At 44.1% G+C, this 70,087-nt stretch overlaps 5 protein-coding genes across 10 annotated transcripts; 2 read left to right on the plus strand and 3 right to left on the minus strand.

Moving 5' to 3' along the window:
* Nucleotides 1-28,280: 28,280 nt before the first annotated feature.
* LOC119362468 (serine/arginine-rich-splicing factor SR34-like) lies at nt 28,281-32,584 on the plus strand. Of its 2 annotated transcripts, XM_037627695.1 has the most exons (14): nt 28,281-28,429; nt 28,916-29,022; nt 29,316-29,381; nt 29,465-29,539; nt 29,607-29,709; nt 29,793-29,839; nt 29,937-29,994; nt 30,419-30,468; nt 30,639-30,695; nt 30,783-30,868; nt 30,942-31,040; nt 32,057-32,093; nt 32,161-32,235; nt 32,323-32,584. In XM_037627695.1, exons 2-14 carry the CDS (start codon nt 28,936-28,938, stop codon nt 32,335-32,337), a joined length of 855 nt encoding a protein of 284 aa, XP_037483592.1. In that variant the 5' UTR covers nt 28,281-28,429; nt 28,916-28,935; the 3' UTR covers nt 32,338-32,584. The 2 variants fall into 2 exon arrangements, 1 of the variants encoding a protein (XP_037483592.1); XR_005173412.1 differs by lacking the exons at nt 32,057-32,093; nt 32,161-32,235; nt 32,323-32,584 and adding exons at nt 31,540-31,632; nt 31,720-32,050.
* Nucleotides 32,585-32,608: 24 nt separating this feature from the next.
* On the minus strand, nt 32,609-33,798 carry LOC119362471 (universal stress protein PHOS34-like). The gene is made up of 4 exons (XM_037627696.1): nt 33,302-33,798; nt 33,113-33,210; nt 32,909-33,027; nt 32,609-32,830 (listed from the first exon to the last, which is right to left on the minus strand). The coding sequence occupies exons 1-4, from the start codon at nt 33,510-33,512 to the stop codon at nt 32,743-32,745; spliced, it is 516 nt and encodes a 171-aa protein (XP_037483593.1). The 5' UTR covers nt 33,513-33,798; the 3' UTR covers nt 32,609-32,742.
* Nucleotides 33,799-33,877: 79 nt separating this feature from the next.
* On the minus strand, nt 33,878-40,140 carry LOC119362473 (F-box protein At5g07610-like). 3 transcript variants are annotated; one of them, XM_037627702.1, is made up of 5 exons: nt 39,957-40,140; nt 36,603-36,668; nt 35,420-36,510; nt 35,205-35,325; nt 33,878-34,261 (listed from the first exon to the last, which is right to left on the minus strand). In XM_037627702.1, coding segments are annotated over exons 3-5 (1,212 nt in total). In that variant the 5' UTR covers nt 36,510; nt 36,603-36,668; nt 39,957-40,140; the 3' UTR covers nt 33,878-34,260. The 3 variants fall into 3 exon arrangements, with proteins under 3 accessions (XP_037483599.1, XP_037483598.1, XP_037483600.1); XM_037627701.1 differs by lacking the exon at nt 33,878-34,261 and having other exon boundaries at nt 35,071-35,325; XM_037627703.1 differs by lacking the exon at nt 33,878-34,261 and having other exon boundaries at nt 35,071-36,510; nt 39,957-40,138.
* Nucleotides 40,141-49,726, plus strand: LOC119362472 (uncharacterized protein At4g17910-like). Of its 3 annotated transcripts, none has more exons than XM_037627697.1 (17): nt 40,141-40,507; nt 41,061-41,302; nt 41,401-41,464; nt 41,560-41,593; nt 41,999-42,129; nt 42,329-42,402; nt 42,529-42,604; nt 42,713-42,802; nt 44,580-44,653; nt 45,506-45,593; nt 45,922-46,048; nt 46,146-46,250; nt 47,593-47,716; nt 47,807-47,858; nt 48,333-48,377; nt 49,110-49,208; nt 49,352-49,726. In XM_037627697.1, the coding sequence occupies exons 2-17, from the start codon at nt 41,250-41,252 to the stop codon at nt 49,502-49,504; spliced, it is 1,389 nt and encodes a 462-aa protein (XP_037483594.1). In that variant the 5' UTR covers nt 40,141-40,507; nt 41,061-41,249; the 3' UTR covers nt 49,505-49,726. The 3 variants fall into 3 exon arrangements, with proteins under 3 accessions (XP_037483594.1, XP_037483595.1, XP_037483596.1); XM_037627698.1 differs by having other exon boundaries at nt 41,097-41,302; XM_037627699.1 differs by lacking the exons at nt 40,141-40,507; nt 41,061-41,302; nt 41,401-41,464; nt 41,560-41,593 and adding an exon at nt 41,708-41,784.
* Nucleotides 49,727-52,207: 2,481 nt separating this feature from the next.
* On the minus strand, nt 52,208-56,500 carry LOC119362474 (immune-associated nucleotide-binding protein 9-like). Its single transcript, XM_037627704.1, has 6 exons — nt 56,305-56,500; nt 54,795-55,048; nt 53,581-53,849; nt 53,312-53,476; nt 53,110-53,232; nt 52,208-52,670 (listed from the first exon to the last, which is right to left on the minus strand). The coding sequence occupies exons 2-6, from the start codon at nt 55,015-55,017 to the stop codon at nt 52,458-52,460; spliced, it is 993 nt and encodes a 330-aa protein (XP_037483601.1). The 5' UTR covers nt 55,018-55,048; nt 56,305-56,500; the 3' UTR covers nt 52,208-52,457.
* Nucleotides 56,501-70,087: the final 13,587 nt, after the last annotated feature.

A 70,087-nucleotide genomic window follows, 5' to 3' on the forward strand; every position in this document is an offset into this window, starting at 1 on the left:
TTGACGAGCCTAGCATATGCAGATATGGCCTTGGAACACTAAGACCGAAAGGTCGAATGTGAATCATATAGTAGATATGATCAACATAGTGATGTTCACCATTGAAAACTAGTCCATCTCACGTGATGATCGGACATGGTTTAGTTGATTTGTGTCACGTGATCATTTAGATAACTAGAGGGATGTCTATCTTAGTGGGAGTTCTTAAGTAATATGATTAATTGAACTTTAATTTATCATGAACTTTTTTTTGACTTGCATTTATCATGAACTTAGTCCTGATACTTTTTGCATGTCTATGTTGTTGTAGATCAATGGCCCGTGCTACCGTTCCCTTGAATTTTAATGCGTTCCTAGAGAAAGCTAAGTTGAAAGATGATGGTAGCAATTACACGGACTGGGTCCGTAACTTGAGGATTATCCTGATTGCTGCATAGAAGAATTACGTACTGGAAGCACCGCTAGGTGCAAGGCCTGCTGCAGGAGCAATTGCGGATGTTATGAACGTCTGGCAGAGCAAAGCTGATGACTACTTGACAGTTCAGTGTGCCATGCTTTACGGCTTAGAATTGGGACTTCAAAGATGTTTTGAACGTCATGGAGCATATGCGATGTTCCAAGAGTTGAAGTTAATATTTCAAGCAAATGCCTGAGTTGAGAGATATGAAGTCTCCAACAAGTTCTATAGCTGCAAGATGGAGGAGAATAGTTCTGTCAGTGAACACATACTCAGAATGTCTGGGTACCATAACCACTTGACTCAGCTGGGAGTTAATCTTCCTGATGATAGTGTCATTGACAAAGTTCTTCAATCACTGCCACCAAGCTATAAAGGCTTCGTGATGAACTATAATATGCAAGGGATGACGAAAACGATTCCCGAGCTCTTTGCAATGCTAAAGGCTGCGGAGGTAGAAATCAAGAAGGAGCATCAAGTGTTGATGGTTAACAAGACCACTAGATTCAAGAAAAAGGGCAAGGGGAAGAAGTGGAACTTCAAGAAGAATAGAAAGCAAGTTGCTACTCTCAGGAAGAAGCCCAAGTCTGGACCTAAGCCTAAAACTAAGTGCTTCTACTGCAAAGGGACTGGTCACTTGAAACGGAACTGCCCCAAGTATTTGGTGGATAAGAAGGATGGCAAAGTGAAAGGTATATTAGATATACATGTTATTGATGTGTGCCTTACTAATGCTCGTAGTAGCGCCTGGGTATTTGATACTAGTTATGTTGCTCATATTTGCAACTCAAAACAGGGGCTACGAATTAAATGAAGATTGGCTAAGGACGAGGTGATGATGCGCATCAGAAATGGTTCCAAGGTCGATGTGATCGCCGTCGGCACGCTACCTCTACACCTACCTTCGGGATTAGTTTTAGACCTGAATAATTGTTATATGGCCAGCGTTGAGCATGAACATTATATCTGGATCTTGTTTGATGTGAGATGGTTATTCATTTAAATCAGAGAAGAATGGTTGTTTTATTTATATGAGTAATATATTTTATGGTCATGCACCCTTGTTGAGTGGTCTATTTTTGTCGAATCTCGATCGTGGTGATACACATGTTCATAATATTGAAGCCAAAAGATGCAAAATTGATAATGATAGTATAACTTATTTATGGCACTACTGTTTAGGTCATATTGGTGTAAAGCGCATGAAGAAACTCCATGTTGATGGGCTTTTGGAATCACTTGATTATGAATCACTTGGTGCTTGCGAACCATGCCTCATGGGCAAGATGACTAAAACTTCATTCTCCGGAACAATGGAACGAGCTACTGACTTATTCGAAATAATACATACAGATGTATGCAGACCAATGAGTGTTGAGGCTCATGGCGGGTATCATTATTTTCTGACCTTCACAAATGATTTGAGCAGATATGGGTATATCTACTTAATGAAACATAAGTCTGAAACATTTGAAAAGTTCAAAGAATTTCAGAGTGGAGTAGAAAATCATCGTAACAAGAAAATAAAGTTTCTACTATCTGATCGTGGAGGAGAATATTTGAGTTACGAGTTTGGTATTTATTTGAAACAATGTGGAATAGTTTCCCAACTCACGCCACCTGGAACACCACATAAGCATGGATATTCACAAGCTCTTTGCAACTCAAGGCAAGATATCCGTTGCTAAGAATGGATACTTTCTAGAGAAGGAGTTTCTCTCGAAAGAAGTGAGTGGGAGGAAAGTAGAACTTGATGAGGTAATAGTACCTGCTCCCGAATTGGAAAGTAGTTCATCATAGAAATTAGTTCAAGTGATTCCTACACCAATTAGTGAGGAAGCTAATGATGATGACCATGAAACTTCAGATCAAGTTACTACCGAACCTCGTAAGTCATCCAGAGCACGGTCCGCACCAGAGTGGTAGTGTAATCCTGTTCTGGAAGTCATGTTACTAGACCATGATGAACCTACGAACTATGAGCAAGCGTTGATGAGCCCAGATTCCACACAATGGCTTAAGGCCATGAAATCTGAGATGGGATCCATGTATGAGAACAAAGTGTGGACTTTGGTGGACTTGCCCGATGATCGGCAAGCCATAGGAAATAAATGGATCTTCAAGAAGAAGACCGACGCTGACGGTAATGTTACTATCTACAAAGCTCGACTTGTTGCAAAAGGTTTTTGACAAGTTCAAGGAGTTGACTACGATGAGACCTTCTCACCCATAGCGATGCTTATGTCTGTCCGAATCATGTTAGCAATTGCCGCCTTTTATGATTATGAAATTTGGCAAATTGATGTCAAACATGCATTCCTTGATGGATTTCGTAAAAAAAAGTTGTATATGATGCAACTAGAAGGTTTTGTCGATCCAAAGGGTGCTAACAAAGTGTGCAAGCTCTAGCGATCCATTTATGGACTGGTGCAAGCCTCTCGGAGTTGGAATATACGCTTTGATAGTGCGATCAAAGCATATGGTTTTATACAGATGTTTGGAGAAGCCTGTATTTACAAGAAAGTGAGTGGGAGCTTTGTAGCATTTCTAATATTATATGTGGATGACATATTATTGATTGGAAATAATACATAATTTTTGGATAGCATAAAAGGATTCTTGAATAAGAATTTTTCAATGAAAGACCTCGGTGAAGCTGCTTACATATTGGGCATCAAGATCTATAGAGATAGATCAAGACGCTTAATTGGACTTTCACAAAGCACATACCTTGATAAAGTTTTGAATAAGTTCAAAATGGATCAGTCAAAGAAAGGGTTCTTGCCTGTGTTACAAGGTGTGAAGTTGAGTCAGACTCAATGCCGGTAACGAGATTGAACTAGGTATGATGATACCGACGATCGAATCTCGGGCAAGTAACATACCGATGACAAAGGGAACAACGTATATTGTTGTGCGGTTTGACCGATAAAGATCTTCGTAGAATATGTAGGACCCGATATGAGCATCAAGGTTCCGCTATTGGTTATTGATCGGAGATGTGTCTCGATCATGTCTACATAGTTCTCATACCCGTAGGGTTCGCACGCTTAACATTAGATGACGATTTGTATTATGAGTTATGTGGTTTGATGACGAAGTTTGTTCGGAGTCCCGGATGAGATCACGGACATGACGAGGAGTCTCAAAATGGTCGAGACATAAAGATTGATATATTGGAAGGTTATATTCGGACACCGGAACCCTCGGGAAGTAGTGGGCCTTCGTGAGCCTTAGTGAAAAGGAGAGAGGAGGGCCGCAAGGGTGGCCGCCCCCCCCCCCATGGGAAGTACGAATTGGACTTGGGAGGGGGCGGTGCCCCCCTCTTTCTTTCTCCTTCTCCTCCTCCTTCCCTCTCTCCCCTCTTGGAAAAAGGAAGGGGACTCCAACTAGGATTGGGAATCCTAATTGGACTCCCATTTAGCGCGCCCCTCTAGGTCGGCCTCCTCCTCCCTCCATTATATACGGGAGCAGGGGTACTCCAAAACACAATAGACAATCTCTTAGCCGTGTGCGGTGCCCCCCTCCATAGTTTAACACCTCAGTCATATCGTCGTAGTGCTTAAGCGAAGCCCTGCGCAGGTAACTTCATCATCACCGTCGCCACACTGTCGTGCTGACGGAACTCTCCCTCGTCCTCAACTGGATCAAGAGCAAGAGGGACGTCATCGTGCTAAATGTGTGCTGGACACGGAGGTGTCGTACGTTCGGTACTTGGATCGGCTGGATCGTGAAGACATTCAACTACATCAACCGTGTTACTAAACGCTTCCGCTTTCGGTCTACGAGGGTACGTGGACACACTCTCCCGTCTCGTTGCTATGCATCTGCTAGATAGATATTGTGTGATCGTATGATTTTTTTAAATTACTACGTTCCCCAACAAGTATTGCAATTCCTACAAGCATATATTCCTCCCTCATAATAATTTTCAATAGCATCATGAATGAATCCAACAATATAACTAACACATAAAGCACTCTTTTCATGATGCATAAGCATAGAATTTTTATTACTCTCCACATAAGCAATTTTCTTCTCATGAATAGCTGTGGGAGCAAACTCAACAAAAAAACTATCATGTGAGCATAATCCAGTTGAAAATTTAAATCAAGATGACAAGTTTCATGGTTATCATTATTCTTTATAGCATACATGTCATCACAATAATCATCATAGATAGCAACTTTGCTCTCATAATCAATTGGAGCCTCTTCTGAAATAGTGGATTCATCACTAAATATAGCCATGATCTCTCCAAATTCACTTTCATCATTATAATCATCATAAATAGGAGGCATGATATCATTAAAATAGATTTTCTCATCAAAACTTGGGGGACTAAACATATCATATTCATCAAACATAGCATCCCCAAGCTTGTGGCTTTCCATATCATTAGCATCATGGATATTCAAGGAATTCATACTAGCAACATTGCAATCATGCTCATCATTCAAAGATTGTATGCCAAACATTTTATTGCATTCTTCTTCTAACACTTTGGCACAATTATCGGAATCCTTATTTTCACGAAAGACATTAAAAAGATGAAGCATATGAGGCACCCTCAATTCCATTCTTTTGCAGTTTTCTTTTATAGACTAAACTAGTGATAAAACAAGAAACTAAAATATTCGATTGCAAGATCTAAAGATATACCTTCAAGCACTAACCTCCCTGGCAACGACACTGGAAAAGAGCTTGATGTCTACTACACAACCTTCTTGTAGACGTTGTTGGGCCTCCAAGTGCACAGGTTTGTAGGACAGTAGCAAATTTCCCTCAAGTGGATGACCTAAGGTTTATCAATCCGTGGGAGGCATAGGATGAAGATGGTCTCTTTCAAACAACCCTGCAACCAAATAGCAAAGAGTCTCTTGTGTCCCCAATGCACCCAATACAATGGTAAATTGTATAGGTCTAGTAGTTCGGCGAAGAGATGGTGATACAAGTGCAAAATGGATGGTAGATATAGGTTTTTGTAATCTGAAATAAAAACAGCAAGGTAGCAAGTAACAAATGTGAGCGAAAACGGTATTGCAATGCTTCGAAACAAGGCCTGGGTTCCATACTTTCACTAGTGCAAATTCTCTCAACAATGGTAACATAATTAGATCATATAACAATCCCTCAACATGCAACAAAGAGTCACTCCAAAGTCACTAATAGAGGAGAACAAACGAAGAGATTGTTGTAGGGGACGAAACCACCTCAAAGTTATTCTTTCCGATCAATCCATTGGGATATTCCTATAAGTGTCACAAATACTAGAGTTTGTAGTAAAATAACACCTTAAGACACAAATCTACAAAAACCAGAATGTCACTTAATACTCCAATGTCACCACAAGTATCCACGGGTATGATTATACAATATGCATCACACAATCTCAGATTCGTCTATTCAAACCAACACAAAGAATTTCATAGAGTGCCCCGAAGTTTCTACCGGAGACTCGAGACGAAAACGTGTGCCAACCCCTATGCATAAGTTCACAAGGTCACAGAACCCGCAAGTTGATCACCAAAACATACATCAAGTGAATCAAGTGAATATCCCATTGCCACCACAGATAAGCACATGCAAGACATATAACAAGTGTTCTCAAATCCTTAAAGACTCAATCCGATAAGATAACTTCAAAGAGAAAACTCAATCCATTACAAGAAGGTAGAGGGGGAGAAACATCATAAGATCCAACTATAGTAGCAAAGCTCGCGGTACATCAAGATCATGCACTATCAAGAACATGAGAGAGAGAGAGAGAGAGAGAGATCAAACACATAGCTACTAGTACATACCCTCAGCCTCGAGGGTGAACTACTCCCTCCTTGTCATGGAGAGCGCCAGGATGATGAAGATGGCCACCGGTGATGGATCCCCCCTCCGGCAGGGTGTCGGAACAGGGTCCCAATTTGTTTTTGGTGGCTACAGAGGCATGTGGCGGTGGAACTCCCGATCTTGGTTCTGTTCTGGGGTTTTCTAGATTTATAGGAGGGTTGGTGTCGGTTTCATGTCAGGGGGCCCCACAGGGAGTCCACGAGGCAGGGGCACGCCCTCCACCCTCGTGGTGGCCTCGGGACTCCCCTGCAATAGCTTTTTGTTCCAGTATTTTTATATTTTCACAAATTATTCTCTGTTAATTTTCAGCGCATTCTGAGAACTTTTATTTCTGCACAAAAACAACACCACGGTAGTTCTGCTGAAAACAGCGCTAGTCCAGGTTAGTTCTAATCAAATCATACCAAAATCATGTAAAAATATTATAAACATGGCATGAATACATCAAAAATTATAGATACGTTGGAGACCTATCAAGCATCCCCAAGCTTAAGTCTTGCTCGTCCTCGAGTAGTTAAATGATAAAAATAGAATTTTTTATGAGGAATGCTACCTAACATATCTATCAATGTAATGTTCTCTATTGTGGCAAGAATATTCAGATCCGTAAGATTCAAAATAAAAGTTTAATATTGACATAAAAATAATAATACTTCAAGCATACTAACAAGGCAAGTATGTCTTCTCAAAATAACATGGCCAAAGAAAGCTATCCGTACAAAATCATATAGTCTTTCTATGCTCTATCCTCATCACACAAAATATTTTAATCATGCACAACCCCGGTTTCAGCCAAGCAATTGTTTCATACTTTATTATTCTCAAACTTTTTCAACTTTTCACGCAATACATGAGCGTGAGTCACTGGCATAACACTATAGTGGAATAGAATGGTGGTTGTGGAGAAGACAAAAAGAGGAAGACAGTCTCACATCAACTAGGCATATCAATGGGCTATCGAGATGCGCATCAATAGATATCAATGTGAGTGAGTAGGGATTTCCATGCAACATATGCACTAGAGCTATAAGTGTATGAAATCTCAAAAAGAAACTAAGTGGGTGTGCATCCAACTCGTTTGCTCACGAAGACCTAGGGCATTTTGAGGAAGCCCATCATTGGAATATACAAGCCAAGTTCTATAATGAAAAATTCCCACTAGTATACGAAAGTGATAAACTCTCTATCATGAAGATCATGGTGCTACTTTGAAGCACAAGTGTGGAAAAAGGATAGTAACATTGCCCCTTCTCTCTTTTTCTCTCATTTTTTATTTGGGCCTTATCTCTTTTTATGGCCTTTTTTAATTTTTCTTTTTCTTTTTATTTTTTCATCTGGAGTCTCATCCCGACTTATGGGGGAATCATAGTCTCCATCATCCTTTCCTCACATGGGACAATGCTCTAATAATGAAGATCATCACACTTTTATTTACTTACAACTCCTCATAGACTTATAGACCTGTGTATACTCACAAACGCATTAGTCCCTTAACCTATAAGTCTTCAATACACCAAAATAACTAAGGGGCACTAGATGCACTTACTGCATGACTCTAATATCACCATATTCATATCTCAAAACAATCATAAAGAATCAAACTTCTCATAGTATTCAATGCACTTTATATGAAAGTTTTATTATATCCCTCTTGGATGACCATCATATTAGGACTAAAATCATAACCTAAGAAAATCACCATGCTGTTTAAGACTCTCAAAATAATATAAGTGAAGCATGAGAGTTCATCTATTTCTTCAAAATAAAACCACCGTCGTGCTCTAAAAGATATAAGTGAAGCACTAGAGCAAACGACAAACTACTCCAAAAGATATAAGTGAAGATCAATGAGTAGTCGAATAATTGTGCAACTATGTGATGACTCTCTAACATTTAAGAACTTCAGATCTTGGGATATTATTCAAACAGCAAAAAAACGACGCTCCAAGCAGAACACATATCATGTGGTGAATAAAAATATAGCTCCAAGTAAAGTTACCGAAGAATGAAGATGAAAGAGGGGATGCCTTCCGGGGCATCCCCAAGCTTAGGTTCTTGGTTGTCATTGAACATTACCTTGGGGTACCTTGGGCATCTCCAAGCTTAGGCTCTTGCCACTCCTTATTCCATAGTCCATCGAATCTTTACCCAAAACTTGAAAACTTCACAACACAAAACTCAATGGAAAACTCGTAAGCTTCATTAGTATAAGAAAATAAATCACCACTTAGGTACTGTTGTGAACTCATTCTAAATTCATATTGGTGTTACATCTATTATATTCCAACTTCTCTATGGTTCATACCCTCCGATACTACTCACAGATTCATCAAAATAAGCAAACAACACATAGAAAACAGAATCAGTCAAAAATAGAACAGTCTGTAGTACTCTGTAACTATCGAATACTTCTGTAACTCCAAAAACCCATCCAATTAGGAAAACCTAAGAAATTTGTGTACCATTCCAGAGAAAAAATAATCAGATCAAAATCACGTTCTGTGAATCAAAACTAATTTACTGAGCGCAAAAGTTTCTGATTTTCAGCAGGATCAACACAACTATCACCGTAAGTTGTCCCAAAGATCTTACTTGGCACTTTATTGAACAAAAGCAATAAAACATGATTAATACAGTAGCTTAATCATGTGGACACACAAAAATAGTAGGGGTAAATATTGGGTTGTCTCCCAACAAGCGCTTTTCTTTAATGTCTTTCTAGCCAGGCATGATGATTTCAATGTTGCTCACATAAAAGATAAGAATTGAAGCATAGTAGGAGCATCATGAAGAATATGGCTAGCAAATTTAAGTCTAACCCACTTCCTATGCATAGGGACTTTGTGAGCAAACAACTTATGGGAACAGGAATCAACTAGCATTGGAAAGCAAAACAAGCATAACTTCAAAAATTTCAACACATAGAGAGGAAACTTGATATTATTGAAGGAAATATGCCCTAGAGGCAATAATAAAGTTGTTATTTATATTTTCTTATATCATGATAAATGTTTATTATTCATGCTAGAACTGTATTAACCGGAAACTTAGTACATGTGTGAATACATAGACAATACATAGTGTCCCTAGTATGCCTCTACTTGACTAGCTCGTTAATCGAAGATGGTTATGTTTCCTAACCATAGACATGTGTTGTCATTTTATGAACGGGATCACATCATTAGGAGAATGATGTGATGGACAAGACCCATCCATTAGCTTGGCATTATGATTGTTACAGTTTCATTGCTACCGCTTATACATGTTCCTCAAACTATGAGATTATGCAACTCCCGAATACTGGAGGAACACCTCGTGTGCTATCAAACGTACAACGTAACTCGGTGATTATAAATATGCTCTATAGGTGTCTCCGAAGGTGTTTGTTGGGTTGGCATAGATCAAGACTAGGATTTGTCACTCAGTGTATCGGAGAGGTATCTCTGGGCCCTCTCAGTAATGCTCATCACTATAAGTCTTGCAAGCAATGTGATTAATATGTTAGTTGTGGGATGAAGCATTATGGAACAAGTAAATAGACTTGCCGGTAACGAGATTGAACTAGGTATGATGATACCGACGATCGAATCTGAGGCAAGTAACATACTGATGACAAAGGGAACAACGTATATTGTTATGCGGTTTGACCGATAAAAATCTTCGTAAAATATGTAGGAGCCAATATGAGCATCCAGGTTCCGCTATTGGTTCTTGATCAAATATGTGCCTCGATCATGTCTACATAGTTCTCGAACCCGTAGGGTCTGCACGCTTAACGTTCGATGATGATTTGTATTATGAGTTATGTGATTTGATGACCGAAGTTTTTCCGGAGTCCTCGATGAGATCACGGACAAGACGAGGAGTCTCAAAATGGTCGAGACATAAAGATCGATATACTGGAAGGATATATTCGGACACCGGAACGGTGCCGGAGTGATTCAGGTATTTTCCGGAGTACGGGGAGGTTACCGGAACCCCCCGGGAAGTAGTGGGCCTTCATGGGCCTTAGTGGAAAGGAGAGGAGGGCCGCAAGGGTGGTCGTTGTCGGTGTCAAAACCGACGGATCTCGGGTAGGGGGTCCCGAACTGTGCATCTAAGGCTAATGGTAACAGGAGGCAAGGGACACGATGTTTTACCCAGGTTCGGGCCCTCTCGATGGAGGTAATACCCTACGTCCTGCTTGATTGATCTTGATGATATGAGTATTACAAGAGTTGACCTACCATGAGATCGTAGAGGCTAAACCCTAGAAGCTAGCCTATGATTATGATTGTTGTTGTCCTACAGACTAAACCCTCCGGTTTATATAAACACCGGAGGGGGCTAGGGTTATACAGAGTCGGTTATAGAGAAGGAAATCTACATATCCGAATTGCCAAGCTTGCCTTCCACGCAAAGGAGAGTCCCATCCAGACACGGAATGAAGTCTTCAATCTTGTATCTTCATAGTCCAACAGTCCGGCCAAAGTATATAGTCTGGCTGTCCGAGGACCCCTTAATCCAGGACTCCCTCAGTAGCCCCTGAACCAGGCTTCAATGACAATGAGTCTGGCGCGCAGATTGTCTTCGGCATTGCAAGGCGGGTTCCTTCCCCGAATACTCCATACAAGATTTTGAACACGAGAATCGTGTCCGGCTCTGCAAAACAATTTCCACATACCACCGCAGAGAGTATAATATTCCACAAATCTAATCTGCTGACAACTTTTTATGACATCATGCCATGGTCCGGTCATTATTCGAACCATTTTTCACAACTAGCTATTGCACGTAATGCGAGGCGGTTTCCTTGACACGTCTTGTCGAAGCAAAGATCGTGTCCCCTTATCACGGGATTCTCATCAATACGAGTGTGGGTAACCCAACCACGCCACCAAAAGTGGCGCTTGGGGGAATAAGCGTTTTTAGCGGGCAAGTGGGGAGGCGCAGGATCTTTGCCGCCTTTATAAGGGGATGAGAACTTCCCTTTTCGCCCACGCCCTTCTCTGCTCATCCATTCCTTTCCGCTCGAGCCCTAGTGCCCAAATGCTCTTCTTCTCCGCCCAAAAAGGCTTCCCGAAGATGTCCGGATCTGGAGCAGGCGGCAAGTGGATGGCCTCTACCGTCCGGGAGAAGGATATCAAAAAGCTTCGGGGGGGCGGGTATCTGGCCAAGAGAATTGGCCATCGTCTCCCGACGGCGGGACAGATCATCCCCACTGCAGAACCCCACCAAAGGGTGGTATTCCTCCCTCATTTTGTCCGTGGGCTAGGGTTTCCCCTTCATCCGTTCATTCGCGGCATCATGTATTACTACGGGATTGATTTCCATGATCTATCCCCAAATTCCTTCCTCAACATCTCGACATTCATAGTCGTGTGCGAGGCCTTTCTCTGTGTCTCGCCGCACTTCGGCTTATGGCTAAAGGTTTTTAATGTGAAGCCCAAGGTAGTGAGCGGCGAGCATGCCGAATGCGGAGGCGACATGGTGAGCAAGATGCCTAATGTTACATGGCCGATAGGGACTTTCAATGATTCGGTCAAGGAGTGGTAGCAGCAGTGGTTTTACATCACCGAGTCGCGTGGCAAGGAGTGGACTGCCGTTCCAGAGTTCAGATCCGGTGCCCCCTACGACTTACGTCCTGGCACAAGAAGGGCATGAACCGGGCTTTGTCTAACGAGCTATTAGAGCTCCAGACGCACGTCCAAGACATGGAAGACAAGAGCGTCAAGCTCGTCAATGTAGTCCAGGTGATGCTGGTTCACCGGATTCTACCATGTCAACACCGAGCTTGCAATCTATGGGAGTTCGACCCGGCCAAGCACCAGACCCTGCTAGAGCTCTTTGGCTCTACGCACCAGGACATCTAGAAGGCGCTTTTCAAGTCCGGCAAACCATGGCCGGACTCCACCGAGGACCGTGGGTACCAACTGTCCCGCCCTGCAAGTTCGGTAAGCAACTGAATGTTTAACAATTTATGTGTTTTATGCGTACATCCTCAGAAAAATACTTAACGTATTTCCCATCATTTTCCTAGGGCTGGGTGAAGAAGGCGGGGCGGATCTACTGTCCGGCCCCTCTGCCAGAAGAACCGGCCGGCCCACTTCTGATGAAGATGTTGGTCCCGGCGCCATATAAGGCGCCGAAGAAGAAGGCCGAAAAGGAGGCCAAGAAGACCAGGGGCGGCCTCCGTCGGCGTGGAGCCTCGGACACCAAATCTGAAGACTCCAATGCCCATTCTTCCTCCGAAGAGGACGGGGAGGAGGAGGAAGATGAATCCCCCGCAGGGGGAAAGAAGAAAAGGACGGCCTCCACCTCCTTGGAGGCCGATTCGCCTAAGAGGGGGAAAACTCCTTTTCAAGAGGAGTCCACCACCGCCACCGATAGCAGCCCGGAGTGGGATCCCAGGGCCGAGCCCCTGGTGAACTCGTGAGTATAAAATCCGAACACACTCATGTGACGAGAATTGCCACGGCGTGATTATTTTAATCTGAGCCGTACTTTTTCAGTCCGGCGAGGGCCCGTGCCGAACAATCCTCGTCAGAGGATTTGCTAGGTTCGGATGCAATGGAGAGCGGGACACCCCCGAAAGCCCCCATCCCCAAACATAAGAATGAAACCGAGGCTTCATCCCAGAAGGACCCAGGCCATGGGAGGGGGGAAAAGATTGCTAAGATGGCGCCGGGAGGCCAGACTTCAGGGGCCGGACACGCGGGAGAGAAAGCTCTTGTGGACGTCGACGGCGGGGGTCGTATTGAATCCGGCCCCAAGCCGGACACGATTCTAGACTCCCATAAGGTCCCTGAGTCAGACAGGCGGCCTCCGCCAGCTGGAGAAGGTATGTCTGCTCCACCGGCCACATCTGTCCAACCAGGGGTGCCGGATACTTTATTGGCGGTGCTGAAGGGTGCCTCCATCGTTGATGAACACCGTGCCCTTATGGGTGCGGTGATTGAGAAGATTCAGTCCACCAAGAGTGGACTGAATGAATCCCGCATCAGTCTCATAAGAGACTTTGAGCTTGGTGGACTGAATGAATCCTGCATCAGTCTCATAAGAGACTTTGAGGTATGTTTTATGAAGTTTGGAAGAGTGTCATGGTATAGATAGCAGCCCCTGATACACTGTTTGGTGAAAGAATGCACTGGACAGAGGATCAAATATATGTTCGTGGGAGACTCGCTTAATGACATCTATCACTTTTTTTATAAGCATGTGTGTATAGCGGTTGCCGCCTCTCATCCTGCGGAAGTATCCAGACTGAGGCATACTCTGGAGCGGGCCGAAGGAGAACTTGGCCAAGTGAAGAAACAGCTAGAGGATATCCAAGGTATTCAGAAACCTTGTTTATTTAGCATGAAAGAATGAGTGTGCATGATGAAAATATTTTGATAATGTGCTCTAGGGGCGGCGGCCGAAATTGAGGCCCTGAAGAAGGTTGTGGACGAAGCCGAGAAGAAGGCAGCCGCAGAGCAGGCTCTTCGTGAGAAACATGAGGACAAAGTTATTGAAGCTGAGCAAGAGCTTTGGGAGGCCATGAAAAAATGTGAGTCCTTGGAGCAGAGTTTATCAGGGAAAGAATCCAAACTCTCCCAGTCTTGCCAAGCCGCCAGTGATGCCCAGGGGGAAGCCCAGGGTGCCCTGAAAGAAATTCAGGAAGCGAGGAAGATTGCGGCCGGTAAGGCTTTTTCTATACAAAGCGAGTATTTGAGATGAGAAAATCAAGTTTGATAACTTGAGTTTTGATGTATACAGGGGTATTTGTGGAGCTGCCGTGCAGCATATCTGATGCCGCCCAATTCTACCGAGCCGAAGGGGGGAATACTGCGGATAAGCTCTTCTGGATGCAGTATCTCGCACCGAATTATCCGGTGCCTTTCTCCGATCAGCTGAAGCAGCTGGTCGAACTGCATAAGGCGGCCGAGTTAACCATGAAGGATTTAATTATCCGGTTGTGGCCTACTGAGCCGATTCCAAGCAGTTACTTCAGGCTCGTGAAGCAGCTTGTGAGTGCCTGCCCTCGACTCGAAGTCATCAAGCAGTAGGTCTGCATAGAAGGTGCGCGAATGGCTTTTGCCCACGCCAAGGTGCATTGGGGGAAGATGGATGTAGAAAAGTTGATGACTGAGGGACCGCCGGAGGGGAAGGAGCACCGCAAGCCCGAACTGTATTATGAAGGTGTCTTGAAAGGAGCCCGCCTTGCGGCGGAGCAATGCACCAAGGACGTTATATTTCCATGAATAAGGTCATGTTCGTCCTTTGTAATATTTGAACAAGAGCATTATTATCATCTATTGCTTGTTGTTTGAAAGGTTTTCCTCCTGTGCGGTCGTTTTATATATTAATCCTGAGAGTCGGCTAGTCGTCGGCTTCCGCCCCCACGTAGTGAGTACGGGGGTGTTCGGGATAAACCTGAGCACTCTTTACCCTAGTTTTGGGTCCCTAAAGGAGGTGTTCAGCACAGCGAACCAGGCAATCGGACTATAGGGCTTTATCGCTCTCACTTAGCCATAGGAGTTATTACGAGGAAGGTAGGCGCAGCCCCTGGTGTTCGAAAGACCGCACGAGGGGCTCTATAAGCGCCTGATCAGAAAAAGCCGATCATTCGCATGCTGCATTGGTTATGGCATTATGTGGAAGAAATCCTTAAAGATTTGAGAACCTCTCGAATAGTTGACCAGCTCTCGCTACATCATGACAATCAGTTTTCGGCTTTCTCTACTGAGGTGCTCGTCCGGAAGAACCGGGACACAATCACAGTAGTTCTCCCAGTGCTACCTTAGCTGATATAGCAGAACGTAAGGTACCAAAACATAGGAGCTGGGCAAACCCAACTATTGACCCAAGACACGATTCGGAGCCGATGCATATAATGTTATAAGTTCGAGGTGCCGAACTGCCATGAAGGTGTTCAGGTTTTTTTGCCGTAGTATGGGCATGATGAAGCCCCTGGCATATTAAGGCATATCGCGATAAGCAGCCGTCTTTTAACAAAAATATTTTCAGATAAGAAATAGCAGTATACAAGCATCACATAAATCCACATGTTGTATTTGAACGATACGTCAGTGCGTATGAGTACAGATGATGTGATAAAAAGAAATATGATTGCGAAACCTGCTGATACCGGGCGTGAGGAAGTTGTGTTAGGATCCGGGGTGTAGTCGGATGATTATAAGGGAATATCTAAAGATTCTCTGACGCGCTCGAACTGTTCACATGCCAACCATCATAGCCTATGTAAAGGTGAACCTGTAAAGATAACACAATAAATGGTTTTGTGCCACAGAGCGGTTGAGCCGGAGTATGTGGCTTGTATTATCTTTTTCCGGAGTGTTTTTAATTAAGCTCCGGGCGAGCTGGGCTATCCTGCCGCGCAATAGTTCGGACTCCTTTGGCGGTGTCCGGGAGCTTGGCCGTCGACTCGAGGTTTGATTGGAAGGTGCCATTATTTGCTTCTGTTGTTAAAGCGGCGGTAGACTCTTCAGCAGTGAGGAGAAGCTCGGCCCTGCCATCAACCGTGATGACACCACGCAGACCGGGCATCTTGAGTTTACGGTAGGCATAATGTGGCACCGCATTGAATCGCGTGAACGTGGTTCGTCCGAGCAGTGCCTGATGATCACTGCGAAAGGGGACGATGTCGAAGACTAACTCTTCGGTACGGTAATTATTTGGTGATCCGAAGACCACTTCCAGTGTGGTTGAGCCCGTGCAACAGGCCTCTACACCTGGTATGACACCTTTGAAGGTGGTTTTTGTGGGCTTGATCCTTGAGGGGTTGATGCCCATTTTGCGCACTGTATCCTGGTATAACAGGTTCAGGCTGCTACCTCCGTCCATAAGGACTCGTGTGAGGTGGCATCCGTCGATGATGGGGTCGAGGACCAGTGCGGCCGAACCGCCATGACGGATACTGGTAGGATGGTCCCTGCAATCAAAAGTGATCGGGTAAGAGGACCATGGGTTAAACTTTGGGTCGATTGTATAGACTTCCCTTAGTGCATGTTTCCGCTTGGGGATGTGGCTTGCGCATATCATATTCACCGTTTTCACTTGGGGAGGGAATTTCTTCTATCCTCCTGTATTCGGTGATCGGGGCTCCTTGTCATCATTGTCGCTTTGAGACCCTTCCCCTTGTTTTCGGTACCCGGCCTGCTGGCTTGTCTGAAGACCCAACATTCTCTATTGGTATGATTGGCTGGTGTTCCTGGGATGCCATGGATTTGGCATGGTCGGTCGAGTATGCGGTCCAAACCGGACGGGCCCGAATTGTTTTTGTTTAATTGCTTTTTCCGCTGACCTGATTTGGAGCCACTGAATCCGGCATTGACTGTCGTGTCTTCGGTGCTATCACCGTTTTTGTGATGCTTGTTTTTGTTGCGTCGTGGCTTCTCATTGCTATCCCTGGCTTTTGATGTGCCAGGATTACTTGTTGTGTTGTTGCTATGATCCAACCAGCTATCCTCGCCCGCACAAAAGCGGGTCATAAGTGCCGTCAGGGCTTCCATGGACTTTGGCTTTTCTTGGCCAAGATGTCGGGCAAGCCACTCGTCACGGATGTTATGCTTAAAGGCCGCTAAGGCTTCGGCCTCCAGACAGTCGACAATCTAGTTCTTTTTAGTTAGGAACCGAGTCCAAAATTTTCTGGCCGACTCTCCGGGATATTGGGTTATGTGACTTAGATCATCAGCATCCGGTGGTCGCACATAAGTTCCCTATGGGGTTTGCCGGCAAGCTATTCAGCCAATGCCGAGCGGGCCCTTTGAGTTTTAGTGGGAGGTACTTGATGGCGTGTAGATCATCTCCTCGGGCCATGTGAATGTGGAGGAAGAAATCCTCTATCCATACCGTGGGGTCTGTAGTACCATCATATGATTCAATGTTCACCAGTTTAAACCCTTCTGGAAATTCATGATCCATTACTTCATCAGTGAAGCATTGGGGGTGTGCGGTGCCTCTGTGCCGAGTTACATTGTATTTGGTCCGGTCGGATTTGTTAGTATATCTATCGTGATGGTCATTGTCACATGTTGGGGCGTGCCCCGTGATCCGTAGATCGATCTTGATTGTCCTGCTTTGCTTTTCAATTTGTCTCACAGGTCATGCGTGGAGCCCCGGGCCTTCGTGTTTTTGCTTGTTTGGCGTCGGGGTGCGGTCTGGACTTCGGGCTGGTACGCCGCTTTGTCGCGGCCACGGGGTGGACGATCAGCCGCATCATGCACTGGTAGCGTGGGCTTTAAAGCCTCCTCCTCGAGTTGAGGTAGCAGCCTGTGCTTTGGGTAGCTTTTGCTAGGGCGCTCGAGTCAGTATTCCTCGGCAGCCAGGACCTCGGTCCATCTATCAGTTAGTAGATCTTGATCAGCTTGAAGCTGTTGCTGCTTTTTCTTCAGGCTTTTTGCAGTGGCTATAAGCCGGCGTTTGAAGCGCTCCTACTCGACAGGATCCTCAGGCACGATGAATTCTTCGTCGCCAAGGCTTACTTAATCTTCGGAGAGAGGCATGTAATTATCGTCCTCTGATTCTCCATCAGTTGTCTGTTCTTTAGGGCTAGCTTGCCCATCCTCTTGCTTGGCCTGCTCGAAGCCTTGCTGGGCAGGATTGTCTTCGTCTTCGGCACCATCCGGATTGTTATCTCTTGTGACGGTATCACTATTTTTGCTATGGCGGGGCTTGGAGCGGCGCCGATGACGCCGGTGTCTAGATTGCTTCTCCAAGGGGTTATCTTCCGTTGCCTCATCGCCATTGCTTTCTTTAGGGGTGTCCACCATATAAATATCAGATGATGAGGTGGTTGTCCAGCACCCTATAGGCGGTGGTTCCTGTTCTTCTCCTGCATCGTCATCCATACCGTCGATGTCTTTGGAGTCGAAGTCAGGCACGTCGGTTAAGTCATCGATAGTGGCTATAAAGTGGGTGGTGGGTGGGGAACGAATTTCTTCGTTGTCCGCTTCCCACTCGAGCCGGACATAGTTCGGCCAAGAATCTCCCGATAAGGAAAGAGACCTTAATGAGTTTAGCACATCACCCAAGGGCGAGTGCTGAAAAATATCCGCGGCGGTGAACTCCATGACCGGTGCCCAATCAGATTCGATAGGCATGGACGCATGCGGTTCAGATCCTATAGCCGGAGACGAGTCCGAGGGTCCGATGACACCACTCTCATAGGATGTGGGATCAGTGTTCGGCTCCGGCGCCGATGAGTGTGCGGCCTCCGTGGAGGGGTCCATCCACCCGCCCTCGGAAGGCACGACCTACTCCGGATTGATTCCCGGCGCCATCACACGCGCGCTCACCTGAATATTGTCCGACGGCAGATCAAAGTCATACCTGTCGTGACCGTTCGGCGCACCTGGCATGGGCTCGAATCCGTCGAAGATCAAGTCTCCGTGGATGTCAGCAGTATAGTTTAAGCTTCCAAACCTGACCTGATGGCCGGGGGCGTAACTATCGATCTGCTCCAGATGGCCAAGCGAGTTGGCCCGCGGTATGAAGCCGCCGAATACGAAGAACTGTCTAGGGAGGAAAACCTCCCCCTAGACCGCGTCGCTAAAGATGATTGAAGGAGCCATCAAGCCTTATCGCGACGGCACAGTGGAACTCTCAATGAAAGCACCAATGTCGGTGTCAAAACCGGCGGATCTTGGGTAGGGGGTCCCGAACTGTGCGTCTAAGGCTAATGGTAACAAGAGGTAGGGGACACGATGTTTTACCCAGGTTCGGGCCCTCTTGATGGAGGTAATACCCTACTTCCTGCTTGATTGATCTTGATGATATGAGTATTACAAGAGTTGATCTACCACGAGATCATAGAGGATAAACCCTAGAAGCTAGCCTATGATTATGATTGTTGTTGTCCTACGGACTAAACCCTCTGGTTTATATAGACACCGGAGGAGGCTAGGGTTACATAGAGTCGGTTACGGAGAAGGAAATCTACATATCCGAATTGCTAAGCTTGCCTTCCACGCAAAGGAGAGTCACATAAGGACACGGAACGAAGTCTTCAATCTTGTATCTTCATTGTCCAATAGTCCGGCCAAAGAGTATAGTCCGGCTGTCCGAGGACCCCTTAATCCAGGACTCCCTCAGTCGCCCCCCCCGGCAAGTCCGAATTGGACTAGGGAGGGGGTGGTGCCCTCCTCTTTCCTTCTCCCTCTCCCCCTCCTTCCCTCTCTCCCCCTCTTGGAAAAAGGGGGGACTCCAACTAGGATTGGGAATCCTAGTTGGACTCCCCATTTGGCGTGCCCCTCTAGGCCAGCCGCCTCCTCCCTTCCTCCTTTATATACGGGGGTAGGGGGCACCCCAAAGCACAATAGACAATCTCTTAGCCGTGTGTGGTTCCCCCTCCACAGTTTAACACCTAGGTCATATCATCGTAGTGCTTAGGTGAAGCCCTGCGTCGGTAACTTCATCATCACCGTCGCCACACCGTCATGCTGACGGAACTCTCCCTCGTCCTCAACTGGATCAAGAGCACGAGGGACATCATCGTGTTGAACATGTGCTGAACACGAAGGTGCCGTACGTTCGATACTTGGATCTATTGGATCATAAAGATGTTCGACTACATCAACCGCGTTACTAAATGCTTCCACTTTCGGCTACAAGGGTACGTGGACACACTCTCCCGTCTCGTTGCTATGCATCTCCTAGATAGAACTTGTGTGATCGTAGGATTTTTTTTGAATTACTACGTTCCCCAATAGTGGCATCCGAGCCAGGTCTATGCGTAGATGATATATGCACGAGTAGAACACAAAGAGTTGTGGGCGATAATAGTCATACTTTGAGTCGACCGTATTGTTGGATGAAGCGGCCCAGACCGACACTACATGACCGCGTTCATGAGACTGGTTCTATCGACGTGCTTTGCACACAGGTGGCTAGCGGGTGTCTGTTTCTCCAACTTCAGTTGAATTGAGTTTGACAACGGCCATTCCTTGTCGAAGGTTAAAACAACACACTTGACGAAAAATCGGTGTGGTTTTGATGCGTAGGTAAGAACGGTTCTTGCTAGAAGCCCGTAGCAGCCACGTAAAATTTGCAACAACAAAGTAGATGACGTCTAACTTGTTTTTGCAGGGCTTGCTGTGATATGATATGGTCAAGACATGATGTGATATAAATTGTTGCATGAGATGATCATGTTTTGTAACAGAGTTATCAGCAACTGACAGGAGCCATATGGTTGTCGCTTTATTGTATGAAATGCTATCACCATGTAATTGCTTTACTTTGTCACTAAGCGGTAGCGATAGTCGTAGTAGCAATATTTGGCGAGACGACAATGATGCTACGATGGAGATCAAGGTGTTAAGCCATTGACGATGGAGATCATGACGATGCTTAGGTGATGGAGATCATGAGAACAAGATGATGATGACCATATCATGACACATATTTTGATTGCATGTGATGTTTATCTTTTATGCATCTTATTTTGCTTAGTATGGCGGTAGCATTACAAGATGATGCCTTACTAGATTTCAAGGTATAAGTGTTCTCCCTGAGTATGCACCATTGCTACAGTTCGTCGTGCCGAGACACCATGTGATGATCGGGTGTGATAAGCTCTACATTCACATACAACGGGTGCAAGCCAGTTTTGCACGTGTAGAATACTCGGGTTAAACTTGACGAGCCTAGCATATGCAGATATGGCCTCGGAACACTGAGACCGAAAGGTCGAATGTGAATCATATAGTAGATATGATCAACATAGTGATGTTCACCATTGAAAACTAGTCCATCTCACATGATGATCGGACATGGTTTAGTTGATTTGTGTCACGTGATCATTTAGATAACTAGAGGGATGTCTATCTTAGTGGGAGTTCTTAAGTAATATGATTAATTGAACTTTAATTTATCATGAACTTTTTTTTACTTGCATTTATCATGAACTTAGTCCTGATACTTTTTGCATGTCTATGTTGTTGTACATTAATGGCCCGTGCTACCGTCCCCTTGAATTTTAATGCGTTCCTAGAGAAAGCTAAGTTGAAAGATGATGGTAGCAATTACACGGACTGGGTCCGTAACTTGAGGATTATCCTGATTGCTGCATAGAAGAATTACGTACTAGAAGCACCGCTAGGTGCAAGGCCTGCTGCAGGAGCAATTGCGGATGTTATGAACGTCTGGCAGAGCAAAGCTGATGACTATTCGACAGTTCAGTGTGCCATGCTTTACGGCTTAGAATTGGGACTTCAAAGACGTTTTGAATGTCATGGAGCATATGGGATGTTCCAAGAGTTAAAGTTAATATTTCAAGCAAATGCCTGAGTTGAGAGATATGAAGTCTCCAACAAGTTCTATAGCTGCAAGATGGAGGAGAATAGTTCTGTCAGTGAACACATACTCAGAATGTCTGGGTACCATAACCACTTGACTCAGCTGGGAGTTAATCTTCCTGATGATAGTGTCATTGACAAAGTTCTTCAATCACTGCCACCAAGCTATAAAGGTTTCGTGATGAACTATAATATGCAAGGGATGACGAAAACGATTCCCAAGCTCTTTGCAATGCTAAAGGCTGCGGAGGTAGAAATCAAGAAGGAGCATCAAGTGTTGATGGTTAACAAGACCACTAGTTTCAAGAAAAAGGGCAAAGGGAAGAAGTGGAACTTCAAGAAGAATAGAAAGCAAGTTGCTACTCTCAGGAAGAAGCCCAAGTCTGGACCTAAGCCTGAAACTAAGTGCTTCTATTGCAAAGGGACTGGTCACTTGAAACGGAACTGCCCCAAGTATTTGGCGGATAAGAAGGATGGCAAAGTGAAAGGTATATTTGATATACATGTTATTGATGTGTACCTTACTAATGCTCGTAGTAGCAGCTGGGTATTTGATAGTAGTTATGTTGCTCATATTTGCAACTCAAAACATGGGCTACGAATTAACTGAAGATTGGCTAGGACGAGGTGATGATGCGCATCAGAAATGGTTCCAAGGTCGATGTGATCGCCGTCGGCACGCTACCTCTACACCTACCTTCGGGGTTAGTTTTAGATCTGAATAATTGTTATTTGGTGCCAGCGTTGAGCATGAACATTATATCTGGATCTTGTTTGATGTGAGACGGTTATTCATTTAAATCAGAGAAGAATGGTTGTTTTCTTTATATGAGTAATATATTTTATGGTCATGCACCCTTGTTGAGTGGTCTATTTTTGTCGAATCTCGATCGTGGTGATACACATGTTCATAATATTGAAGCCAAAAGATGCAAAATTGATAATGATAGTACAACTTATTTGTGGCACTACCGTTTAGGTCATATTGGTGTAAAGCGCATGAAGAAACTCCATGCTGATGGGCTTTTGGAATCACTTGATTATGAATCACTTGGTGCTTGCGAACCATGCCTCATGGGCAAGATGACTAAAACTTCGTTCTCCGGAACAATGGAACGAGCTACTGACTTATTGGAAATAATACATACAGGTGTATGCAGACCAATGAGTGTTGAGGCTCATGGCGGGTATCATTATTTTCTGACCTTCACAGATGATTTGAGCAGATATGGGTATATCTACTTAATGAAACATAAGTCTAAAACATTTGAAAAGTTCAAAGAATTTCAGAATGGAGTAAAAAATCATCGTAACAAGAAAATAAAGTTTCTACTATCTGATCATGGAGGAGAATATTTGAGTTACGAGTTTGGTATTTATTTGAAACAATGTGGAATAGTTTCACAACTCACGCCACCTGGAACACCACATAAGCATGGATATTCACAAGCTCTTTGCAACTCAAGGCAAGATATCCATTGCTAAGAATGGATCCTTTCTAGAGAAGGAGTTTCTCTCGAAAGAAGTGAGTGGGAGGAAAGTAGAACTTGATGAGGTAATAGTACCTTCTCCCGAATTGGAAAGTAGTTCATCACAGGAATTAGTTCAAGTGATTCCTACACCAATTAGTGAGGAAGCTAATGATGATGACCATGAAACTTCAGATCAAGTTACTACCGAACCTCGTAGGTCATCCAGAGCATGATCCACACCAGAGTGGTAGTGTAATCCTGTTCTGGAAGTCGTGTTACTAGACCATGATGAACCTACGAACTATGAGGAAGCGATGATGAGCCCAGATTCCACGCAATGGCTTAAGGCCATGAAATCTGAGATGGGATCCATGTATGAGAACAAAGTGTGGACTTTGGTGGACTTGCCCGATGATCGGCAAGCCATAGGAAATAAATGGATCTTCAAGAAGAAGACCGACGCTGACGGTAATGTTACTATCTACAAAGCTCGACTTCTTGCAAAAGGTTTTCGACAAGTTTAAGGAGTTGACTACGATGAGACCTTCTCACCCGTAGCGATGCTTATGTCTGTCGGAATCATGTTAGCAATTGCCACCTTTTATGATTATGAAATTTGGCAAATTGATGTCAAACCTGCATTCCTTGATGGATTTCGTAAAAAAAGTTGTATATGATGCAACTAGAAGGTTTTGTCGATCCAAAAGGTGCTAACACAGTATGCAAGCTCTAGCGATCCATTTTATGGACTGGTGCAAGCCTCTCGGAGTTGGAATATACGCTTTGATAGTGCGATCAAAGCATATGGTTTTATACAGATGTTTGGAGAAGCCTGTATTTACAAGAAAGTGAGTGGGAGCTTTGTAGCATTTCTAATATTATATGTGGATGACATATTATTGATTGGAAATAATACATAATTTTTTGATAGCATAAAAGGATTCTTGAATAAGAATTTTTCAATGAAAGACCTCGGTGAAGCTGCTTACATATTGGGCATCAAGATCTATAGAGATAGATCAAGACGCTTAATTGGACTTTCACAAAGCACATACCTTGATAAAGTTTTGAATAAGTTCAAAATGGATCAGTCAAAGAAAGGGTTCTTGCCTGTGTTACAAGGTGTGAAGTTGAGTCAGACTCAATGCCGGTAACAAGATTGAACTAGGTATGATGATACCGATGATCGAATCTCGGGCAAGTAACATACCGATGACAAAGAGAACAACGTATATTGTTATGCGGTTTGACCGATAAAGATCTTCGTAGAATATGTAGGACCCGATATGAGCATCAAGGTTCCGCTATTGGTTATTGATCGGAGATGTGTCTCGATCATGTCTACATAGTTCTCATACCCGTAGGGTTCGCACGCTTAACATTAGATGACGATTTATATTATGAGTTATGTGATTTGATGACGAAGTTTGTTCGGAGTCCCGGATGAGATCACGGACATGACGAGGAGTCTCAAAATGGTCGAGACATAAAGATTGATATATTGGAAGGTTATATTCGGACACCGGAACCCCCGGGAAGTAGTGGGCCTTCGTGAGCCTTAGTGGAAAGGAGAGAGGAGGGCCGCAAGGGTGCCCCCCCCCCTGGGAAGTCCGAATTGGACTTGGGAGGGGGCGGTGCCCCCCTCTTTCCTTCTTCCTCTCCTCCTCCTTCCCTCTCTCCCCCTCTTGGAAAAAGGAAGGGGACTCCAACTAGGATTGGGAATCCTAATTGGACTCCCCATTTAGCGCGCCCCTCTAGGTCGGCCTCCTCCTCCCTCCATTATATACGGGAGCAGGGGTACTCAAAAACACAATAGACAATCTCTTAGCCGTGTGGTGCCCCCTCCACAGTTTAACACCTCAGTCATATCGTCGTAGTGCTTAAGCGAAGCCCTGCGCAGGTAACTTCATCATCACCATCGCCACGCTGTCGTGCTGACGGAACTCTCCCTCGTCCTCAACTGGATCAAGAGCAAGAGGGACGTCATCGTGCTAAACGTGTGCTGGACACGGAGGTGCCGTACGTTCGGTACTTGGATCGGATGGATCGTGAAGATGTTCAAATACATCAACCGCGTTACTAAACACTTCCGCTTTCGGTCTTCGAGGGTACGTGGACACACTCTCCCGTCTCGTTGCTATGCATCTCCTAGATAGATATTGCGTGATCGTACGATTTTTTAAATTACTACGTTCCCCAACAAGTATTGCAATTCCTACAAGCATATATTCCTCCCTCGTAATAATTTTCAATAGCATCATGAATGAATTCAACAATATAAGTAACACATAAAGCACTCTTTTCATGATGCATAAGCATAGAATTTTTATTACTCTCAACATAAGCAATTTTCTTCTCATGAATAGCTGTGGGAGAAAACTCAACAAAAAAACTATCATGTGAGCATAATCCAGTTGAAAATTTAAATCAAGATGACAAGTTTCATGGTTATCATTATTCTTTATAGCATACATGTCATCACAATAATCATCATAGATAGCAACTTTGCTCTCATAATCAATTGGAGCCTCTTCCGAAATAGTGGATTCATCACTAAATATAGCCACGACCTCTCCAAATCCACTTTCATCAATATAATCATCATAAATAGGAGGCATGCTATCATTAAAATAAATTTGCTCATCAAAACTTGGGGGATTAAACATATCATATTCATCAAACATAACATCCCCAAGCTTGTGGCTTTGCATATCATTAGCATCATGGATATTCAAGGAATTCATACTAGCAACATTGCAATCATGCTCATCATTCAAAGATTGTATGCCAAACATTTTATTGCCTTCTTCTTCTAACACTTTGGCACAATTATCGGAATCCTTATTTTCACGAAAGACATTAAAAAGATGAAGCATATGAGGCACCCTCAATTCCTTTTTTTGCAGTTTTCTTTTATAGACTAAACTAGTGATAAAACAAGAAACTAAAATATTCGACTACGGGATCTAAAGATATACCTTCAAGCACTAACCTCCCTGGCAACGACGCCAGAAAAGAGCTTGATGTCTACTACACAACCTTCTTGTAGACGTTGTTGGGCCTCCAAGTGCAGAGGTTTGTAGGACAGTGACAAATTTCCCTCAAGTGGATGACCTAAGGTTTATCAATCCGTGTGAGGCGTAGGATGAAGATGGTCTCTCTCAAACAACCCTGCAACCAAATAGCAAAGAGTCTCTTGTGTCCCCGACACACCCAATACAATGGTAAATTGTATAGGTGCACTAGTTCGACGAAGAGATGATGATACAGGTGCAATATGGATGGTAGGTATAGGTTTTTGTAATCTTAAATAAAAACAGCAAGGTAGCAAGTAACAAAAGTGAGCGAAAACGGTATTGCAGTGCTTCGAAACAAGGCCTAGGGTTCATACTTTCACTAGTGCAAATTCTCTCAACAATGGTAACATAATTAGATCATATAACAATCCCTCAACATGCAACAAAGAGTCACTCCAAAGTCACTAATAGAGGAGAACAAACAAAGAGATTATTGTAGGGTACGAGACCACCTCAAAGTTATTCTTTCCGATCAATCCATTGGGCTATTCCTATAAGTGTCACAAATACTAGAGTTTGTAGTAAAATAACACCTTAAGACACAAATCTACAAAAACCAGAATGTCATCTAGATACTCCAATGTCACCACAAGTATCCACGGGTATGATTATACGATATGCATCACACAATCTCAGATTCATCTATTCAAACCAACACAAAGAACTTCATAGAGTGCCCCAAAGTTTCTACCGGAGAGTCAAGATGAAAACGTGCGCCAACCCCTATGCATAAATTCACAAGGTCACAGAACCCACAAGTTGATCACCAAAACATACATCAAGTGAATCAAGTGAATATCCCATTGTCACCACAGATAAGCACATGCAAGACATATATCAAGTGTTCTCAAACCCTTAAAGACTCAATCCAATAAGATAACTTCAAAGGGAAAACTTAATCCATTATAAGAAGATAGAGGGGAAGGAACATCATAAGATCCAACTATAGTAGCAAAGCTCGCGGTACATCAAGATAGTGCCATATCAAGAACACGAGAGAGAGAGAGAGAGAGAGAGAGAGAGAGAGAGAGAGATCAAACACATAACTACTGGTACATACCCTCAGCCCCGAGGGTGAACTACTCCCTCCTCGTCATGGAGAGCGCCGGGATGATAAAGATGGCCACCAGTGATGGATCCCCCCTCCGGCAGGGTGCCAGAACAGGGTCCCGATTGGTTTTTGGTGGCTACAAAGACTTGCTGCGGCGGAACTCCCGATCTTGGTTCTGTTCTGGGGTTTTCTGGATTTATAAGAGGGGTTGGCGTCGGTTTCACGTTAGGGGGCCCCACAGGGAGTGCACGAGGCAGGGGGGCGCCCTCCACCCTCGCGGTGGCCTCGGGACTCCCCTCCGGTAGCTTTTCGTTTGAGTATTTTTTATATTTTCCAAAAATATTCTCCGTTGATTTTCAGCGCATTCTGAGAACTTTTATTTCTGCATAAAAACAACACCAGGGTAGTTCTGGTGAAAACAGCGTCAGTCCGGGTTAATTCTAATCAAATCATACCAAAATCATGTAAAAAAATTATAAACATGGCATGAATACATCAAAAATTATAGATACGTTGGAGACATATCAATGAACAATAAATTCAAAAAATAGGAAAAAAATATATAAAAAATCTGTTTTTTGGCAAACTTTAAAGAATGTTTGGAGTGCATGCAAAAAAATCACATTGGTGCAAGGCATGGTAAAAAATCGATACTTTGAAAATGTTACTTTCAAATGCATGTTGGAGCTCTATTTTTTTTTTGCCATGACTTGCTCCAATGTGATTTCGTGATGAAAATTGGCATGCACTTCAAACATTTCTTAAAGTTTGTTTTTTTGAATTTTGTTTCATTTTTTCGATTTTGCTGTTCATGGCAGGAGCATTTGAGCTCAAGATTAGAAGGATACTTTTTTTTAGGGCTATTAGAAGGATACTTTTTTTTAGGGCTATTAGAAGGATACTTTCGTCCAAACAACCCCTATATATTGTTTTTAACAAAAGCCCTTTGGAAGCTTGGAAGAGAACGTGAGATTCTCGTTGTTTAGTAGCCCGTTAGGCCCAATCGTGAGACAACTCCGAGCTCGACTAGACACCGGCCCGCGCCCGTCACGCCTTATGCCGGACTCACATCAGCGGGGCCCACATGCATAGAGACGCGGACCGACCAAACCCGCACGCTGCTTGTTCTATAGCTTGGCCGCTCGGGAGGTCAAGCCGCCCGCCCTCCCGTAAACCCTATCTTCTCCTGTTCCCCTTCGTCCCCGGCCGGCGACGACGCCGCGCGCGCAGCGAACCCAGCCCCTCCTCCGGTACGCCCCGCCATCTCCCCGCCCCCTCCGCCATCTCCCCACGCCGATTGCCGTTTTCCTCTGCTGAATTCGTCGGCGGTTTTTACTCGGGGGCGTGCTCTGTTCGTCTAGGGTTTGGTGTGGGCGCGCGGATCTGCAGCCGCGCCTCCGCCCTCTCGCGGTTTTGATTTCATCTGGAAAATCTCGGCGTTCTAGGGTTTGTGGGCGCGGGTGTGGCAGGACGGCGGGGATCTCTCGCGCCTTGAACGCCCCCTTGGGGATTGAAATCGTAGGCTGTTTTTCTCGGGAAATCTCAACCTGAAGTTTTGTCCGTGCCTTTAGCGGCCTGAAGTAGGCCAGTGATTTTGCAGTGTGCTTGTTCGTCGTGTAAATTTGTTCGTGGTTGTGTTGGCTGTTTTGTTTGCTGTATCTGAATTCAGATAATCCTGCCAGTCTTTATTTTTCTAGTAAGTATAATAACTAATTACCGTGCTCTTCTGGGTATAGGTTGCAGTAAGCAAGGAAGGATGAGTAGGCGCTGGAGCCGGACCATTTACGTTGGGAACCTCCCAGGGGATATCAGGGAGCGGGAGGTGGAGGATCTGTTCTACAAGGTTGGCATTCTCAGTTCCATTATATATGCTTCTGTTTACATTAAGGTAATGAATAGTGACATGCTAGACTGTCAAATACTTGTGACTCTGGTGTGTTTAACGTATCCTGGAACATATGAATATGGTTTAGTTTTGTTGTGATAATATGTCATTCAATGTCAATCTTTTAAGTGGTACACAAGATGACATTATGGTTGTGCCAAAATAACATGCAGTTCCTACTTTGCTCTGTATTTTGGATTTTTATGCTCGGATTCTGTCGGAATATCTGATGTTAAAAATATTTCTTGCAGTATGGACGGATAGTTGAAATTGACTTGAAGGTCCCCCCAAGGCCACCTGGCTTTGCTTTTGTTGAGGTAACTTGTTGAGTATGTTTTCTATTTGCCTTTGCTCTCGATCGGTTTGTTCGAGGTCACCAAGAACTACTTCATGTGTGTAGTTTGAAGATCCCCGTGATGCTGAAGATGCGATTCATGGTCGAGATGGTTACAACTTTGATGGGAATCGTCTGCGGGTACGTGCAATGGGTTTCTTGTAGCTTGCTCTTCTCAGTTCACATTTCTAATCCCTACCATGGACAGGTTGAACTTGCACATGGCGGGAGGGCCAACTCTTCATCCCTTCCGAACAGCTATGGTGGCGGAGGACGCCGTGGTGGTGTCTCTAGGCATACAGAGTATCGTGGTACGCAAAATATATATCTAAACAGAATATGGATTGCTCAATTTCTCCGTCTATAAACTGAACTTGTGCCTGCCTTTTGACAGTTCTGGTTACTGGACTACCTTCTTCTGCATCATGGCAAGATCTAAAGGTCTGCTGAATGATATTTCTGTCAACTTTTCTGCTCTTTTCTCCCTTATCATGTTTTCACCCTTCCCTCTCTGAAGCTTCATAATTTTTTTTATCAGGATCATATGAGAAAGGCTGGTGATGTTTGTTTCTCTGAGGTGTATCGTGAGGGTGGTGGTGAGTTAGTTTGGGTCCCTGCTGCAGTTCTATTCTCACTGTTTCCATTATATTCACCAGCGATTGTCTGAAGTTGCATTATTATTAGATAAATCTCTTCACTTGCTTTATCGCCTGATTTATATTTTATTGAAGTTCTGCTATTACTTATTTTTAGTAAATGGTGATAATACTTATGCCTTCCGACCACATTACACTGGTTACTCTTGTTGAGGCCCATGATAGCACTATGCCTTTAATATGCCCAACATGTTCATTGATGAGCTTAGTACAAAAGAGAACTCACTGTTAGCACATTTAAATTGCCAATTTTTCAACACTTTCCGGTTTAATGAAGAAGCTGTTGTAACAATTGTTCTTTCTGTGAAGTCATCTGTGCTATGTTGCTGCCACCTTTTTTGACCTACATCATTGTTTGCTGTAGGTACTATTGGAATTGTTGATTATACAAACTATGATGACATGAAGTATGCTGTAAGTTCCGCTTCTCCTTTTTGGTGTCACTTCTGGTGTCTTGCTAATTTTCAGTACACGGAATGCTGAATTTTGTTACACCTGTATAATCTTGTATGGGGTTTTCTAGCTGCATTTACTTATTTTTGTGAAGGTGGAGAAATAATTTGCTCGAATTATCCTTTTTGCAGATAAGGAAGCTTGATGATACTGAATTTAAAAATGCATTCTCTCGAGCGCCTATAAGGGTACACTTAGATGTCTATTTGTAGTTCAGTTCTGGGCATTGACTTGTTCTGAAATTAATTAACACACCATCTTATTGTTTCCTGAAGGTGAAGGAGTATGCTGGCAAAAGCAGCCGCTCCTATTCACGCAGCCGTAGCAGAAGCCGAAGTGGCAGCTACAGCAGGAGTCCGAGGTCAGGCTTCGATCAATTCTGTTGGTCCTGTATAATGTAACTGACCACTGACCTAATTTGGATATGCTTTCAGTCCAAAGAAAAAACCATCACGCCGTTCAGCGTCAAGATCTCGGTCGAGATCAGTTTCTTCCCATTCAAGGTCACCGTCAAAGGGACGCTCTCCATCAAGGTAACTGAGCTCCTATGGCCTGCGTACCTCCTCCTACCCCAAGAAAAAGAAAAAGAAAGATGGAACAAGTAGACATCACTGCAATTATTTTATAATCAAATGTTGCTTGATATGTTGGCACATCTATTACAAAAGAAGTATGTTCTGGTTGAAACTTGAAAACTAATAGTCTGGAAAATCTTAAATATTGTTTCTCATTGATGCAATCTTTATCAACAAAAGATGCATCAATCCATCTGACATCCTAAATGTCCATGTTGCCAGGTGGCAATACACCATAACCCTCTTGCATTGGCATATCGGGTTTATGTATGATATTCTAGTTAAACCTGCTGATTTTTCCTAGTGTTAAATGGAAAACTAGTGGCATAATTATTATCTATCTGGTTGCTTGGAAACTGTCACAAGTTTTATCACACTCTGGTGTCACATGTTTCTTGTCTAACTGAACTGGCTAGTGTCCGGTGTTTCTTAAAGCCTCGAATCATTTCTTCCTTAGATGAGGGATTGTGCGGCGATCTAGGGATTGCGTATTAGGAAATTGAGGATGGGGATTTGGTCAGTTTGCACCAGCTCCCATTGGTTGACCGAGGTATGGTAATAAACTGGGAATTGAACTGGAAGCTAAAAATCATCTATTATTTTTCTTTACCTAATGGACTGTAACTGATTACATCAGAGCTTGGGCATAGAGGTTTGGAACTCTGGAAGTAGAGCATTAAGGATTGACGGTTTGGACGGCACAATGGTATTTGCTCAGATTTGAGTATGCGAGGACTGGCTCCTTCACAGGCTTCAAATTGGAGGGCTGTTCTAGCGTATATGCCGTAACATTGACACAAAACACTTTCAGTACTGCATGTTTTTTGACACAACTGATTGCTTTTCATTTCTGTGAGCCCATTTTACTTGCATTTGGCGATTGGAATGCTGGGGAGGATGGAGGTTCTTGGAAGCAAGCTATTAAAGCCCCATTCTGGATATTGATTTCTCTTGTTTTCTGGAACTTTTTGCAGATCACCAGCAAAATCCCGATCCCCTGTCGCTGCGTCCGTAAGTATTCGCAGTCATACTTTTGCAATATCTGTGTATGAAACTTACTTTGGTTGTTTTTGCTCAGCCCGTCGTCAATGGTGAAGCAGCAAGCCCCAAGAGGGACCCAAGCAAGAGCCCATCACGTTCCCGGTCTCCTGATGTAATATAACTCTTGTGCTTGTGTTTACTTATTGTCGATTGGGAAGTGTTCATTGCTCTTATGCTAAGTATCCAATTGCATTTTCAGGCCAAATCAGAGTAAAACGGATGCGAGGCTAGGAGCGGTGAGAGGCGGAGCCATGGTCTTCAAATTCTTCAAATTTTGTCTTCGCCAACTTCTGCATCCGCTGTTATAGTACTATCTCTGTGTTCGGTTATTCTAGGTTCCTTTGTTTCTGTAAAAACTTGTTTGGATGGATTCTTGAGATTTATGTACTCTCTTCATTGTCAGCATTTTTACTTGGATTATTATCTATGGTCGTTGGCTCGAAGATATTTGAATACAGTAACATTGCCGTTTGTAATGCTGAAAATATAACCTGGATTTGAGGTATTGGTTCAGTTTTGCGACACTGTTTACACATATCTTTTTGACATCACTTTTCACGCACACAGAACTCTGGATTTTACTAAGAGATACAACAAGCTCGGCACCACAATGACGCTATCATTTCTTGGACTTGGACTGCTTGACAATCATGACGGAGCAGTGCGCGTGGTGGGCGCAGTAGTCGCTCACGCTCCCGAGAAATGCCCTGCAACAAGCGTCCATGTTCAGGTAAAATAAAACCCATGGCTATTCGGCAGCAGCATGCAGGCATATCATCGATTACCTCTTGATGGCACCGTAGCCATGGCTGCCGACGACGAGCAGGTCGGCGTGGTGCTTGTCTACGGCGTCGCAGAGCACGTACCTCGCCTCTCCTTCCATCACCTCTATCAGACCATGCACCTGCGTTTTGACATGAGCAGTACACGTCGTCACAGCAAATGTCTCTGATCGAGCAATGCGGCCAATGGGGAGTCGTGGCTGTTACCGAGTTGGCGACGCAGAGGCGGCGCGCCCTGTCGACGACGTCCTCGGCCCTCTTGCGCAGGTCCGCGTCCACCACCCTCACCACGTCCCCGGCGGCGGCTGAATATTCCGAAGCAGAGTAAGCTCCAGTTCACCACGAGAGTTCCGAACAGAACCAAAGCTGGAAATTAACGGGGTTTGCGGCCGGCACCGGGGCTGCCGAAGGTGACGACGGAGGACGCGGGCGGCTTGGCGTGGACGACGACGAGCTCGGCCGCCGCCACGCCGGCCGTCGCCACGTGCCGCACGGCCCACTCGAGCGCGCGGTTGCTGTGGTCGCTGTCGTCCACGGCCACCAGCACCACCGTCTTCCTCCCACCGCTGCCCTCCGCCGTTGCAGGTGCAGCCTTGGCCTCCGCCATTGCCAGCAGACAGTGCAAGGAACAAAGCTGATGTAAGAGGGTCTTGGTCGGCAGGTCTGCTATGTAGTATGAGCCGATGAGCAGCGCGATCGAGGGGCGTATATATTGGCATGCCGGCAGAGAGCGAGAGAGCGGCCAAAACCGGAGGGGGCGGCACCGGCAGGGTGCCCCGGTTTTCGTTTGGCTAGCTGTTGGTTTTGGCTCCAGCTTTGCAACTTCCGTCCTGCGGCTGCTGGATAACGACCAGGGGCTATAGCACAGCAACAGCCCAGCCGCTCGGCCAACCAGTGCGTGCTGACCGTGACCGTTAGTTTTTCAGATTCTGCTCCCGAAGCCTGTGATTTGCCACAAGCGCAGTAAGATAATTGCCGGTCAGCACACACACGCTTTACTTTTAAGTTGTACAGAAAAGAAGATTACATAGTCTCGTATAGCGCGCAAGTGCTCTCTTGATCCCGAGCTCACATGCCCCCGCTTTTTTTTCCAGTAACACCGCTTCCGATTATTGCAGCAGCGGTCAGTAATAACACGGTCGCAGAAACGACGGTTACAAGCAGCAGCATGCATTGTCCGTGCCAAGTGCTCGAGCTCGTCAGCTGTTCCATGATACTTCCTCCGTCTCAAAATGTAAGACGTTGGGAGTACATTGCGTACAAATGGACTCTATACCTGCGCGCATCGTCCTCATGTCCTTCGGCAACACAACATCATGGGTCGCAACACAATAGGTGTGCGTGTGCAGCACCTTTCTGAAAAGAAAAGAAAAACAGTTTCACAGTGGGAAAGGCCATACAGCATTTCGAAAGAACTTCCTTTTCGGACCCGCGTGGAGTTTAAATGGATGCATATATTGGTATTCGTATACAACACTAAAACAACAGCTATGGCATCGTTTCTCAGTGTTAATAGCTGCGTACCTTTCTCGTCAGATGTTTGTCTTGTTTAAACTTGTTTCAGCTATGCATCCAAAAAATGTTGCTATGCATGGGTTAACATGCATTAGCACGCCAAACATGCAGGCGTACATGTCAAACATAAAAACCTCAGTATCTACTAATCCCACAAAATTTCTACAGAGTTCATGCAATTTTTAAAAATGGGGGCACACGCTCCTGGCCTTACAAGGACACCATTAAGGTCAGGCAAAAACTCGCAAAGGTTCTGCCAAGATCGGTATAAGTAGCGGTCAATGTATATGGAAAATATGGACATGGCAATTGCGTCCAGGATTCACGTATAAGAAGCACATTTCATAAAGGCATCACACTGTCTCCCACTCTTGCCTCCGTGGGTTGCGGATAAATTGTAGAGAGATCTATTTTTTAGAAATGGAATAGAGAGATCTATTAATGCATATACTTTAACTCGATGGATACTGTGCCTTATCTTTATTAGCATGAGAAAGCAACGATTCATTCTTGTATATTTTTCCATTATTCCTTAAGGATTACATCTAACTCAAGGTTTTTCAATGGATAAGATAAGCTGGAGAAGGAGAAATGAGCAGGCAAGAAACCAATGACTAGCACATAATCAGGTCAGTCCAAAACAAGCAAACTTGGTAAACAATCTCAATCAAGTTTATATTACAGAGTCTTAATGACTGAAAGCATTCCATAGATATATCAGGACTAAATAATAGCAAAAGCAAAAACTGCAGAGGGAACAAGAAAAGTTATTAGAGAGCTATACCAAAGCTGTAATCCTATGGTTTGGTTCTGATAACCGGAGGTCCAACACTTGTAAAAGACTCCATATAATTGTCGGTAACAACTGTCAGCCTCCACCCTGGAGTCATGCTTCCACTCTTGGTCTGCCAATGCGTGAGAAAAATGGAACATAGGGAAGGTATGGAGGAAATGTGTCATACAAGTGATATTTTAGACTGCAGATAACACAAACTTTACCACGGTGCATGTCATATGACAGTAGCACATCCTTGCACCTCCAAACAAAGAATATCAAATTGCATTCAGGATGGATTGCGATCAAAGCATAGTCCCTTTGGAACATGAGATCAGCATAGTCCCGTTGTAACATGTGATCCTTCTCCCCAGAAAGCTCCCCAAAAAGTTGTGAAGTGCTGATGTTGTACTTAAAGATCCATTCATTACTGTTATAGTCCTCGAGAATCCAGACTGATAATTTGGAGCTATCATTGTCTCTCATATTTATAAAATACAATCGCCCTTGAGATTGACCAATAAAAGCAAGAGGGCCTAAATTTATGTTTTCAACACACATAGTTTCCAGCAAAGAAATGGTCCTCCACGTCTTACCCTCCGTGTCAACTGCTAGTATCTTAAACTCACATGTGAGCAAGTGCATCATTCCATTGAAAAAGACACCTCTCATCTCAACTATCTGAATCTCATTGTTGCCCCAACCATTTTCCTTGTAACTCCAGGCTCCTGTCTCTGATGAGTAGATATTAACACCTGAGATATATCCATAGTCCTCATCACCCTCTAGGATCTGGAACACATGGAAGTGGGGTGACACGGCTCCATCGAAACCCAAACGGTACGCCAATGCATCGCTTTTATGGCCAGCATCAGGCAGGACTACCCATTCCTCAGTGGCAGGATTACATACCACATAATCAGCTTCGTGTATTGGGGAGTCTTTCCAGCAGAAGCAGAAAATAAGGCCATTGCAGCAGTCCTTTGGCAAAATCTGCCTGTATCCCGTCAAGAAGGGCAACGAGGAATCAGGGAATAGCTGCTCTTGGTCCCTCGAAATACCATTAAAAGTGGGAAATCCTATCAAACCATCCTCATTGTTGTATATGTGCTTGGGGTAGAAGAAGCCGGAGATGGTCTGGGGCAGCCTTTTGCGGTGTTGGGAGATGAGGAGGTACCAGAGCCGGGAGACACACTTGAATCGGCACACTGACTTGACGGGCAGCAGGGACAGAATCTCGATGATAAGGTCATCTGTCAGGTCAGCAGCGGAGGTTGTCCCGTTCTTGGAGCAGTTCATCTGTGTGCAAGCCATTCTGACAAGTAGAGACGGAACACTAAAATAGTCAGATCAAATATCAGTGCATGACAGAATGAAAGGAAGAGCAGGGAGGCAGAATAGGCATACCAGTCTACTGAAGCAGGGAGCGGCAACGATGGAAGTGGCTATCAACAGCGGTTCTGCAGCTGACGGCTGGGAACAATAGTTACAGTGGCTCAGATAGTTGAATAAAATGCCAAACAACAACGAATAAATCAAAATAGTACAAGCTATTGATAGTGGCGTGTAACAAGTTCGCTAATACTATTTGAAACTTATTGGTTGCTGTTACGGCCGTAGAGGCCCACCGGGCAATCTTAGCCCACAAGTTATCTTAGGTTAATTCTTATGCAAGTTATCTTAGGTTAATTCTTATGCAAGTTATCTTAGGTTAATTCTTATGCAAGTTATCTAGGTTATAAATATAGGCTGTAAGACTCTTTTGGAATTAAGCAATAAGAAGATTATCTCTATTGCCCGGCTCCCAGAGGAGCCGGAACCCTAGCCGCCCCCTGCCTCTTGCGCTGCCGCCGCCATCTTCCTCTCCCGCGACGGCGCCCAGCCACCGGCGCGGCCGCTCATCGCCACGCCCAGCCCCCTCCTTCCCCTACTGCCTACGGCCAAGACCGGGTAGAACCCTAACTCCTAACACCTTGGTATCAGCTACCTGGGTTTCGACCATGTCATCGCCACCACCGCCGCCGCTGCCCACCAGCACCCCCACCGCCGCTGCCACCAACTCCACCACCGCCGCCGCCTTATCACCAAGCGCCACGGCCTCGCTCACCCTCCCGTCGGCGCCGATCGCCCCCGCCCCCGGCACAACGCCGAGCCAAGGCCAGCCACTGCCACCCGTACAAAATTCGCCGCCATGGCCGGCGTGCTATATGACCTGGTGATCGCCGTCCAGGGCATCCGTCTCTATTTGGCTAGCCCGTACGGGCCGCCACCGCCGGCCGTACCCTCGGGACAGCTGGTACTGCCGTGGTACTCGGTCCCCGCGGCCATCGCCGAGGGCTACCCGGCGCTACCATCGCCGGCCGCTTCCACGCCGCCCTGGCCCCAGTGGCCGACGCCAGCGCTCGTGGCGCCAACCGCGCCGCCAGTAGCAGCCCAGGGCCCGCAGTGGCCGGCCTGGCCCGCGCCACCCCCCGCCTGGCCGTCCCTCCCAGCGGCCACAGTGCAGGTTCCGCCGCCGCCACCGCCCAGCCCTAGCCTGGGCCGGTCCGCGCCGGGCGGTCTTCCGATCCAGGACGTCCGGTTCCCATCGTCACCATCTCCGCTTCCGGGCTGGCTCCACGAGACATCGCCTCCGCCGGTTTACACGGAGGCTCGGGAGCCGTCGGGTCCCCAGTTGCAACCCGGGGCATCGGGCGCCACGGGGGCCTACGCCGGCCTTCCCACCATGGACCGAGCACCGTCGTCAGCTCTCAGCACCGCCGAGGCAGTGGGCCATGGCGCGCCCAACCAGTAGCCTCCCCGGTTCGCCAAGATCGACTTCGCCACTTATGACGGCTCGGACGACCCTCTTAACTGGCTCAACCAGTGTGACCAGTTCTTCCACGGGCAGCAGACACCCGCGTCGGAGCGCACTTGGCTGGCTTCCTACCATCTCCGCGGGGGCGCCCAGACATGGTACTACGCCCTCGAGCAGGACGAGGGCGGCATGCACCCGTGGGAGCGCTTCCGCAAGCTGTGCCTTCTTCGCTTCGGACCGCCATTACGCGGGAGCCGATTGGCCGAGTTGGGCCGCCTGCTTTTCACCTCCACGGTGCAGGATTTCGCCGACCGCTTCCAGGCCCTGGCGTGTCACGCGCCAGGTGTGACGGCCCTGCAGCGGGCTGAGCTCTTTGTCGGCAGCCTTCTGGATCACATTCACGTCGACGTGGAGCTTCGCGAACCCCAGGATCTCCAGTCGGCCATGTACTACGCCCGCGCGTTCGAGCGCCGCGCGGTGGCCATCCAGCAGGAATCACCGTCCCGGACCACTGGGTCGCTACCCGGGCCGGATTCCGCGCAGGGTCGGCCTGCGCAGGCTTCTGCGGCACCCCTCGCCGCGACTGCGGGACGCCCGTTCCGCCGGCTCACCTCAGCCGAGCTACTCGAGCGTCGCCGCCAAGGGTTGTGCTTCAACTGCGACGAGCCCTACACGTCCGGCCATGCCTGCCCGCGAATCTTCTACCTGGAGGTTGCAGACTACATTCCGGAGGACGCCGTCGCCGCCGACCTTGCCGCCCCAGCTGTCGAGAATGTGTTTGACGCTGGTTGATCGCCTCAAGGAGTTCCGCAAGCACTTCCCCACCTTACAGCTCGAGGACAAGCTGTTTGTGCAGGCGGGGAGAAGTGTTACGGCCGTAGAGGCCCACCGGGCAATCTTAGCCCACAAGTTATCTTAGGTTAATTCTTATGCAAGTTATCTTAGGTTAATTCTTATGCAAGTTATCTTAGGTTAATTCTTATAGACTGTAAGACTCTTTTTGGAATTAAGCAATAAGAAAATTATCTCTATTGCCCGGCTCCCAGAGGAGCCGGAACCCTAGCCGCCCCCTGCCTCTTGCGCCGCCGCCACCATCTTCCTCTCCCGTGACGGCGCCCAGCCGCCGGCGCGGCCTCTCATCGCCACGCCCAGCCCCCTCCTTCCCCTACCGCCTACGGCCAAGACCGGGCAGAACCCTAGCTCCTAACAGTTGCAAACAATGCCTGAGTACAAAACGTCAAGACTTAAACACACTTTGTGAAAGCTAAAATGTAAAGTTTGTTGTCACCGGTTCCTTCGTTCTCACCAACGACTGTCTGGAGGATGGAGCGCCAGACACAGTGGACTGCAAGTCGGACGCCTGAGCCTGATGGACGTGCCTGAGTGAAACTACGTCTCTTTGATCAGTTATCCTTTCCAAAATAAAATACCAGCTAGGGTTTCCAATTTTGCTCCCAATGTATGAATGTATCCAAAAATGAGACATTTGTTCAAGGAGGATTCCGGGAATGCAATTACGAATAAATGGTCTATTTCCAAATTAGCGCCATCTCAGTGTGGCAACCAAACACGAATCGTTGAGGCTCAAGCAAATCGCTCCAGCGCAGCAACCAAACTAGCCCAACATGCATTAACATTGTGACATCTTTGTACTACAACCGCTCCATTAAGCACAAGTTCAGAAACGAAGTCCAGCCAACTAATAACTATTAATATGGATCGGAGGGAGCACTGAAATTTCTTTTGGACAGGTGTACGGTGCTAGAATTTTACAGGCTCCTTCTACACCCTTTTCTTGTTTTTGATGAGAATCCTTTTAGAATTGATTCACTTGACTTGCATTTCTGTGACAGTGACTATACATCTGTAACTTCCACACAGATCCTAAGGCTAGAGCAAAGCTATTGGTTACGAAGAAATGAGACCACCCATAGCAGTTAACCTAAATAGTTTTGATGTCGTACCTAGTAAGTCAGACGCCGCTGCTCAGCCTCCGCTTGTCCTGTCCGGCCGGCGAGCTTCCAGTCATCCGCCGCTGCCCGCCACATCCGGGATCGACAGGATCTCAGGCCATGATGCCGCATAGTCGATCCATGGTCCGATTTAGGGATCGGGTCCCAAGATCTGAGAGTGGGCTGGAGGATTTGGGGATTAGGGCTCTTGTTCGTCCTGTGTGTGCGGGGAGGTCTTTTTTTTTTTCGGATCTGCGGGGGAGGTGATATACTGATATACTCCAGTGATGTGCATATATGGGCCAGGCCCAGCGCGAAGGAAGAGCAAAACGCTCCGGCCAGGACAGCCGCTGCGTCCCCGATTCCCCTCGCGACTGCTCTGCGCTCCCGCCGATCTCGCCACCCGGTCCCGTGCCTCGCCGTCGACTCTACCCGCCCCGCCCCGCCCCTGCCCCACCGCGACCAGCCGGCAGCCGCCCAGACCGCACTCGGCAGCCGACGCCCGGCGCGCGGCGTTGTGCAGCTGCACAAGGCACGCAGCCAGCCGCCCAGCCCGATTTGAGGTACGTTTGATAAGATTTCTGCCTCTTCCGCAATTTCTGTTTACTGATTACACTCATTGCTCGTCGTGCTGCCACCTGCCAGTACTTCTCGTTACGTATTAAGGCTTGCTGGGCTCCTCTGTAAATTGTAATGTACTGTGTTACTAGTGATGAGTCCTGTCTAGGAATGTTACTACTTACTACTGAATTGTTTCAGTTTGGATCCATTTTTCTGAATCCATGTGGGCATCTGGAGCTGTAATTTTCAGAAATGTTACTAACTACTGAATTGTTTCAGTTTGGGTCAAACAATTGATACGTTGTTCTCATTTTCTGAATCAGTAAATTTCGTTGTCATATTGAAGAACATAATGTCAACTAGGACCACACGATTACATATATGTATAAAATGTGGAAGAATGAACACATGCACATGGTCTTCTTTGAACTTTTCAAGGCATGTAGGTTTTTTCTTATGCAAAATCAAGATTTATTTGAGATTTTTTTTCTAAGATCATATTGATCAACTTCTATTGTGCTATTGGCATATCATATTTATCGTAATTTTTTTAAGGTGGACCACCCTGTTTCAAAATCTTTGATCCACCAGCCAGCCGCTGCTGCCACCACCGTCAGAGGCAGAGTCTTGGCTTCCAACCGTCCTCCTGCGGCCTTCTAGCCGCTGCCACCACCTGCGGCCACCAACCTCTCTCCTGCACGCAGGGGGTCCCACAGCAACTGAACCACCTCTCGCAGTCCAACAATGGAGGGTCTCCTCGACAGGCCCCTGAACCCGAACAAGCTTCTTAAGGAGCAGTGAGTGCAAAGTTCAAACCCTACCTGCGTTCGCACCACTTTATTCTCGCCCGTACTGCTCTGCTAACTTGTAGGTATTCTCCCCCTTCATGACGCAGATTCGTGAGCAACCTGACGGGGTCGTCCCTTCTGGAGATCGCGGTGCTCTCCACTATCGTGCCGGTGACTGATCAGTCTCTCTCCCTTAGATTCCCAATATTTCTGTATCTATATATGCACGTCAGGGTTGTGGTTTGATTTGCTTTTTTGGTTTGCAGGCAGTGGTGGTTTTAAGGAAATGGAGCAGCAGAGGTCAGTTGGTTAGATATACTGTAATTTTTCATAACCATTTCTATCTTTTCATGTAAATGTATAATGTTTTTGTGCAACAAATGTGCAAGTGAGATACAGCTCATCACTGTGTAGGTATTATGACTGGAAAGTGGAATCTCAGTTGCCAGTATGCTGCAGTTTTGCACATTTAGCGTTTTGATCATAAATGTGTATGTTCTGATATTCAACGATCCAGCTAGCATGTCCAATACTTTAAACTGTGCTGACCAATCTGATGCTAGCTATATCATGGCATCCTTCTCAGTTTTTCCATGTTTTTTACCCTGATGTAGTCATTGTTATCAATAATAGAAACTTCTTTATTTTCATGCATGGAGTAGATCTGACAGAGATTTCTACTTCCTTGTTTTTATCTTATTATAGATAATATTAGGAGGGATTCAGTGAAGAAAAATGATGATGCTCTTGCTGATCATAAAGATGAAGTGTATTACTTTTCAGCGTTGGTTATAGATTGTCTCACTGTTGTATTGCCTATACTTCTGATTTTCACGGCAAGTACCCTCTTCATTGCATTTTAATATGCATACATGATGGAATTGTTAAACGGCATAAATCAGGGAACGTGCAAAGCACAAGCCTATACTGAAGTACTGAACTATTCAGTTGTCATCTACCAATCTTTGGCTGAGCTTTAACATTTTTTAACTCATGATGAAGTGAATCTGTGGTTATTCCTTTGGTTTGTTGCAGATCTTAGCTGAATGGGCTTATATTTGTGCAATTTCTCTTGTAGTTGTGATATCTATCTACATCTTGCTTAAAAGGTATTTGGTATTTAGTTATTACTCCAATTTTTGTTACCTTGTTTTTGCTGCTCTAATTCCCTTCTGATTTCTTTTCGTGACACACTACCCTTGGGGATCTGGAGTTATATGACACTGCACTTTCAGGTCTCAGTCTCATCTCAAGGCTCAACAACATCTGCCTTCTCTTAGGGCAGACATATCTTCTTACCGAGTGTCAGTGGTATGCACAAGTTTATTGATTATATAAGTAACACATTATCGCTCCTTCACCAGTACTAGAGATGGAGCAGTACTACTGCAGTATTAATGGTGATTGTGCTCTTTGTAGGTTTTAGTGACATGCTTGTCCATATTGGCAGTGGATTTCAAAATCTTTCCTAGACGGTATGCAAAGGCTGAAACATATGGTAGTGGCATTGTAAGTTAATTCGTCCAGGCATTTTCTTTAGTTTATCTTTTGTTTTTACATGTTCCGCATCTTACTTTCGTCATGAAGGCCAATTAAATAGCCAAAGGTTGTTTACATGGTGTGTAGCCCCCATGATGGCCTAGTTTTATAATCATCATCATTAAGAATTGCACAAAATCATGAACTAGTTGTGCAAAAAGTGACAGCAGCTGCAAATGTGCATATTATTTGGATTGCAAAGGATCAACGGCTTCATTAGATTGGTTAAATGAAATCCATTTGTCAGTCGTGGACTCCTCTGGTGCATGAAGTAGAGATGTATCTGCACATTAGGGGCTGGAGTGGGTTGTGTTACCGGTAATGCCTCCTGCTGCTTCACAGCCACCGCTCCTCCTTCAGCGCAGAGTATCGCTGCCCATCCTGCTGTGCACATGGAAGTAAACTCATGGCACGTTGAGCTAGTAATCAATACAAAGCTGGCCCTGTGATCCTCACGGTTTTGTTGCAGTGTAAACATTCCTTATTCATCTCCTGGCCCGAACTCTTCATGCCCTAATTGATCTCCTGGCTTCCATGCAAATCGTTGCTCACATATATCTTTGCTTGGCTGGTCTATACTCATAATCTCATACATTGGATCAGCACAATGCAATCTCGTGCTAGGAAACTCCACCGGCTGCGCTCAGCAGTGCCACCGCCGCCACCACTGACTTCATCCCTGGTGCATATTCTTGGAGTCTGTTTTGCAATCAGAACTGTATCTTGCAAATATTGCACACACCAAACTCTTGTTTCGTGTTTGTGCGCACACATAGAACCAGATTGTTTGAGTCAATCTCCACACATGCATGGCCTGGATTCTTCCAGCTGGGCTCAACAACGTCACTACAGAGGACTCTGCCGCCATTTGTATGCCTTCTGCTTCTCCTAGCATCATCTCATCTATCTGCTCTGCTACCGCTGCTTCTAGTTGCACCTTTGATGATGTTATCCCTGTATGCACTGCCGTTCCTCCTCTTGTGCTTGCCTCCTCCGCTGTGCTTGACTGTGTCGGCTTCTTGCGACACCTCTACAACTGCTTCTTGCTCCGGTGTCATTGCCATGGTTGCATATGTTCAGCACTGACTCTATCTGATGTGGCGCTGGATAATATATCAACTCAATACCGATTGACAACAGCTGTCGTAGATTGACTTGCAACTTTGTAACTCCCGAAATCTGGTGCTTTATCATGTCTAACCATACTTGATGAAGGCCACAATCCTTAACTTTGCTGGAAAATTCAAACCTTTTTTACCTGTTGCTGCAAGCCCTGCGGCAGTATGACTACCCTGGTCTAGGTTGCTGACCTGCCGGTCGAATGCGATTTACGATGTCCACATCACTTAATAGTCATCTTTGTGGTTGTCCAATTTTCATGCCTTTCGCCTGTATGATTAGGTCATCAACTACTGTTCATCGTTGCTTATTATTTGTTCTTCTGGAATTGACACAAGTTTCTTGTTTACAAATATGCCTTGCTTCCATTTTTCGTCATCAATCTATTATTTATTACTCCCTCCGTCCCAAAATTCTTGTCTTAGATTTGTCTAAATACGGATGTATCAAGTCACGTTTTAGTATTAGGTACATCCGTATCTAGACAAATCTAAGACAAGAATTTTGAGACGGAGGGAGTGGTTATTAATGTAAGGTTCTCGACCCGTGCTTCCCTTCGTGTAATTTGAATCATGTTTGCCTTTATTTTTGAAAGATCAGAAATCTGATCTCTCTTCCGACATAACAGATGGATCTCGGAGTAGGGTCTTTTGTAGTGGCTAACGCACTGGTGTCTAGACAAGCACGAAACATAACCTCAATGTAAGTGCTTAAATGATCTCATTTGTCTTAAAGAAAATATTTTAGGGCTTAATAAATATATATATTTGGATTCAACATGATGCTAAGGGTTCTCATCTAGTTAAGTCGGAAGTAACTCACATGAATACTGAAACTAAAAGGCAAACTCTGTGAACAAGTATATTCTGTATTCTGCAAAAGTGAATCCTACTTTTTCTATCATAATAATTATTAGTCAATAGTCATAGTGTTAGATACTGTCGTCCTTTGGGCTTTATGTCAAAATGTTCTCACAACATAAGTTGTTTTTTGTAGATACTCTAAAGAACTAATGTTTATTTATGTTGACTGTTTTTACTGGGCATAGGAGCTTGTAGGAACCTAGAAGTTTCAACTTCACCACGTACATTATGGTGTGCTGAGTTTTTTTTTTTTGCCCTTTTTAAATTGAGATACAGAGTATTACAATTCTGCATGCAAATATTAGCTTTGTCAGTTCATTGATAAATGAAGAAAATTATAATCATTAGTAGTATTCAGGATAAAATGAGTGGTTCATCTCTTCTTTCAAATAAGATCTGTCCTGCAACTTTTGCATCTTTTCTATTTGCATGTAGGTGGCATTCCTGTGTTAATCGCTTCTTGTTAGGTTGTTCTCCAAGTAGCTTTCTGACTTAATATATTCCTCATACTGACAAATGATCCCGTGTTTGTCCAGTATCATTGCAAAAATGCAGTTACTTTGGCAGAATCATTCTTTGAATTTTTAATTTTCTTGGGAAGATAACTGTAGTTTCTGACCGATAGATCTGCCAATAGGCACTATTCAATAGCATAAGTATTCTATCTCATAGTGCACCTTCTGTTTTTTAGGAGATGGAAGGCAGCACTGAGGTCCATAAGTCCTCTAGTATTTCTTGGCTTTGCTCGTCTTATCTCTACATCAGGTGTTGATTATCAGGTACTTTTCTTGTGCCAATTACTTATATTACGCATCCGTCAGAATTTATCATATAATGCCATCCGTGCAGACTTGCTAACCTTTTCTTGTGTTTTCCTGTCCCTGTCTATTTTCATATTCTCACTTCCTTCATTTCTAGATACTGAAACCTGTATTAAGCAGAATTAGATATAATAGTTACTATAGCATGTGCAGTCCTGTGTAGTAATGAAAGTGGGGTTGATTGGATTTCAGTTTGCAATGCATAATCTAAGGTTATTTACTCCATTTTTTCTATATTAGAATGCTGTCTTTTCTGAAGAGGTATGTTCTGTTTGTTACCTTGTAGGTGCATGTAGGAGAATATGGTGTCCATTGGAACTTCTTTTTCACCCTTGCAGCAGTTTCTATCCTTACATCCATTATCAGGATTCATCCTAAATATTGCGGGATAGTTGGTATGCTTGTTCTTGCAGGTACTAATGGTTCTAGTTTTACAGTTTGGTTAGAAGGGTTTAGAGGTGCTACAATTCTCCTTTTCAGTAGATAAATTGCTCTTATTTATTTTTACAGGATACCAGGTATGGCTAAATTTTGGGTTGAATGAGTATCTCACATCTGATGAGAGAAGTGCTGATATCATTGGCCAGAATAAGGAAGGCGTGTATAGCATATTTGGTAAAAATATCTATGTGTACATGAATTTTTTGTCATTTTTTTGCATAAGATGCTGAGGAACATAGAGGCGTAGAGCCGTCCAAGCTTGGTTTTTGTTTGTTTGACAAAATAACATTGCTGGTCCAGATTTGTACAGAAAGCTCAGTGAACAAATATGTGTTATACTGGGTTTACCAGCTCATGATTAAAACCAAATGAATCACCACATTGAGCCCACACCTGTCCTTTCTCACTAATCCTGATATTGTGCTTGAAGATGTTGCAAAATGCAGAGTGTAAGCTCACAGCACTTCAGTTTTCTTCTGTCGCCCCACATCGTCAATTGCTTCCAATGCTAACGAAGGATATAGAGAGTAGCATAGCTTTTTGTTTGAAACATAATCATTACCGACAAGCAACAAAGTCCAACAAATACCAGAAAACACTATCAATTTGATTTTGTTTTACTTTGCCAATCATGCTGATCATCTTGACAAAATAAATCCCCAGAAGTCAAAACGGCTTGGAATTTGCTTCATTCCCTCCCAAGATTGTTAGCACACGCGCTTTATAGGTTGATATTTTGCATATGCGTCTCTCTAATGTTTCATAACCTTAGTTCAAAAGGAAAGATCAGGAGCACTCAAGTGGTAAAAGTCTGGGTTAACAGGGCTATGCTCATTGCCATCACTGGTGCTATCTTCTCTCTATCGCCACCGCCTCCTCGTCTCTCTTGTCTAGCTGAAGCTCTCCTCTGTCATGAGTTCTCTTCTGCCAAAGCTCGCTTTTGGCAACAACAGCGCTTGCGTTTCCTTGGTTAGGGATGGCTTCACACCCCCCGTCACTCCTGGTTGCAATAAGAGTTCTGGGCACCGGTAGGTCTGGCTAGGCGGTATGAGGAGGAGAGTGTTAGGTTCAACAGGGTTGCAACGGCAGTGCGTCGTTACGTTTGATGATGTAATGAGGCACAACAGGAGGTGGCAGCGGAAGCCATGGTTAAGGTTGTAGATGCAGAGTACTGGGCCCAAATGTGATGGAAAAGAAGAACCTGGGTCCATGTTAAGCCTAATGAACACCCAGGTGTGCCATGATTGCAACAAAGACGTGCATGCTCGAAACTGAGCACACATATGTCTAAATGTGAGCACTAAAATTTGAACCCTGTTGGGTGGAGTCATGTACCCACAACTCCTTCATCCCAGGAAGAGCTCGCTCTCTTTCCATCATTCTTTTTTGTTTTGCTGAACTTTAATATGGTGATTATCTGTTGTTACTTATCAAGGTCACTTTATATCTGAATATTCAGCATCATAGATTTCCATGCACCACATTATGCGATCTAATGAACTCCCTCTTTCCACAGGATACTGGGGTATGTACCTGATTGGTGTATCTCTGGGTTACTTTTTGTTTCATAACCTTAGTTCAAAAGGAAAGATCAGGAGCACTCAAGTGGTAAAAGTCTGGGTTCTCGCGGCATCATTTTGGTAGGAAGCAATGATAACATGAACACCTATGAATAAGAGTTCTAATGTTTCTTGGTTGTTAACATTTTCTCCGATGGTGCATGTTCATAGGATTTTGGCGATCATTCTTGACAGCTATGTTGAAAGAGTTTCTCGACGAATGGTAGGGTACTAACTACCTACATGCTTGGTTTTGTTTACACTGACACTAAAAGTGCAAACTCATCTTTGAAGAATTTTTGTGATAGCCATGCAATGTAGCAGCAACCTATGGTATATAGAACACAGTACTGTGCTCTTAGTATCTCAATGGACATGTTATGTTTAAACATGATTAAATGTAGGAGTATGACATATATTTTTCATAGTATTTAGGTTTGGCCTAAGTAAATCTGAAGTAAGAACATTTGTTGCATTTGTTGAAATGTAAATCTTCCACTCATGCAATGTGATTCTTCCAACATGAATGGATATGTGGAGAAACTAGCTTCCCAAATCATTATTTTTTTAGTGAAAGGAAATGCTACAGTTACTACAAACTAGTTTTACACTCGAAATTGGGACAAAGTAACTCCAGCAACTTATCTTTCCTCTTTTACTTTCTGGAGCAAAATGATTCAAGCATTTCATTTTGCAGTGTAACTTCGCCTATGTTATGCTTGTGTTTGGCCAGAATTTTCAGGTATTTATTTCCTTTCTCGCTTTTATAAACTTATATAGCATGCGTTCATTGTCAGATTAGGACATCCAGAAGACAAGAATAATATGTAGTACTTTAATTGATAGTACCTTTGTTACCCAATTGTGGGCTCTAAAAGCGTAAGGATAGTGTTTATTGCATAGTTTCATCTTCTCTAATGAGGATAACATTCAAATTTCAACTGAAAATAATGTGCACCAGCTGCAACATAGCTGAAAATAATGTGCACTAGCTGAAAAATGAGGTTTGAAAGTTTAGCTTTACCCTTTGTACTTATAGTTCACCAACTGGTTTTAATATTTTAATGATTGTCTGAATCTGATATTAGAGCCTGGAAACTGGAAAGATGCACACACTTCTCATCTTCGAATGCATGCTACTTAGTTACATTCTCTTTCTGGGATCATGAAGAAGTACCATGTAAATATATTTTAAAGAAGAGTTTTACTAAGCAAATGCATTATGCGGGGCACAACCATCCAGGTTACTAAAAGGGGCAAACACTAAAGGAAAAGCAGCAAATTACCTAACTAGAGGGTGCCACCAAGCCCTTTAGCTCCAGCCGCAACTAAATATACCTGTTGTGGTGTTGCCTGAAGGGTCTAACAACATTTGAGCCTGCTAATACTTACCAATTGTATTGTTACTAGGTACGAAATTGCTAAAAAAATGTTCAGGCTCCACTATTCATGATGGGTACTGTTATAATGACAGGTTATATCTATTCTCACACTAGCGGGGTCCATTTCACATGACAAGAATTTGGTTCTTGAGGAAGCATTCAATCAAAATATGCTTGGGGTATTCATTGTGGTAAGATCATGACTTGTTATTCTTATTGCTGATGCCAAAATGGGAACTTATGACTAATAGGACCGAATCGTCAAATTTTAGCAGATATATGTACCTCTTTAAGCGGCCAGTGTAAAGAAACTGACATTTACATTCTCTTGCAGGCAAATATCCTAACTGGTCTAGTAAATCTCTCAGTTGACACGCTTTCGGCCTCTCCCCTCGCTGCCTTCATGATTTTGGTAGCATACACCTTTACTTTGTGCATGCTTGCTGGTCTTGCTCAGTTTTCTGGTGTTAGGATAAAATTTTGGTGAATATGGATTTTGTCTGGTACTGTACTTTGTATGTATGGAGTATTTAATCTTGATTTTGAGGAAGACACGTTTGTGTATTGAAACCGAGCCCATAGAGCTCATATGTGGTCAATTACCAAAGCACTACCCATTGCAGGTGGTATATGAATCGAGGTGAGTGTTGTTTATTCACACAGTACTCGTGAGATCCAATCTAATAAAGAGAATAATCCTTAACGCTGTGTTTGGATGTCTGTATTGGAGGCCTATATATTGTATTGGTTTCAATTCCAATTCAGACAGGAAACTGTAATAGAGGTCCAAATTGAGCAAACCCATCACTAAACTTGTTACTGTATTATTGTTCACTCGAGGTCCAAATGGCCCTGAGTCAAGATAAACCGCAAATCAGTTGCTGATCAGGACTAGGTGGGGCCCTGTCCAGGGCCTAGATATTGGAATTGGCTTTTTTATGAACGCCCTGAATACCTCTTTGTTCCAAGTTCTTCTAAAAAAATAAAATAAAAAATCTCTTTGTTCCAAGTGGTTCAGAAGCCCTATCTCTCACTCGTTGTAGCGTTGTAATGTGCTGCAGTCATGACTTGTTTCCGTTCTCAGGCCCCGTTTGAAAGTTGAAACGGCGGAATATCAAAGGAATTTTGGAGAATCGAATTCCTACATATTTTTTTTTCTGACTGTGCCGTTTGAAACAAAGGAATGGCTCACCAAGGTTCCTATGGAACATGGCAATGCAAAGGAATTTTGGAGGGAAAGACCTCATGTTTTCTCTCATGTATCTAGGATTACTGCGTTTTTCTTATGTGGTGTCCAAATAGCAAGTCTGGTGTATTCTTGTGTTTTGGATTGCTGTAAGAATTTAGGTTACATGATATCTCATTTCTTGCAGTTTTTCTATTCCGGCGTTTTGATTCCTATGTTCCAAATGGTGCGTTTATGTGGTGTTAGCCCGAGTAAGAATCGCAGTGGGAGAGGCGATAAAGTGAGGGGTCAGCGCTCAATGACAGTGAAGTCAGCGAGAGAAGGAAAACTCTAACAAAAGGGAAAGTTGCTACAGTTTTTGGAGTAACTTTTTAAAATTCAAGTATCCCGTTTATTCAAGAAACAGTAGTATATACTCCCTCTGTTTACATGCCGATGGTGCTAAGATGTGGAGCCAGAGTCGACGAGTCGAGGGCACTTCAGTTGATGACGCTGATGATGGCGATGACATTGATGAGCAAGATTGATGGTTGGAGCTTGCACTTTGTGTTGAGTTTGGCTTGTTCGGGTCTGTGCTGAGTCTGGCTTGTTGTGGCCAAGGTTGTAAGGTTTTTGCCTTGTTTTTTGCTGATTTTTTTTTTGCGGAATAATTCTTGTATTACTCAATCAAAACACGGTTACAGTCACGCTTAACAGCGTCCAAAACGGCATCTGGTCCTGACCCAAGCCATACAGCGATTCGGCCTTGAGTCCTCCCAAAGTTGGCCAAAACATGACTAGAATTATTACAACTACGATAGATATGAGTAATACAAGAACTACGTTCGGACATACTATCTTTAATCTCTCTAATAAGAAAGGCATATTTTGATCTATTTGTATCTCCACTTTTCACCATGTTCACTGCTTTCAAATTGCCGCTTTCAATATAAATTGGTAGACTGCTCCACTGTAGAGCGAGCATGAGTCCCCCGGATTGCTAAGATCTCAGCCTCTAAAATATCATCACAAGAAAAAAGGTGTCTACAAGAGCTGAAGATGATGGCGCCGGTGTGGTCACGGAGCCGCATACCAGTTCCTCCAACTCCATTCAAAACAGATCCATCTGTATTTAGCTTTACATGCCCAGTGGCCGGGGGTATCCAAGAAACAAGATTAGTGGAAGCATTATTGCATGCGTGAGCTGTAAGAGGGAAACAGTATTGAAGTGGGGCTTTCCCTTTCACATGAACATCACCAGAACGTGTTGCAATGGATTGTAGCGATGATAGGTAGCTTGATAAAAATCTGACAGAGACATCCAAAGGAGGGGCGGGTTTAAAATGCACGAGCTCGTTTCTAACATACCAAATTCGCCAGAAGAGCATCACCAGTTGAACTCGTGTAGACTCATCAACCTCGCAGATATACTGAATAAACCAATCAGGCCCAATTGACTTGATCGAAGATACATCCGGCAAGAACCATTCAGCAGCCATGGCCCTCCATAGAGCTCTTGCGTTCGTGCATGAACAGAATGTATGGAACGTGTCTTCTTCATTAGTTGGGCAACTCTGTTGTGCTCACTTAACCTCCGTAGGATGAAGTAAGAGATGGGAGCAGGCAAGCCGAAACTCGAAAAATCCCCTCCGCCGTCTCCGCCTCACTCGAAGCGGGCCGAGGTAAGCAGACTTCGCTCCCCATGCAGTTGAAAAGAATCTGGCACCAGTACGAGGGTTTCAAGGGAGAGTTTTTTTTGAACTGGAATCATATTTATTCCATTAACCAAAGAGCACAGCAGCATCGCTGGCTACCAAGTTTTGCACAAAAACAGGGGCACCATTTGGCCATAAAGCTGGGAATGATAGCCCTGAGCGTCTGCAACTTTATAAGTAATACGGAAAAAATTAAAATTTAGCCAAGTAAACTATTTAATCTCCTTGAAGATAACACAATTTATCGGAAGCGCTTAACCTAATTAAAAACGATCAGATAAACTAAACATCCAAGCATAAACCCATTGGCTAGAAAAACCTTGTCACGGAGCATTCTAGATAGAGATGCAGCGCCCAGAAACAAAACCAAAAACTACTAATATATGAGACGACAAGTATAACTGTCACTAACATATAGTTATCCGACTCCCCAGGCATTCAACTTCTACCAATATACTACGAGACGATGCAACCAAGTACAGTATATCTGTTGCTACTAGACAGACTTAACTTCACCCCCGAACCTCCTATTAACAAGACTCTTCCCAAGAGACAACTGTTTACAAAATGGCGCACTTGTTCGTCGCCGCCAGCCTCCGGAACTCCTCGTTTTCCTCCTGAGCCTTCTCTAGCCTCTCCTTGAGCTTGCGGATCTCCTCGTCGGATTTCAGCCTCGCCTCCGCCGCCACCCTCTCTGCTTCCAGCCTTGCATTCTGTTCTTCCATGAGTTGAACTTGCAGCTTCTCCACCGTGATATTCAGCTTTTCCTCCACCTACGGTTATGTCACACAGTCAATGCAGTTGGAAACACATGCATGTAAATAGGCAGCTATTTAGATAACTTTGGGAAAGTTGAAACAATCTCCAAAATGTCCAAACAACAAAAACACATGATTGTTTCGTAAAATATCAACTTATGTAGAAAGGGAAGTATGGCTGTGTGCATCACGATGATGCAGAGGATGGGCTTTTCAATACCCTTCTCTAACAATATATAACTCGTAAAAAGGGAAGTCGCATAAATATAGTAATATAAATATAACTTCATTAGAAGTACTGTCGACTAATATAGCATCATTAGAAATTACATGTAATGGAACATATGCAGCTATGCCTTATAAAGAAGGGGATAAGTTTCTGGAACAAGATTTTAACTAAAAGTAACATAACTAAATGTGAGATTATTTTTAGAGATAAAATAGTATCTGTTACCATGGCAGTAATGTTTGCAAGCTGTTCATCCCGAGTTCTGTGGATCTCCTTCTTCAATTCAGATATTTGGTCCTCTGAATATCCCTGAGCATCATGAACCTCCTTCTCTCTATCATGCACCTCCTACAAGATGAGATCAGCATTAGAATTACAAAATAAAAAATAGAGATGAGAATCACAAACTATATTTCAACAACATTACCTTAAGGCGAGTGAGCATTTGATCTGTAAATGGGTTTCCTCCATTATTTGCACTAACAGAATCAACCACATCAAGCAACGTTTCGAGCTGCTTAGTCCGAATCCTAGGGTCCTTGGTCTTGTTATCAAAAAGAACCACTCTATTTTTGCATAGCTGAACAACTTTCTGTAGACAGAACATACAAATGTAACTATTTGCACCCAAGCTCATATGATTCAAGAGCCATGCACATCTCAAGTTTGGCAACAGAAGGTAAAAAAGTATTATACCTGCAGATACTCTGGGGCATTGCTTAACATGTTCTTCAACAAATTTTCACCAACTAAATCTCCGTAAGTGAAAACTAAGACCAGGTGATCAACGATTTTCTCTCCAAAAAACACTTTAATAGTCTCAATTGTACTAGAATCTTCTCGAGAAAATCGAGATGTAGCAGAAAAAACCATCAACACAGCATGTATCCCATCTTTAGCCATGTTCATGCACTTAACAATTTCTTTGCCAGCATCCTCAGGGGTCACGGTCATGTCGAATAATCCTATCCAAGTCAATGAAATGGATGATTAGCAAAATATAATAAACATGACGACCTAAGAAAAAAAAATAACAGGATCAGTTTTGCAGCCAGGACGATAAATTTACCGGTTCCCTAGTTTCCACACTGGTGATATACAAAAATACATGAAAATTTTCCCTAAAAATAAATTAGCATTTCTTTATCTTTATTTAGGAAAAATATTGTTTTCTTTATGAAGCTGCTTTCACCTCCATGCATGAAAGAAATGAAGGAAGATGGATGAATATGTAAGACATGTGATGTTACAGCTGCAAAATATAAACATGCATGTTCAATTCAAATATCTTGCTCTCCTACGTTTCAGTGATGTTCCCAATTCAACATCCAGCGCTCCAATTGCGATGACTTAAAAGCCAAAACAAGTAGCGGTAACTTTTTAATTCATAAAATGATTAATCTGATTAAACATGTAAACCTTCCAGTTTAAGGTCAACTAGCTGAATTCCTGTGCATTGCTATGGAACTAAGAAGATAATCTAATCATGTGGCCAGTCAGTCTCTTAAAAATCCATGGCCACAAAAATTGACATGGGATTAGAATAAACAACACAACCTATAAATAGCAAATCATGGATCATTACTCAGGAAATTGTGGATGGGAGGACGTGGGATGGCAAAGAGACCATCACCGTACACTAAGGTGCTACAGTATTTTTAGTTTGTTAAGAATGAGCGCAGCAGATGGCATCTCTATTAGATGTTATCCAATGAAGGATGAGTGGATGGAAGTCCAAACATTCAAAGATACCACATCAAACAACTAGCGTAACCAGAAAAGAAAGTGAGATCGTCTCATACAAAAGATGCAACATAGAACATACTAACCAGATATCCTAGATTCAAAAAAGCCTCACTGGAGAAACAAAATAAAATAAGCAAATTCAAAAGATCCAAAACACTCTTTACCTGGTGTATCAATAACATTGATGGTGCGGCCATCCGTCAACATGGTGCTTCCCATCTGACAAGTATTTGTCACACTAGCATGAGAGTATTCTGATACAAATGCTTCCCGCCCAAGGATACTATTGCCAGTTGCACTCTTGCCATAGCCAAGTTTTCCAACAAGGACAAGAGTGATGTCAGCACTGGGCAACACCCAGTCGTCATCATAGTTGCTTCCACCCATTGCAGAAGTTGGTAACGAACACTCACAAAATCTGTTCAAAACATCAGGAATCAGCAATTATGTATCATATCAATTATCTTCCTAAATTGCTATATGCGACCTTTTAAACAAAATTAGCATTTGAACAAATTACCCTGCCCCAAAACACAGACAAACCAACATAAAATTCATTCCAACACTGTCTAACTTCTGTAAATACTAAAATGCATGAACATAAATTTGGATGGTAAACTCTGAACAGAAAAACAAAACCTCGGACCGAATTGTCACAATTGGGGCTCTCTGGAATAGACACAATTGGGTCCCAATTATTAGAACTTGCGGTCCAGAGAAATATTTCAATGTATACCGTATCAGAAACGGCTTCTTTGGTAGTATGAGTGTTTCTTAGCGCTCCAGAGAAATAATTCTATGTATACCGTATCCAATTCAGATTCGTTGGTAGTATCCGTGTTTCTTAGGGCTCCAGAGAAATATTTCTATGTATACCGTATCCGATTCGGATTCGTTGGTAGTATCCGTGTCTCTTAGGGCTCCAGTGTATACCGTATCCGATTCGGATTCGTTGGTAGTATCCATGTTTCTTACGGCTCCAGAGAAATATGTCTACGTGCATCGGTGTAATATAGTAAGGTCCAAATTTGTTTAGCTGAATCTTTATTACTACCCAGCTAGCACATATCGCCAATTTGATCCACACACAAAGAGCTGACAGGAATATCACAACCTGATTATTCCTTTTCAGGTACCAAGCGAGCTACTAGAGTTGGCTACTGTACCTACCACATGTGCACACTGCTATTCTGGGCAGGCACCAAAGTAACTACAAGATCAGGTCTAAAAACAGGACTTCCTTCCTTGGCACGCACCAAACTGGGTAACACCACGGCCATGTCATTAATCATTGCCGGTCCCCTATTTTCCTCTCGGTGCCAACACTAACCAGATTTTTACTGGGCAAATAAAAATCACACAGGAAACGAATCTAACAAATTTTGCACCGTAGGCCGATGCTAAACGCTGCGTCACCAGCTGATTAAATCCTCGTGGGAACCAAACGGATGTAGCTTGCTCCAACCCATCTACTATTTCAATTAGGCTCATCGATTCTTGATGAGCAAAAAACTAGGATCCGTGCTGAAATTAGCACTACGACTAGCACAGCCAGCACGAAAGTAGCACCATCATGGTACGTGACGGCATCCGGACGAAATCGGCGGCCAACAAGGGAAAACTCGATCGACCCCCAAAACGAAAGACGACTGTGCTGGGACCTGGGAGCGATACCTGACGGCAGGGAAACTTCTGTCGGCGCCGACACAGCAGTCACGAGCACGGAGGACCCGCAGCAGACGGCCGCAGAAGCAGCCGGAAGTAGGGATCTGCGACGGCGGTGAAGCCCTAGGCGGCTGCGGCGGCGATTCGGTCGCTTGGCGTGTGCGCGAGGAGGAGATAGGAGGAGGCTGCGGGGCTTCTTTTTATTTTGGAGTTTCCAAATCTCCTTTTTTTTCTTAGAGATGAAGAAAGAAGAAACCAAGCCGCACACGCGAGGCTGCAGAGTATTTTGGAGTTTCCGAACCGCACGCGTGAGGGCCACGGCCCATCTCTCTGACTACCAATATTTTCTAGTAGCTCTCTTGTTTTTCTTTTTCTGAATGAACTTATAACTGCTCGATGATAAGCACGCTTCGGTTCTGATTTTATTCCATGTTTTAAGGAAACTGATTTACAATACCAACTGACCATTCACTCCTATACCTTATGAAGCAAAACGTGTTTTATTCGGGAATAAAGGAGTTTTTCCCCATAGTTTGAGGGTTAGACCATTTCAGCGCTACGGGTCGGCAAAGATCCGCCGCCTTGCGAACCACTGGATTCAACGCGGGATAGCCTTCAGATCCAGCTCCTATCTTTGCAACAATGATGATGTTGCGCTTTGGATGTTCACAACAGAGTTCGAGTTCCCGAACTTTTGCAACAGAGGTTTTGTTGTAGATTTATTTTTGTAACAGAGCTAATGTTGCAGATTTTTTTGGGGGCAGTGCTACACGTCCGTGGATCTGCATCATCAAGTGGCCGAGCGGCGCTCTCCACCTTTGCAACAAAGTTTAAGTTGCAGAAACTTTTGCGACAGAGATCATGTTACGAAAACTTTATACCAAGAGTTATGTTTCAGAAAACCTTTGCAACAGAAGTTGTATTTCAGAAACTTTTATAACAGTGTCCAGGTTACAGAAAAATCACCGCGCTCGCATTGCTGCATTGTCATGTTTTCGCTGTAACATTCCCCATGTTTCGGAAACATGGGCGACATTGCGATACGAGACTTCATCGATAGGCTCTTTTGCAACAGCAGAGCTCGTAGCATCGGTGGTGGGTGGCGGCCACCGTCGTTGCAGCACCGCCGTTTTTTTACCACCGCCATCCAACCCCCTGAGCTCCCATCTCGAGCCCCGTGCAGTAGGCGACGAGCAGTGCTGGCCCTGCAACAACAGGCTTTGGTTTGTAGCAACGGGAGTAGTGGATGGTAGCAGGAGCTGGCAGCTGTGGCTTGCTTAGCAAAGTGGTTTCAATCTTGAGGCAACATGTGGTTTCTGGCTGGAGAAGCAGTCATATTGCCATGGCTGGGAGCTTGAGATGGATAGCACGTACTAGGAGAAAGGATGAGCAGTCGGCGCTTGCGAGGATAAGGGTGCACTGTTACTTGCTGATGTTTCCGGAGAGAGAGGGCATGGGACCAAGAGAGAGCGCCAGACAGCCATGAGATTGAATCCAATCCAACGGCAATGCATCCGGCGAATGTCCACCACGGATCAGCCGACTGAGGGGAAGAGTTTCTCATTTTATAAAGATATTTTACAAACAAGTCATGGGGTACCGCGGGCTGTATGAGCAAGCCAATGTGAACATCTATATATTCTATAAAGATATTTTGACCGAAACAAACTCTTGTTCACCCACAAACATCTTTGATTTCATTGACTAGTCAATGTGTACGTGCATTGCACATTTATTTGAAAGTATATTAAGTGCATGCCGATATTAAGTAGGATATTATTTGCATGTTATTATGTAATTAGTATTATATTTGGCATGAAATTAACTGCACGCTAAACGTGTTGAGCGCTTGACATTGAAGCAGTGTAGGTCGTTGGATTGACATGATTTGATGGCCGAGATTAATTGGATATGCCCCTTTGAGTCTTTTTATATTGGTATAGATGAGGTGATCATGCGGTGATCTGATGAGAGAAGCATCACATAGAGCATCTAGAGCTCCAACAAAATCCGATTGCACCAGACTGGAAGGTTGGACCATTTTGAAGAGCCAAAGTCATATCTCCCATTATCGCATATATCTCTAAATCGGGTGCATCATTACAATAGAACAATAATAGAGAGGGGCAAAGATGACCTCGCATGCGCTACTTCTGAGTACCATACTTGCACCAGCCAGGTCACCCATTGGCGAGAAGATCCATCGATCGAGAGCGCCAGCCAGTCCATTGGCGATGACTACCATGACGGTTTTGGTGCACGGCTTGTCAAGTCGCTAATGGACAATGTCCTTCAATACGAACCTTACCTTTGTAATAAGCTCCACAGTACGTTGGTGAATGTTACATAAGGAGCTCAAATAGCTACACGCGAAATCATTTGATGATTCTATTGGGGGTATGCTCTTTCCGTCAACCAAGTTGTTGCCCATAATCCAAATCTCTCGAAATGAGCAAGATGATGATACCAGACACCTCACTGGAATGATTCGTGAGTAGATGGAATAACCATGCATTCCCAATGTAGGCGATTTATTTGTTTGGGGTATGGGTGTAGGCATCCTTGTCGGTTGTCCCACATAATGGGCAAGTCACCGGGGTGACAAGTGTCACTCTTTTTTGCAATTTCATGATGTTATATTATCAATCTTGGATGCTTTATATGCCTTTTATGCTATTTTATATCAAATTTTAGGACTAACCTATTAACCTAGTGTTAGTTGTTGTTTTCTGCTTATTTTGCCTTTTTAGAAAATCAATAGAAAATGGAGTCCAAACACGATGAAACTTTACGGTGATTTTTTCTGGACCAGAAGGGACCCAAGAAGGTTCGGGAGGAGGCTAGAAGAGCTGCGAGAGAGCCACGAGTTCACAGGGTGCACCCCAAGGGGTAGGCGCGTCCCTTGAGCTCGGGGCCCCACACAACTCCTTTTGACCTAGCTTCACCTCTATAAATTCACAAATATTCCCAAACCAACAGAGAGCCACCTGAAACATTTTTTCCACCGCCGCAAACTTCTGTTCTTCCGTGATTCCATCTGGAGGCCTTTTCCGGTACTCTGCTAGAGGGGGAATCAATCACGGATGGCTTCTACATAATCCTTGTTGCCTTATGATGATGCGTGAGTAGTTCATTACAGAACTACGGGTCCATAGCTAGTAGCTAGATGGCTTCTTCTCTCCCTATGATCTTCAATAGAATGCCCTCCTCGATCTCCTTGAAGTTTTATCTGATGTAATATTCTTTTGCGGTGTGTTTGTTGGGATCCCACGAATTATGGATTTATGATCAAATTATTCATTGAAAGTAACTGAGTCTTTTTGAACTTTATTATGCATGATTGTTATAGCTTTGTATTTCTCTCCGACCTATCTGTTTGGTTTAGCCAAGTAGATTGATTTATCTTCAGTGGGAGAGGTGCTTTGTAATGGGTTCAATCTTGCGGTGTCCTTGCCCAGTAACAGAAAGGGTAGCGAGGCACATATAGTGTTGTTGCCATTAAGGGTAAAACGGCAGGGTTTATTTATTGATTGTGTTTACTTTGTCTAGATCACGCCATCTTGCTTAAGGCGTTACTATGTTTGTCATGAACCTAATACCATAGATGCATGCTGGATAGCGGTCGATTGGTGGAGTAATAGTAGTAGATGCAGGCGTGAGTCGGTCTACTTGTCACGGACGTGATTCCTATATACATGATCATTGCCATGAATACGTCATAACTATGCATTTTTCTATCAATTGTCCAACAGTAATTTGTTTACCGATCGTATGCTATGTGTTCGAGAGAGAAGCCTCTAGTGAAAACTATGGCCCCCGGGTCTACTTTTATCATATTGCTAAAAGACAAAAACTTTGTTGCAATTTATTTACTTTCCTTTTTATCTATCTATCACTATCAAAATTAATACTTGCAAGTAACGAGTTCAAGGGGATTGACAATCCTCTTGCACGCGTTGGGTGCAAGTATTTGCTTTTGTGTGTGTAGGTGTTGTCAAAGGGAATTTGCTTGATTCTCCTATTGGTTCGATAACACTGGTTCTCACTAAGGGAAATACTTATCTCTATTGTACTGCTTCACCTTTCCTTTTTGGGGAAATCCCAACACAGTTTACAAGTAGCACGGCGGCCTCGAGCATGGGGAGAAGCGCAAGCACGGCGGTGGCTCGAGCAAGTCCATTCTCCGGCAAATTTTCACCCTGCCATGGTTCCCGTCACGCCGACAATGAGGGGCTTCATCTGACAACCCCGCGCGCCCATCAGCACCACCTCGTGCGATGGGCTCGTCAGTGCAGGTTTCATTCCCATGCACAGATGCCCATCGTGCATGAAGCCTCCTCCTCCTAGCGCCATCCTCTTCTCTTGGGTGTCACCGCTGTAATGTTGTTGGCATGGTTGGTGTCGACATGGAGATGGTTGGCTATCTACCTGGCCGCAACCTGCTTGTTCGCTTGTCACTTCCAAAATACAGATCCTCCCCCCCATGCCTTTTTGATTTCCAGTTTGTTTACCATTTTCCTATTGAATGTTTTAGTTTCCTGCCCTGATGTGGAAATGGTTACTGCCATGGCAAATTTTATTGTGAAAATGGCTAATTGTATGCATTATCTTTCATATGTATGTACATTCACAAAAAATTGTACCTGAAATGGTGGAATGGCTATTTTCTACACATTTTGGCATCTCTATAAATGCATGGTAAATAAAAAATATACTTTGCCATGAAGTGCTTGAAGGAAATATGCCCTAGAGGCAATAATAAAGTTGTTATTTTATATTTCCTTATTCATGATAAAGGTTTATTATTCATGCTAGAACTGTATTGATCGGAAACTTAAATACATGTGTGAATACATAAACAAATACTGTGTCCCTAGTAAGCCTCTACTAGACTAGCTCGTTGATCAAAGATGGTTAAAGTTTCCTAACCATGGACATATGTTGTCATTTGATAACGGGACCACATCATTAGGAGAATGATGTGATGGACAAGACCCACCCGTTAGCTTAGCATAATGATTGTTCAGTTTATTGCTATTGCTTTCTTCATGTCAAATACTTACTCCTTAGACTATGAGATTATGCAACTCCCAGATACCGAAGGAATACCTTGTGTGCTATCAAACATCACAACGTAACTGGGTGATCATAAAGATGCTCTATAGGTATCTCCGAAGGTGTTTGTTGAGTTGGCATAGATCAAGATTAGGACTTGTCACTGCGAGTATCGGAGAGGTATCTCTAGGACCTCTCGGTAATACACATCATAAGCTTCCAAGCAAATGACTAAGGAGTTAGTACCGAGGTGATGTATTAAGGAACGAGTAAAGAGACTTGCCAGTAACGAGATTGAACTAGGTATGAAGATACCGACGATCGAATCTCGGGCAAGTAACATACCGATAGACAAAGGAAATTACGTATGTTGTCATTAATGTTCGACCGATAAAGATCTTTGCAGAATATGTAGGAGCCAAAATGGGCATCCAGGTTCCGCTATTGGTTATTGACCGGAGAGGTGTCTCGGTCATGTCTACATAGTTCTCGAAACCGTAGGGTCCGCATGCTTAACGTTCGATGTCTCGATTTGGTATTATATGAGTTATGTGGTTTGGTGATCTAATGTTGTTCGGAGTCCCAGATATGATCACAGACATGGCGAGGAGCTCTGGAATGGTCCGGAGGTAAAGATCGATATATAGGATGATGCTATTTGGTCTTCGGAATAGTTTTGGAATGCACCGGAAAGTTATCAAAATGCTGGAAGGGGTTCCGGAGGCACCGGGGGAGTATTGGGCCTTAGTGGGCCAAGTAGATGGGGAACACACCATCCCACATAGGCTGGTGTGCCCCCTTAGGGCAGCCACACCCAATTAGATGGAAAGGGGAGGCGGCACCTCCTCCTACCATATCTCCGGAAGGGAGAAAGGAAGGAGTGGGGGTGCCTCCCCCTTTCCTTCTCCCAAGTGCATTATATGGAAGGGGGGGTACCACTAGGAAAACCCTAGGGTGGCCACCGGCCCTATTGGGGCGCCCTAGGGGCTGCCTCCTCCCCTCCCACACCTATACATATGTGGGGAGGGGAGCCACACAATACACAACTTATCCCACGCCGTGTGTCGGCACCCCTCCGCCTCTAGTTTACTCCTCCGCTCTAGATCATGGGAGTGCTTAGGCGAAGCTTTGCGGAATTGCTTCACCACCACCGTCACCACGCCATTATGCCGATGGAACTGTCTACTACCTCGCCCCGCTTGCTGGATCAAGATGGCGAGGACGACACCGAGCTGAACGTGTGCAAAACGCGGAAGTGTCATGCGTTCGGTACTTGATCGAGCAGATCGCGAAGCTGTACGACTACATCAACTGCGTCGAATAAATGCTTCCACTTACGGTCTATGAGGGTACGTAAACACACTCTCCCCCTCGTTGCTATGCATCTCCATGGATAGATCATTGCGTGCGCGTAGAATTTTTTTGTTTTCCATGCAACGATTCCCAATAGTGGCATCATGAGCCAGGTCTATGCGTAGATGATATGCACAAGTAGAACACAAAGAAGCTGTGGGCGGTGATGTTCATAATGCTTACCACTAACCTCTTATTTTGATTCGGCAGCATTGTGGGATGAAGCGGCCCGGACCAACCTTACATGTCCACGCGCATGAGACCGGTTCCACCGACTGACATGCAACTAGTTTTGCATAAAGGTGGCTGGCGGGTGTCTGTTTCTCCTACTTTAGTTGAATTGAATTTGACTGCGGGTGGTCCTTGAAGAAGGTTAAAACAGAAAACTTGATAAATCACCGTTGTGGTTTTTGCCGTAGGTAAGAACGGTTCTTGATAGAAACCCGTAGCAGCCATGTAAAACTTGCAACAACAAAGTAGAGGCCGTCTAACTTGTTTTTGTAGGGTATGTTGTGATGTGATATGGTCAATACATGATGTGATATACATTATTGTATGAGATGACCATGTTTTGTAATTTATTGGCAACCGGTAGGAGCCTTATGGTTGTCTCTTTATTGTACTCCCTCCGTTTTTATTTACTCCGCATATTAGAGTTGACTGAAGTCAAATTTCCTAACGTTTGACCAAGTTTATAGAAAATAGTATAAATATTTACCATAACAAATCTATATGATGTGGAAGTACATTTGATAATGAATCCAATGGTGTTGGTTTGTTATTGTATATGTTAGTATTTTTGTCTACAAACTTTGTCAAAGTTTACAAAGTTTGACTTTGACCAAAGCTAATACGCGGAGTAAATAAAAACGGAGGGAGTATGAAATGCAAACACCATGTAATTGCTTTACTTTATCGCTATGCGTTAGCAATAGCTGTAGAAGCAATAGTTGGCGAGACGACCACGACGCAACGATGGAGATCAAGGTGTATAGCCGGTGACGATGGAGATCATGACGATACTTTGGAGATTGAGATCAAAAGCATAAGATGACGATGGCCATATCATGTCACATATTTTGATTGCATGTGATGTTTATCTTTTATGCATATTATTTTGCTTAGAATGACGGTACCATTATAAGATGATCCCTTCACTAAATTTCAAGATATAAGTGTTCCTCCCGAGTATGCACCGTTGCGAAAGTTCGTCGTTTCGAGACACCAAGTGATGATCGGGTGTGATATACTCTACATTCACATACAACGGGTGTAAGATAGTTTTGCACATGCAGAATACTTGGGTTAAACTTGACGAGCCTAGCATGTACAGACAAGGTCTCGGAACACTGGAGACCGAAAGGTCGAACGTGAGTCATATAGTAGATATGATCAGCATAGAGATGTTCACCATTGACGACTACCCCATCTCACGTGATGATCAGACATGGGTTAGTTGATTTGGGTCATGTATCACTTAGATAACTTGAGGGATGTTTATTTAAGTGGGAGTTCATTAGTATTTGATTAATTGAACTTTAATTTATCATGAACTTAGTACTGATAGTATTTGCATATTATGTTGTAGATCAATAGCTCACGTTGTAGCTCCCCTATGTTTTTGGTATGTTCCTAGAGAAAACTAAGTTGAAAGATGATAGTAGCAATGATGCGGACTGGGTCCGTGATCTGAGGATTATCCTCATTGCTGCATAGAAGAATTATGTCCTTGATGCACCGCTAGGTGACAGACCTATTGCAGGGAGTTATGAATGTTTGGCAAGCTCGATATGATGACTACTTAATAGTTTAGCACCATGCTTTACGGCTTAGAACCGGGACTTCAAAAATGTTTTGAACGCCACAGAGCTTATGAGATGTTCCAAGAGCCGAAATTGGTATTTCAGACTCATGCCCATGTCGAGAGGTATGAGACCTCTGACAAGTACTTTGCCTACAAGATGGAGGAGAATAGCTCAGCTAGTGAGCATGTGCTTAGAATGTTTGGGCACTACAATCGCTTGAATCAAGTGGGAGTTAATCTTCCAGATAAGATAGTGATTGATAGAGTTCTCTAGTCACTATTACCAAGCTACTAGAACTTTGTGATGAACTATAATGTGCAAGGGATAACGAAAAAGATTCCCGAGCTCTTCACGATGCTGAAATCAACGAAGGTAGAAATCAAGAAAGAGCATCAAGTGTTGATGGTTAACAAGACCACTAGTTTCAATAAAAAGGGCAAAGGAAAAGAAAGGGAACTTCAAGAAGAATGGCAAGCAAGTTGCCACTCCCGTGAAGAAGCCCACAGTTGGACCTAAGCCTAAAACTGAGTGCTTCTACTACAAAGGGAATGGTCACTAGAAGCGGAACTACCCCAAATACTTGGCAGATAAGAAGGATGGCAAAGTGAACAAAGGTATATTTGATATACATGTTACTGATGTGTACTTTACTAGTGTTCATAGTAACCCCTGGGTATTTGATACCGGTTTAGTTGCTAAGATTAGTAACTCAAAACATGAGTTGCAGAATAAACAAATACTAGTTAAGGGCGACGTGACGATGTGTGTTGGAAGTGATTCCAAGGTTGATACGATCACCATAGCACACACCCTCTACCTTCGGTATTAGTGTTGAACCTAAATAAATGTTATTTGGTGTTTGCGTTGAGCATGAATATGATTAGATCATGTTTATTGCAATACGATTATTCATTTAAGTCAGAGAATAAGTGTTGTACTGTTTAAATGAATAAAACCTTCTATGGTCATGCACTCAATGCAAATGGTTTATTGAATCTCGATCGTAGTGATACACATATTCATAATATTGATGCCAAAAGATGCAAAGTTAATAATGATAGTGCAACATACATGTGGCACTGCCATTTAGGTCATATTGGTGTAAAGCGCATGAATAAACTCCATGCAGATGAACTTTTGGAATCACTTGATGATGTCTACTATTCAACTTTATTCTAGTGGACACGTGTTGGGCCTCTAAGCTCAGAGTTTTGTAGGACAGTAGCAATTTTCCCTCAAGTGGATGACCTAAGGTTTATCAATCCGTGAGAGGTGTATGATGAAGATGGTCTCTCTCAAACGACCCTGCAACCAAATACAAGAAATCTCTTGTGTCCCCAACACACCCAATACAATGGAAAATTGTATAGGTGCACTAGTTCGGCTAAGAGATGGTGATAAAAGTGTAATATGGATGGTACAAATATATTTTTATAATCTGAATAAATAAAAATAGCAAGGTAGCAAATACTCCCTCCGTCCCATAATGTAAGACGTTTTTTTAACACTACACTAGTATCAAAAAACATCTTACATTATGGGACGGAGGGAGTAGTAAACAAGCACAAAAATGGTATTGCAATGATGGAAAATGAGGCCTAGGGTGCATACTTTCACTAGTGCAATCTCTCAACAATTCTAACATTGGATCATATGATTATCCCTCATACTGCGATGAAGAATCACTCCAAAGTTCCTATCTAGCGAAGAACATAAGAATAAATTGTTTGTAGGGTACGAGACCACCTCGAATCTATTCTTTCTGTTCGATCTATTCAAGAGTTCATACTAAAATAACACAAAGCTATTCTTTTCGTTCGACCTATCATAGAGTTCGTACTAAAATAACACCAAAGCAAATTCATATTCATAATACTCAATCCAACAAAAAGAACTTCAAACAGTGCCCCAAGATTTCTACCGGAGAAACAAAAGACGAGAACGTGCATCAACCCCTATGCATAGATTACCCCAATGTCACCGCGGGAATCCGCGAGTTGAGTGCCAAAACATATATCAAGTGAATCAATACGATACCCCATTGTCACCACGAGTATTCAATTGCAAGACATATATCAAGTGTTCTCAATTCCATGAAAGTATTCAATCCGATAACTGTTGGGGAACGTAGCAGAAATTCAAAAATTTTCCTACGTAACACCAAGATCTATCTATGGAGAGACCAGCAACGAGTAGAAAGGGGAGTGCATCTACATACCCTTGTAGATCGCTAAGCGGAAGCGTTCAAGTGAACGGGGTTGATGGAGTCGTACTCGTCGTGATTCAAATCACCGATGATCAAGTGCCGAACGGACGGCACCTCCGCGTTCAACACACGTACAGCCCGGTGACGTCTCCCACGCCTTGATCCAGCAAGGAGAGAGGGAGAGGTTGAGGAAGATTCCATCCAGCAGCAGCACAACGGCGTGGTGGTGGTGGAGGAGCGTGGTAATCCCGCAGGGCTTCGCCAAGCACCATGGGAGAAGAGGAGAAGAACTTGGGAGAGAGGGAGGGGCTGCACCAAAGGCATAAGGTATCTTTGGGAGGCCCTCCTACCCCACTATATATAGGGATCCCAAGGGGGGGGGGGTGCGCCAACCCCTAGGAGATCCAATCTCCAAGGGGGCGGCGGCCAGGGGAGGAGTCCTCCCCCCCCAAGGCACCTAGGAGGTGCCTTCCCCTGCTGGGACTCTTCCTTTAGGGTTTCCCCAGGCGCATGGGCCTCTTGGGGCTGGTGCCCTTGGCCCATGTAGGCCAAGGCGCACCCCCTACAGCCCATGTGGCCCCCCGGGGCAGGTGGCCCCACCCGGTGGGCCCCCGGGACCCTTCCGGTGGTCCCGGTACAATACCGATGACCCCGAAACTTGTCCCGATGGCCGAAACAGGACTTCCTATATATAAATCTTTACCTCCGGACCATTCCGGAACTCCTCGTGACGTCCGGGATCTCATCCGGGACTCCGAACAACATTCGGTAACCACATACAAGCTTCCTTTATAACCCTAGCATCATCGAACCTTAAGTGTGTAGACCCTACGGGTTCGGGAGACATGCAGACATGACCGAGACGTTCTCTGGTCAATAACCAACAGCGGGATCTGGATACCCATGTTGGCTCCCACATGTTCCACGATGATCTCATCGGATGAACCACGATGTCAAGGACTCAATCGATCCCGTATTCAATTCCCTTTGTCTATCGGTATGTTACTTGCCCGAGATTCGATCGTCGGTATCCAATACCTTGTTCAATCTCGTTACCGGCAAGTCACTTTACTCGTTCCGTAACAGATCATCCCGTGATCAACTCCTTGGTCACATTGCGCATATGATGATGTCCTACCGAGTGGGCCCAGAGATACCTCTCCGTTTACACGGAGTGACAAATCCCAGTCTCGATCCGCATAAAACAATAGATACTTTCGGAGATACCTGTAGTGCACCTTTATAGTCACCCAGTTACGTTGTGACGTTTGATACACCCAAAGCACTCCTACGGTATCCAGGAGTTACACGATCTCATGGTCAAAGGAAGAGATACTTGACATTGGCAAAGCTCTAGCAAACGAACTACACGATCTATTGTGCTAGTCTTAGGATTGGGTCTTGTCCATCACATCATTCTCCTAATGATGTGATCCCGTTATCAACGACATCCAATGTCCATAGCCAGGAAACCATGACTATCTGTTGATCACAACGAGCTAGTCAACTAGAGGCTCACTAGGGACATATTGTGGTCTGTGTATTCACACGTGTATTACGATTTCCGAATAATACAGTTATAGCATGAATAAAAGACAATTATCATGAACAAGGAAATATAATAATAATACTTTTATTATTGCCTCTAGGGCATATTTCCAACAGTCTCCCACTTGCACTAGAGTCAATAATCTAGTTCACATCGCCATGTGATTAACACTCACAGGTCACATCGTCATGTGACTAATACCCAAGAGTTTACTAGAGTCAGTAGTCTAGTTCACATCACTATGTGATTAACAATCAATGAGTTTTATGTTTGATCATGTTGCTTGTGAGAGAGGTTTTAGTCAACGGGCCTGAACCTTTCAGATCCGTGTGTGCTTTACAAATCTCTATGTCATCTCCTAGATGCAGCTACCACGCTCTATTTGGAGCTATTCCAAATAACTGTTCTACTTGGAGCTATTCTAAATCATTGCTCCATTTTATGTATCCGGTCTCTCTACTCAGAGCTATCCGGATAGGTGTCAAGCTTGCATCGTCGTAACCTTTACGACGAACTCTTTTACCACCTCCATAATCGAGAAAATTCCTTAGTCCACTAGTTACTAAGGATAACTTTGACCGCTGTCCTGTGAGCCATTCTTGGATCACTCTTGTACCCCTTGACTGACTCATGGCAAGGCACACTTCAGGTGCGGTACACAGCATAGCATACTGAAGAGCCTACATCTTAAGCATAGGGGACGACCTTCGTCCTTTCTCTCTATTCTGCCGTGGTCGAGCTTTAAGTCTTAACTTCGTACCTTACAACTCAGGCAAGAACTCCTTCTTTGACTGGTCCATCTTGAACACCTTCAAGATCATGTCAAGGTATGTGCTCATTTGAAAGTATTATTAAGCGTTTTGATCTATCCTTATAGATCTTGATGCTCAATGTTCAAGTAGCTTAATCCAGGTTTTCTATTGAAAAACACTTTCCAAATAACCCTATATGCTTTCCAGAAATTCTACGTCATTTCTGATCAACAATATGTCAACAACATATACTCATCAGAAATTCTATAGTGCTCCCACTCACTTCTTTGGAAATACAAGTTTCTCATAAACTTTGTATAAATCCAAAATCTTTGATCATCTCATCAAAGCGTACATTCCAACTCCGAGATGCTTACTCCAGTCCTTAGAAGGATCGCTGGAGCTAGCATACCTTTTAGTATCCTTAGGATCGACAAAACTTTTCTGATTGTATCACATACAACCTTTCCTTACGAAAACTGGTAAGGAAACTCGTTTTGACATCCGTCTGCCAGATTTCATAAATGCAGCTAATGCTAACATGATTCCGACGGACTTAAGCATCACTACGGATGAGAAAATCTCATCGTAGTCAACTCCTTGAACTTGTGAAAAAAAACTTTTCGCCACAAGTCGAGCTTCATAGATGGTGACATTACCATCCACGTCCGTCTTCTTCTTAAAGATCCATTTATCTCAATGGCTTGCCGTCCATCGGGCAAGTCCACCAAAGTCCATGGATCCGTTCTCGGATTTTATGGCCTCAAGCCATTTATCGGAATCCGGGCCCACCATCGCTTCTCCATAGCTCGTAGGTTCATTGTTGTCTAGCAACATGATTTTCAAGACAGGATTACGTACCACTCTGAAGTAGTACGCATCCTTGTCATCCTACGAGGTACGGTAGTGACTTGATCTGAAGTTTCATGATCACTATCATAAGCTTCTACTTCAATTGGTGTAGGTGCCGCAGGAACAACTCTTTGTGCCCTGCTATACACTAGTTGAAGCGACGGTTCAATAACCTCATCAAGTCTCCACCATCCTCCCACTCAATTCTTTCGAGAGAAAC

This window comes from Triticum dicoccoides, chromosome 2B (genome assembly GCF_002162155.2).
Source record: "Triticum dicoccoides isolate Atlit2015 ecotype Zavitan chromosome 2B, WEW_v2.0, whole genome shotgun sequence".
NCBI lineage: Eukaryota > Viridiplantae > Streptophyta > Magnoliopsida > Poales > Poaceae > Triticum > Triticum dicoccoides.

What these genes read in the sequence shown, in the direction of transcription:
- LOC119362468 (XM_037627695.1), top strand. Translation starts at nt 28,936, where the DNA reads ATGAGTAGGCGCTGGAGCCGGACCATTTACGTTGGGAACCTCCCAGGG. An exon ending in TCTCTCGAGCGCCTATAAGG is followed by an intron (nt 30,696 to 30,782) that starts GTACACTTAGAT and finishes TGTTTCCTGAAG; the next exon opens with GTGAAGGAGTATGCTGGCAA. An exon ending in AGCTACAGCAGGAGTCCGAG is followed by an intron (nt 30,869 to 30,941) that starts GTCAGGCTTCGA and finishes ATATGCTTTCAG; the next exon opens with TCCAAAGAAAAAACCATCAC.
- LOC119362471 (XM_037627696.1), bottom strand. Translation starts at nt 33,512, where the DNA reads ATGGCGGAGGCCAAGGCTGCACCTGCAACGGCGGAGGGCAGCGGTGGG. An exon ending in CGTCACCTTCGGCAGCCCCG is followed by an intron (nt 33,211 to 33,301) that starts GTGCCGGCCGCA and finishes CGGAATATTCAG; the next exon opens with CCGCCGCCGGGGACGTGGTG. An exon ending in GGCTACGGTGCCATCAAGAG is followed by an intron (nt 32,831 to 32,908) that starts GTAATCGATGAT and finishes CGCTTGTTGCAG; the next exon opens with GGCATTTCTCGGGAGCGTGA.
- LOC119362473 (XM_037627701.1), bottom strand. Translation starts at nt 36,509, where the DNA reads ATGGCTTGCACACAGATGAACTGCTCCAAGAACGGGACAACCTCCGCT. An exon ending in GTCATATGACATGCACCGTG is followed by an intron (nt 35,326 to 35,419) that starts GTAAAGTTTGTG and finishes ACGCATTGGCAG; the next exon opens with ACCAAGAGTGGAAGCATGAC.
- LOC119362472 (XM_037627697.1), top strand. Translation starts at nt 41,250, where the DNA reads ATGGAGGGTCTCCTCGACAGGCCCCTGAACCCGAACAAGCTTCTTAAG. An exon ending in AAAGAGTTTCTCGACGAATG is followed by an intron (nt 47,859 to 48,332) that starts GTAGGGTACTAA and finishes TTCATTTTGCAG; the next exon opens with TGTAACTTCGCCTATGTTAT. An exon ending in TGTTTGGCCAGAATTTTCAG is followed by an intron (nt 48,378 to 49,109) that starts GTATTTATTTCC and finishes TTATAATGACAG; the next exon opens with GTTATATCTATTCTCACACT.
- LOC119362474 (XM_037627704.1), bottom strand. Translation starts at nt 55,017, where the DNA reads ATGGGTGGAAGCAACTATGATGACGACTGGGTGTTGCCCAGTGCTGAC. An exon ending in CAATGTTATTGATACACCAG is followed by an intron (nt 53,850 to 54,794) that starts GTAAAGAGTGTT and finishes TGACTTGGATAG; the next exon opens with GATTATTCGACATGACCGTG. An exon ending in TTGCAAACATTACTGCCATG is followed by an intron (nt 52,671 to 53,109) that starts GTAACAGATACT and finishes ACATAACCGTAG; the next exon opens with GTGGAGGAAAAGCTGAATAT.